Source organism: Pelobates fuscus, chromosome 10 (assembly GCF_036172605.1).
Source record: "Pelobates fuscus isolate aPelFus1 chromosome 10, aPelFus1.pri, whole genome shotgun sequence".
In the NCBI taxonomy this organism is placed as follows: domain Eukaryota; kingdom Metazoa; phylum Chordata; class Amphibia; order Anura; family Pelobatidae; genus Pelobates; species Pelobates fuscus.
The window spans coordinates 150,338,053-150,410,141 of NC_086326.1; the positions used below are offsets into that span (position 1 = coordinate 150,338,053).

Consider the following 72,089-nt stretch of genomic DNA (forward strand, 5'->3'; position numbering starts at 1 on the left):
GGATTAATAGGAGCTTTGCCCACATCCATCATGGCGCTGGGTGTGTCACTCCAGGCTCATTATAATAAACAATATCTCTCTATTTCCTATTATCTCCTCCTTATCACATTATTAACACTCTCCATATTGCTATCTTAGCGCTAATGGCTGCCTATTGCCCATACTACTAATAAGGATTAATAGGAGCTTTGCCCACATCCATCATGGCGCTGGGTGTGTCACTCCAGGCTCATTATAATAAACAATATCTCTCTATTTCCTATTATCTCCTCCTCATCACATTATTAACACTCTCCATATAGCTATCTTAGCGCTGATGGCCGCCTATTGCCCATACTACTAATAAGGATTAATAGGAGCTTTACCCACATCCATCATGGCGCCGGGTGTGTCACTCCAGGCTCATTATAATAAACAATATCTCTCTATTTCCTATTATCTCCTCCTTATCACATTATTAACACTCTCCATATTGTTATCTTAGCGCTAATGGCCGCCTATTGCCCATACTACTAATAAGGATTAATAGGAGCTTTGCCCTCATCCATCATGGCGCCGGGTGTGTCACTCCAGGCTCATTATAATAAACAATATCTCTCTATTTCCTATTATCTCCTCCTTATCACATTATTAACACTCTCCATATTGCTATCTTAGCGCTAATGGCTGCCTATTGCCCATACTACTAATAAGGATTAATAGGAGCTTTGCCCACATCCATCATGGCGCCGGGTGTGTCACTCCAGGCTCATTATAATAAACAATATATCTCTATTTCCTATTATCTCCTCCTTATCACATTATTAACACTCTCCATATTGCTATCTTAGAGCTAATGGCCGCCAATTGCCCATACTACTAATAAGGATTAATAGGAGCTTTGCCCACATCCATCATGGCGCCGGGTGTGTCACTCCAGGCTCATTATAATAAACAATATCTCTCTATTTCCTATTATCTCCTCCTTATCACATTATTAACACTCTCCATATTGCTATCTTAGCGCTAATGGCCGCCTATTGCCCATACTACTAATAAGGATTAATAGGAGCTTTGCCCACATCCATCATGGCGCTGGGTGTGTCACTCCAGGCTCATTATAATAAACAATATCTCTCTATTTCCTATTATCTCCTCCTTATCACATTATTAACACTCTCCATATTGCTATCTTAGCGTTAATGGCCGCCTATTGCCCATACTACTAATAATGATTAATAGGAGCTTTGCCCACATCCATCATGGTGCCGGGTGTGTTACTCCAAGCTCATTATAATAAACAATATCTCTCTATTTCCTTTTATCTCCTCCTTATCACATTATTAACACTCTCCATATTGCTATCTTAGCGCTAATGGCCGCCTATTGCCCATACTACTAATAAGGATTAATAGGAGCTTTGCACACATCCATCATGGCGCCAGGTGTGTCACTCCAGGCTCATTATAATAAACAATATCTCTCTATTTCCTATTATCTCCTCCTTATCAGATTATTAACACTCTCCATATTGCTATCTTAGCGCTAATGGCCGCCTATTACCCATACTACTAATAAAGATTAATAGGAGCTTTGCCCTCATCTATCATGGCGCTGGGTGTGTCACTCCAGGGTCATTATAATAAACAATATCTCTCTATTTCCTATTATCTCCTCCTTATCACATTATTAATACTCTCCATATTGCTATCTTAGAGCTAATGGCTGCCTATTGCCCATACTACTAATAAGGATTAATAGGAGCTTTGCCCACATCCATCATGGCGCCGGGTGTGTCACTCCAGGCTCATTATAATAAACAATATCTCTCTATTTCCTATTATCTCCTCCTTATCACATTATTAACACTCTCCATATTGCTATCTTAGCGCTAATGGCCGCCTATTGCCCATACTACTAATAAGGATTAATAGGAGCTTTGCCCACATCCATCATGGCGCTGGGTGTGTCACTCCAGGCTCATTATAATAAACAATATCTCTCTATTTCCTATTATCTCCTCCTTATCACATTATTAACACTCTCCATATTGCTATCTTAGCGCTAATGGGCGCCTATTGCCCATACTACTAATAAGGATTAATAGGAGCTTTGCCCACATCCATCATGGCGCCGGGTGTGTCACTCCAGGCTCATTATAATAAACAATATCTCTCTATTTCCTATTATCTCCTCCTTATCACATTATTAACACTCTCCATATTGCTATCTTAGCGCTAATGGCCGCCTATTGCCCATACTACTAATAAGGATTAATAGGAGCTTTGCCCACATCCATCATGGCGCCGGGTGTGTCACTCCAGGCTCATTATAATAAACAATATCTCTCTATTTCCTATTATCTCCTCCTTATCACATTATTAACACTCTCCATATTGCTATCTTAGCGCTAATGGCCGCCTATTGCCCATACTACTAATAAAGATTAATAGGAGCTTTGCCCTCATCTATCATGGCGCTGGGTGTGTCACTCCAGGGTCATTATAATAAACAATATCTCTCTATTTCCTATTATCTCCTCCTTATCACATTATTAATACTCTCCATATTGCTATCTTAGCGCTAATGGCCGCCTATTGCCCATACTACTAATAAAGATTAATAGGAGCTTTGCCCACATCCATCATGGCGCCGGGTGTGTAACTCCAGGCTCATTATAATAAACAATATCTCTCTATTTCCTATTATCTCCTCCTTATCACATTATTAATACTCTCCATATTGCTATCTTAGCGCTAATGGCTGCCTATTGCCCATACTACTAATAAGGATTAATAGGAGCTTTGCCCACATCCATCATGGCGCCGGGTGTGTCACTCCAGGCTCATTATAATAAACAATATCTCTCTATTTCCTATTATCTCCTCCTTATCACATTATTAACACTCTCCATATTGCTATTTTAGCGCTAATGGCCGCCTATTGCCCATACTACTAATAAGGATTAATAGGAGCTTTGCCCACATCCATCATGGCGCTGGGTGTGTCACTCCAGGCTCATTATAATAAACAATATCTCTCTATTTCCTATTATCTCCTCCTTATCACATTATTAACACTCTCCATATTGCTATCTTAGCGCTAATGGCCGCCTATTGCCCATACTACTAATAAGGATTAATAGGAGCTTTGCCCACATCCATCATGGCGCCGGGTGTGTCATTCCAGGCTCATTATAATAAACAATATCTCTCTATTTCCTATTATCTCCTCCTTATCACATTATTAACACTCTCCATATTGCTATCTTAGCGCTAATGGCCGCCTATTGCCCATACTACTAATAAGGATTAATAGGAGCTTTGCCCACATCCATCATGGCGCCGGGTGTGTCACTCCAGGCTCATTATAATAAACAATATCTCTCTATTTCCTATTATCTCATCCTTATCACATTATTAACACTCTCCATATTGCTATCTTAGCGCTAATGGCCGCCTATTGCCCATACTACTAATAAGGATTAATTGGAGCTTTGCCCACATCCATCATGGTGCTGGGTGTGTCACTCCAGGCTCATAATAATAAACAATATCTCTCTATTTCCTATTATCTCCTCCTTATCACATTATTAACACTCTCCATATTGCTATCTTAGCGCTAATGGCCGCCTATTGCCCATACTACTAATAAGGATTAATAGGAGCTTTGCCCACATCCATCATGGCGCCGGGTGTGTCACTCCAGGCTCATTATAATAAACAATATCTCTCTATTTCCTATTATCTCCTCCTTATCACATTATTAACACTCTCCATATTGCTATCTTAGCGCTAATGGCTGCCTATTGCCCATACTACTAATAAGGATTAATAGGAGCTTTGCCCACATCCATCATGGCGCTGAGTGTGTCACTCCAGGCTCATTATAATAAACAATATCTCTCTATTTCCTATTATCTCCTCCTTATCACATTATTAACACTCTCCATATTGCTATCTTAGCGCTAATGGCCACCTATTGCCCATACTACTAATAAGGATTAATAGGAGCTTTGCCTACATCCATCATGGCGCCGGGTGTGTCACTCCAGGCTCATTATAATAAACAATATCTCTCTATTTCCTATTATATCCTCCTTATCACATTATTAACACTCTCCATATTGCTATCTGAGAGCTAATGGCCGCCTATTGCCCATACTACTAATAAGGATTAATAGGAGCTGTGCCCACATCCATCATGGCGCTGGGTGTGTCACTCCAGGCTCATTATAATAAACAATATCTCTCTATTTCCTATTATATCCTCCTTATCACATTATTAACACTCTCCATATTGCTATCTGAGAGCTAATGGCCGCCTATTGCCCATACTACTAATAAGGATTAATAGGAGCTGTGCCCACATCCATCATGGCGCTGGGTGTGTCACTCCAGGCTCATTATAATAAACAATATCTCTCTATTTCCTATTATCTCATCCTTATCACTTTATTAACACTCTCCATATTGCTATCTTAGAGCTAATGGCCGCCTATTGCCCATACTACTAATAAGGATTAATAGGAGCTTTGCCCACATCCATCATGGCGATGGGTGTGTCACTCCAGGCTCATTATAATAAACAATATCTCTCTATTTCCTATTATCTCCTCCTTATCACATTATTAACACTCTCCACATTGCTATCTTAGCGCTAATGGACGCCTATTGCCCATACTACTAATAAGGATTAATAGGAGCTTTGCCCACATCCATCATGGCGCTGGGTGTGTCACTCCAGGCTCATTATAATAAACAATATCTCTCTATTTCCTATTATCTCCTCCTTATCACATTATTAACACTCTCCATATTGCTATCTTAGCGCTAATGGCTGCCTATTGCCCATACTACTAATAAGGATTAATAGGAGCTTTGCCCACATCCATCATGGCGCCGGGTGTGTCACTCCAGGCTCAGTATAATAAACAATATCTCTCTATTTCCTATTATCTTCTCCTTATCACATTATTAACACTCTCCATATTGCTATCTTAGCGCTAATGGCCGCCTATTGCCCATACTACTAATAAGGATTAATAGGAACTTTGCCCACATCCATCATGGCGCCGGGTGTGTCACTCCAGGCTCATTATAATAAACAATATCTCTCTATTTCCTATTATCTCCTCCTTATCACATTATTAACACTCTCCATATTGCTATCTTAGCGCTAATGGCTGCCTATTGCCCATACTACTAATAAGGATTAATAGGAGCTTTACCCACATCCATCATGGCGCTGGGTGTGTCACTCCAGGCTCATTATAATAAACAATATCTCTCTATTTCCTATTATCTCCTCCTTATCACATTATTAACACTCTCCATATTGCTATCTTAGCGCTAATGGCCGCCTATTGCCCATACTACTAATAAGGATTAATAGGAGCTTTGCCCACATCCATCATGGCGCCGGGTGTGTCACTCCAGGCTTATTATAATAAACAATATCTCTCTATTTCCTATTATCTCCTCCTTATCACATTATTAACACTCTCCATATTGCTATCTTAGCTCTAATGGCCGCCTATTGCCCATACTACTAATAAGGATTAATAGGAGCTTTGCCCACATCCATCATGGCGCCGGGTGTGTCACTCAAGACTCATTATAATAAACAATATCTCTCTATTTCCTATTATCTCCTCCTTATCACATTATTAACACTCTCCATATTGCTATCTTAGTGCTAATGGCTGCCTATTGCCCATACTACAAATAAGGATTAATAGGAGCTTTGCCCATATCCATCATGGCGCCGGGTGTGTCACTCCAGACTCATTATAATAAACAATATCTCTCTATTTCCTATTATCTCCTCCTTATCACATTATTAACACTCTCTATATTGCTATCTTAGCGCTAATGGCCGCCTATTGCCCATACTACTAATAAGGATTAATAGGAGCTTTGCCAACATCCATCATGGCGCTGGGTGTGTCACTCCAGGCTCATTATAATAAACAATATCTCTCTATTTCCTATTATCTCCTCCATATCACATTATTAACACTCTCCATATTGCTATCTTAGTGCTAATGGCCGCCTATTGCCCATACTACTAATAAGGATTAATAGGAGCTTTGCCAACATCCATCATGGCGCCGGGTGTGTCACTCCAGGCTCATTATAATAAACAATATCTCTCTATTTCCTATTATCTCCTCCTTATCACTTTATTAACACTCTCCATATTGCTATCTTAGCGCTAATGGCCGCCTATTGCCCATACTACTAATAAGGATTAATAGGAGCTTTGCCCTCATCCATCATGGCGCTGGGTGTGTCACTCCAGGCTCATTATAATAAACAATATCTCTCTATTTCCTATTATCTCCTCCTTATCACATTATTAACACTCTCCATATTGCTATCTTAGAGCTAATGGCCGCCTATTGCCCATACTACTAATAAGGATTAATAGGAGCTTTGCCCACATCCATCATGGCGCCGGGTGTGTCACTCCAGGCTCATTATAATAAACAATATCTCTCTATTTCCTATTATCTCCTCCTTATCACATTATTAACACTCTCCATATTGCTATCTTAGCGCTAATGGCTGCCTATTGCCCATACTACTAATAAGGATTAATAGGAGCTTTGCCCACATCCATCATGGCGCTGGGTGTGTCACTCCAGGCTCATTATAATAAACAATATCTCTCTATTTCCTATTATCTCCTCCTCATCACATTATTAACACTCACCATATTGCTATCTTAGCGCTAATGGCCGCCTATTGCCCATACTACTAATAAGGATTAATAGGAGCTTTGCCCACATCCATCATGGCGCCGGGTGTGTCACTCCAGGCTCATTATAATAAACAATATCTCTCTATTTCCTATTATCTCCTCCTTATCACATTATTAACACTCTCCATATTGCTATCTTAGCGCTAATGGCCGCCGATTGCCCATACTACTAATAAGGATTAATAGGAGCTTTGCCCACATCCATCATGGTGCCGGGTGTGTCACTCCAGGCTCATTATAATAAACAATATCTCTCTATTTCCTATTATCTCCTCCTTATCACATTATTAACACTCACCATATTGCTATCTTAGCGCTAATGGCCGCCTATTGCCCATACTACTAATAAGGATTAATAGGAGCTTTGCCCACATCCATCATGGCGCTGGGTGTGTCACTCCAGGCTCATTATAATAAACAATATCTCTCTATTTCCTATTATCTCCTCCTTATCACATTATTAACACTCTCCATATTGCTATCTTAGCTCTAATGGACGCCTATTGCCCATACTACTAATAAGGATTAATAGGAGCTTTGCCCACATCCATCATGGCGCTGGGTGTGTCACTCCAGGCTCATTATAATAAACAATATCTCTCTATTTCCTATTATCTCCTCCTTATCACATTATTAACACTCTCCATATTGCTATCTTAGCGCTAATGGCAGCCGATTGCCCATACTACTAATAAGGATTAATAGGAGCTTTGCCCACATCCATCATGGCGCTGGGTGTACAACTCCAGGCTCATTATAATAAACAATATCTCTCTATTTCCTATTATCTCCTCCTTATCACATTATTAACACTCTCCATATTGCTATCTTAGCGCTAATGGCCGCCGATTGCCCATACTACTAATAAGGATTAATAGGAGCTTTGCCCACATCCATCATGGTGCCGGGTGTGTCACTCCAGGCTCATTATAATAAACAATATCTCTCTATTTCCTATTATCTCCTCCTTATCACATTATTAACACTCACCATATTGCTATCTTAGCGCTAATGGCCGCCTATTGCCCATACTACTAATAAGGATTAATAGGAGCTTTGCCCACATCCATCATGGCGCTGGGTGTGTCACTCCAGGCTCATTATAATAAACAATATCTCTCTATTTCCTATTATCTCCTCCTTATCACATTATTAACACTCTCCATATTGCTATCTTAGCTCTAATGGACGCCTATTGCCCATACTACTAATAAGGATTAATAGGAGCTTTGCCCACATCCATCATGGCGCTGGGTGTGTCACTCCAGGCTCATTATAATAAACAATATCTCTCTATTTCCTATTATCTCCTCCTTATCACATTATTAACACTCTCCATATTGCTATCTTAGCGCTAATGGCCGCCTATTGCCCATACTACTAATAAGGATTAATAGGAGCTTTGCCCACATCCATCATGGCGGCGGTGAGATCACTGACGTCATTTCCGGTGTGTCAGAGCTCCTCCCCAGGCGGTTTCATTGCCCTCACTGACGTCATATGTGTGCGCCGTGCAGATCGTGCTGAGCCGCTGGGAGCGGAGGGTGAGGCTCGGGGTTTCGGGGATCATTGTGTTTATTGGGGTTATTACTGGTTACAGGTCAGTGACCCCGCCCCCGGGAGCATCATGTGACCCGGTAATGCTGCCAATCATTAATCAGTGAGCAGCAGGGAGGATACAGTATCAGTAATGGAATGCTGTCACTAATCAGCTGATTAAATCAATAACCAAATCAATACATCATATATATAACATGGAGAGAGAGAGAGTAACATGGAGAGAGAGAGAGAGAGAGAGAGAGTAACATGGAGAGAGAGAGAGAGAGTAACATGGAGAGAGAGAGAGAGAGTAACATGGAGAGAGAGAGAGAGAGTAACATGGAGAGAGAGAGAGAGTGTAACATGGAGAGAGAGAGAGAGTGTAACATGGAGAGAGAGAGTAACATGGGGGGAGAGAGAGAGAGAGAGTAACATGGAGAGAGAGAGAGTAACATGGAGAGAGAGAGAGTAACATGGAGAGAGAGAGAGTAACATGGAGAGAGAGAGAGTAACATGGAGAGAGAGAGAGTAACATGGAGAGAGAGAGAGTAACATGGAGAGAGAGAGAGAGAGAAACATGGAGAGAGAGAGAGAGTAACATGGAGAGAGAGAGAGTAACATGGAGAGAGAGAGAGTAACATGGAGAGAGAGAGAGTAACATGGAGAGAGAGAGAGAGAGAAACATGGAGAGAGAGAGAGAGAGTGTAACATGGAGAGAGAGAGTAACATGGAGAGAGTAACATGGAGAGAGAGAGAGAGAGTAACATGGAGAGAGAGAGAGAGAGAAACATGGAGAGAGAGAGAGAGAGAAACATGGAGAGAGAGAGAGAGAGAGAGAGAGAGAGAAACATGGAGAGAGAGAGAGAGTAACATGGAGAGAGAGAGAGTAACATGGAGAGAGAGAGAGTGAGTGTAACATGGAGAGAGAGAGAGAGTAACATGGAGAGAGAGAGAGAGAGAGAGAAACATGGAGAGAGAGAGAAACATGGAGAGAGAGAGAGAGAAACATGGAGAGAGAGAGAGAGTAACATGGAGAGAGAGAGAGAGAGAAACATGGAGAGAGAGAGAGAGAGAGAGAGAGAGAAACATGGAGAGAGAGAGAGAGTAACATGGAGAGAGAGAGAGTAACATGGAGAGAGAGAGAGTGAGTGTAACATGGAGAGAGAGAGAGAGTAACATGGAGAGAGAGAGAGAGAGAGAGAAACATGGAGAGAGAGAGAAACATGGAGAGAGAGAGAGAGAAACATGGAGAGAGAGAGAGAGTAACATGGAGAGAGAGAGAGAGAGAAACATGGAGAGAGAGAGAGAGTAACATGGAGAGAGAGAGAGTAACATGGAGAGAGAGAGATCATTAATCAGTGAGCAGCAGGGAGGATACAGTATCAGTAATGGAATGCTGTCACTGATCAGCTAATCAAATCAATACATGGTATATATAACATGGAGAGAGAGAGAGTAACATGGAGAGAGAGAGAGTAACATGGAGAGAGAGAGAGAGAGTGAGTAACATGGGGAGAGAGAGAGTAACATGGGGAGAGAGAGAGAGAGAGAGTGTAACATGGAGAGAGAGAGAGAGTAACATGGAGAGAGAGAGAGATCATTAATCAGTGAGCAGCAGGGAGGATACAGTATCAGTAATGGAATGCTGTCACTAATCAGCTGATTAAACCAATAACCAAATCAATACATCATATATATAACATGGAGAGAGAGAGAGAGAGAGAGTAACATGGAGAGAGAGAGAGAGTAACATGGAGAGAGAGTAACATGGAGAGAGAGTAACATGGAGAGAGAGAGAGAGTAACATGGAGAGAGAGAGAGAGTAACATGGAGAGAGAGAGAGAGTAACATGGAGAGAGAGAGAGAGTAACATGGAGAGAGAGAGAGAGTAACATGGAGAGAGAGAGTAACATGGAGAGAGAGTAACATGGAGAGAGAGAGAGAGAAACATGGAGAGTGAGAGAGAGAGAAACATGGAGAGAGAGAGAGAGAGAACATGGAGAGAGAGAGAGAGAGAGTAACATGGAGAGAGAGAGTAACATGGAGAGAGAGAGAGAGAGAGTGACATGGAGAGAGAGAGAGTGACATGGAGAGAGAGAGAGAGAGTAACATGGAGAGAGAGAGTAACATGGAGAGAGAGAGTAACATGGAGAGAGAGAGAGTAACATGGAGAGAGAGAGAGTAACATGGAGAGAGTAACATGGAGAGAGAGAGAGAGAGTAACATGGAGAGAGAGAGAGTAACATGGAGAGAGAGAGAGTAACATGGAGAGAGAGAGTAACATGGAGAGAGAGAGTAACATGGAGAGAGAGAGAGAGTAACATGGAGAGAGAGAGAGAGTAACATGGAGAGAGAGAGAGTAACATGGAGAGAGAGAGTAACATGGAGAGAGAGAGTGTAACATGGAGAGAGAGAGAGAGAGTAACATGGGGAGAGAGAGAGAGAGTAACATGGGGAGAGAGAGAGACAGAGTAACATGGAGAGAGAGAGTAACTTGGGGAGAGAGAGAGTAACATGGAGAGAGAGAGAGTGTAACATGGAGAGAGAGATCATTAATCAGTGAGCAGCAGGGAGGATACAGTATCAGTAATGGAATGCTGTCACTAATCAGCTGATTAAACCAATAACCAAATCAATACATCATATATATAACATGGAGAGAGAGAGAGAGAGTAACATGGAGAGAGAGAGAGAGTAACATGGAGAGAGTAACATGGGGAGAGAGAGAGTAACATGGGGAGAGAGAGAGTAACATGGGGAGAGAGAGAGTAACATGGGGAGAGAGAGTAACATGGGGAGAGAGAGAGAGTAACATGGGGAGAGAGAGAGAGTAACATGGAGAGAGAGAGTAACATGGAGAGAGAGAGAGAGAGAGTAACATGGAGAGAGTAACATGGGGAGAGAGAGAGTAACATGGGGGGAGAGAGAGAGTAACATGGGGAGAAAGAGAGAGTAACATGGGGAGAAAGAGAGAGTAACATGGAGAGAGAGAGAGAGTAACATGGAGAGAGAGAGAGAGTAACATGGAGAGAGAGAGAGAGTAACATGGAGAGAGAGAGAGTAACATGGGGAGAGAGAGAGAGTAACATGTGGAGAGAGAGAGAGTAATGTGGAGAGAGAGAGAGTAACATGGAGAGAGAGAGAGAGTGTAACATGGAGAGAGAGAGTGTAACATGGAGAGAGAGAGTGTAACATGGAGAGAGAGAGAGAGTGTAACATGGAGAGAGAGAGAGAGTGTAACATGGAGAGAGAGAGAGAGTGTAACATGGAGAGAGAGAGAGAGAGTGTAACATGGAGAGAGAGAGAGTGGGTAACATGGGGGGGAGAGAGAGAGTAACATGGGGAGAGAGAGAGAGTAACATGGAGAGAGAGAGAGAGTAACATGGAGAGAGAGAGATCATTAATCAGTGAGCAGCAGGGAGGATACAGTGTCAGTAATGGAATGCTGTCACTAATCAGCTGATTAAACCAATAACCAAATCAATACATGATATATATAACATGGAGAGAGAGAGAGTAACATGGAGAGAGAGAGAGTGTAACATGGAGAGAGAGAGAGAGAGTAACATGGAGAGAGAGAGTAACATGGAGAGAGAGAGTAACATGGAGAGAGAGAGAGAGAGTAACATGGAGAGAGAGAGAGAGAGTAACATGGAGAGAGAGAGAGAGAGTAACATGGGGAGAGAGAGAGAGAGAGTAACATGGAGAGAGAGAGTAACATGGAGAGAGAGAGTAACATGGAGAGAGAGAGTAACATGGAGAGAGAGAGTAACATGGGGAGAGAGAGTGTAACATGGGGAGAGAGAGAGTAACATGGGGAGAGAGAGAGTAACTTGGAGAGAGAGAGAGAGTAACATGGAGAGAGAGAGAGTGGGTAACATGGGGGGAGAGAGAGAGAGTAACATGGAGAGAGAGTAACATGGAGAGAGAGAGAGAGTAACAGGGAGAGAGAGAGAGAGAGTAACAGTGAGAGAGAGAGAGTAACATGGAGAGAGAGAGATCATTAATCAGTGAGCAGCAGGGAGGATACAGTATCGGTAATGGAATGCTGTCACTAATCAGCTGATTAAACCAATAACCAAATCACTACATCATATATATAACATGGAGAGAGAGAGTAACATGGAGAGAGAGAGAGAGTAACATGGAGAGAGAGAGAGAGTAACATGGAGAGAGAGAGAGAGAGTAACATGGAGAGAGAGAGAGTAACATGGAGAGAGAGAGAGAGTAACATGGAGGGAGAGAGAGAGAGAGAAACATGGAGAGAGAGAGAGTAACATGGAGAGGGGGAGAGAGAGAGAAACATGGAGAGAGAGAGAGTGTAACATGGAGAGAGAGTGTAACATGGAGAGAGAGTGAGAAACATGGAGAGAGAGAGAAACATGGAGAGAGAGAGAGAGAGAAAAATGGAGAGAGAGAGAGAGAAACATGGAGAGAGAGAGAGAAACATGGAGAGAGAGAGAGTGGGTAACATGGGGGGGAGAGAGAGTAACATGGGGAGAGAGAGAGTAACATGGGTAGAGAGATGGAGAGGGAGAGAGTAACATGGAGAGAGAGAGAGAGTAACATGGAGAGAGAGAGAGAGTAACATGGAGAGAGAGAGAGAGTAACATGGAGAGAGAGAGAGAGTAACATGGAGAGAGAGAGAGAGTGTAACATGGAGAGAGAGAGAGAGTGTAACATGGAGAGAGAGAGTAACATGGAGAGAGAGATCGATCATTAATCAGTGAGCAGCAGGGAGGATACAGTATCAGTAATGGAATGCTGTCACTAATCAGCTGATTAAACCAATAACCAAATCAATACATCATATATATAACATGGAGAGAGAGTAACATGGAGAGAGAGAGAGAGAGTAACATGGAGAGAGAGAGAGTAACATGGAGAGAGAGAGAGAGAGAAACATGGAGAGAGAGAGAAACATGGAGAGAGAGAAATATGGAGATAGAGAGAGTAACACGGAGAGAGAGAGAGAGAAACATGGAGAGAGAGAGAGAGTAACATGGAGAGAGAGTGAGTAACATGGAGAGAGAGAGAGAGAGTAACATGGAGAGAGAGAGAGAGAGAGTAACATGGTGAGAGAGAGAGTAACATGGTGAGAGAGAGAGTAACATGGAGAGAGAGAAACATGGAGAGAGAGAGAGTAACATGGAGAGAGAGAGAGTAACATGGAGAGAGAGATCATTAATCAGTGAGCAGCAGGAAGGATACAGTATCAGTAATGGAATGCTGTCACTAATCAGCTGATTAAACCAATAACCAAATCAATACATCATATATATAACATGGAGAGAGAGAGAGAGTAACATGGAGAGAGAGAGAGTAACATGGAGAGAGAGAGTATCATGGAGAGAGAGAGAGTAACATGGAGATAGAGAGAGTAACATGGAGATAGAGAGAGTAACATGAGATAGAGAGAGTAACATGGAGAGAGAGAGTAACATGGAGAGAGAGAGAGAGTAACATGGAGAGAGAGAGTAACATGGAGAGAGAGAGAGAGTAACATGGAGAGAGAGAGAGAGTAACATGGAGAGAGAGAGAGAGTAACATGGAGAGAGAGTGAGTAACATGGAGAGAGAGTGAGTAACATGGAGAGAGAGTGAGTAACATGGAGAGAGAGAGAGAGTAACATGGAGAGATAGAGAGAGTAACATGGAGAGAGAGAGAGTAACATGGAGAGAGAGAGAGTAACATGGAGAGAGAGAGAGAGTAACATGGAGAGAGAGAGAGTAACATGGAGAGAGAGAGAGAGTAACATGGAGAGAGAGAGTAACATGGGAGAGAGAGAGTAACATGAGAGAGAGAGAGTAACATGGAGAGAGAGAGAGAGTAACACGGAGAGAGAGAGAGAGTAACACTGAGAGAGAGAGAGTAACATGGAGAGAGAGAGAGTAACATGGAGAGAGAGAGAGTAACACATAGAGAGAGGGTAACATGGAGAGAGAGAGAGTAACATGGAGAGAGAGAGAGAGAGAGTAACATGGAGAGAGAGAGAGTAACATGGAGAGAGAGAGTAACATGGAGAGAGAGAGAGAGTAACATGGAGAGGGGGAGAGAGTATCATGGAGAGGGGGAGAGAGAGAGAGTAACATGGAGAGAGAGAGAGTAACATGGAGAGAGAGAGAGAGTAACATGGAGAGAGAGAGAGAGTAACATGGAGAGGGGAGAGAGAGTAACATGGAGAGAGTAACATGGAGGGAGAGATCATTAATCAGTGAGCAGAGGATACAGTATCAGTAATGGAATGCTGTCACTAATCAGCTGATTAAACCAATAACCAAATCAATACATCATATATATAACATGGAGAGAGAGAGAGTAACATGGAGAGAGAGAGAGAGTAACATGGAGAGGGGGAGAGAGAGAGAGTAACATGGAGAGAGAGAGAGAGTAACATGGAGAGAGAGAGAGAGTAACATGGAGAGGGGGAGAGAGAGAGAGTAACATGGAGAGAGAGAGAGAGTAACATGGAGAGGGGAGAGAGAGTAAAATGGAGAGGGGAGAGGGAGAGAGTAACATGGAGAGAGAGATCATTAATCAGTGAGCAGCAGGGAGGATACAGTATCAGTAATGGAATGCGGTCACTAATCAGCTGATTAAATCAATACATTATATATTTATATTTATATATTTATATATATGTAACATGGAGAGAGAGAGGGTGATTCCCTGTACCTGAATCACTGTTTTTTTAATTGATCTGAACTCCACCGAACAAAATCGAGAACTTTATTTGTGAACCGAGCAATTCACTGAATGGATCGACCACCCAGTGCAGTCGTGTGCCCTTCATCAACCTGGCTGACCTTTTTCACACTTGCGAAAACCACAAAATCAATAACATTCTAAGGGGTTGGCTAGGTGGCCGGCGTTCGTATGGTAGAAGATGAGGTGGCGGCCATCTTAACTCCGCGAATGCCTACAGCTAAAATCGGCCGCTCGATGGCACGAACACCGCTGGGACTTCCAGCCACAAGTACGTTTGTTTCGGATAGTCTCTGGAACGACGGTCAGTGAAACCAAGCTACCGAACGAGGGGCACACGACTAGTTTTCCCACAAACTCCTACTTTCGGTATTTTGTTGTGTTTGAAGCTCCCGAAAGAGAACAACCTCACATCCTGAATCTATGGAACTATTTTGGGCAAGAGCCTCGTGTGCGGTCGGTCAGAAATAAGACTTCCATGAAAATCCTGAACCCATGAACCGATCTGGGTGATTTTGGGATATGTTGCTCACCCAGATCAGGGCTATCAGGCGATATACTGTTTGTGCGTTTTTTGCGGTAGTTTTGGATTGCCTGTAAAATTGTGTTCTTTTTCGAATGGAGATAATTGAGTTAGTACAGTACTTGACTAATTTATCTCCCATTCAGAGGGGAGGGATTGTATGGGAGTGTCATCTGTTTTAACAACGTTGTCATTGGTCTGTGACTTTCTACTACAGTCTTCTACCCGTTCCAGGTGGGAGTACCCCTTGCATGGGGATGTCATAAAAGGCCAAGTGTGGTCCCATTAAAATCAGTTCACTACACCCTCAACACGCCTCGTCTCGTGATTGTAGGGAACAGCTAGACCTGCTATAACCACTAGCTCTAATAAGAGCTGTAGAGTTATACTGGCTCTATTGCCTGCTTGGAGATCGACTTGGGAATACTACAGTGCTACCCACTAGGGGAACAGGACGTCTCTGGCGGTGGATACCACTCCTCTCTCAGGGTGACCGCCACAGAGGAGGTAACATGGAGGAAGAAAGAGAGGGGGCAGCATGGAGAAGGAAGGAGAGGAGACATTATGGGAGAGGAGGTCCCCATGCTTCCTGAGATTCAGCTTACATAGTGGATTCCATCTTTTTAGAATGATCCTGCCACAATGCTTGAGTGTGAGGAGGTATTGTGCTGTGTCTTATTGTGTATATATACCTTCTACCATTCACACTGCTACTATGGTTCCTGTCATTATAATCCCAGAATTGTATATCCAGGACTAGTCTTTAACCCCTTAAGGACACGTGACATGTCATGATTCCCTTTTATTCCAGAAGTTTAGTCCTTAAGGGGTTAAAGGACCACTATAGGCACCCAGGCCACTTCAGCTCAATGAAGTGGTCTGGGTTCCAGGTTCCCCTAGTTTTAACCCGGCAGCTGAAAACATTTTTCACACTGAGGCTGGAACTCACTCTGGGCGTTTTCACGGAGTCCAGCGTCATTTCAGATCCCCATAGGAAAGCACTTGGGAGCTGCCGTCAGCAGAGAGGAGAGGTCACCAGCGCCGAGGGAACCTGGCGCTGGATTAGGGTAAGTGGCCAGGTCACAGCCCAGCGGGAGGGGACCCCGAGGTAGTGGGGGACCTTATAACCCTATAGTGTTCCTTTAACACTAATTCTATACAAGTTTGCTGGTTCGTTTGCAATACGAGGGTGCAGCTAATTTTACAGCATGACAGGAGGCTTCATGTTTGGCCTGATCTCTCTGTTCTGACTGATCTTTACCAGCTCCACAGCAGCAAAGAAACACATTGAAAAAAGAGAGAGCAGGAAGTCCATAAGGCATGGTGACCTCATCACTTCCTCATTCTTTGCTGATCCATCGAGCAGACAGGTCGCAGCATTACTCTCCTCCATTACGTTCTGCTTCTATTGCCTCGTTTGAGGTTGTTTATGGATTATATTTTAATATACTTTGCTGTTTGTTCTTCCTGTGATTCTGTATTGTGTGCAGCTGTGTTGTTTCTGTTATTTATTGTGTTTCTACCCTCTCCATGGGGTTACAGGTAAATGCTGAATTAATCAATTTATATCAACTGTTAATAGGGATACTGTATTTATACTGCACTGTGATACTGTATGGAGACATGCTAACCCCCATAGCCCGGTATTAACTATTAGAGCACGGATTAGTGATACTGTATGGAGACAGGCTGTTACAGTCTGTTACCCCCATAGCCTGGTATTAACTATTAGAGCATGGATTAGTGATACTGTATGGAGACAGGCTGTTACAGTCTCTGTTACCCCCATAGCCTGGTATTAACTATTAGAGCATGGATTAGTGATACTGTATGGAGACACGCTGTTACAGTCTGTTACCCCCCATAGCCTGGTATTAACTATTAGAGCATGGATTAGTGATACTGTATGGAGACAGGCTGTTACAGTCTCTGTTACCCCCCATAGCCTGGTATTAACTATTAGAGCATGGATTAGTGATACTGTATGGAGACAGGCTGTTACAGTCTGTTACCCCCCATAGCCTGGTATTAACTATTAGAGCATGGATTAGTGATACTGTATGGAGACAGGCTGTTACAGTCTGTTACCCCCATAGCCTGGTATTAACTATTAGAGCATGGATTAGTGATACTGTATGGAGACAGGCTGTTACAGTCTGTTACCCCCATAGCCCGGTATTAACTATTAGAGCATGGATTAGTGATACTGTATGGAGACAGGCTGTTACAGTCTGTTACCCCCATAGCCTGGTATTAACTATTAGAGCATGGATTAGTGATACTGTATGGAGACAGGCTGTTACAGTCTGTTACCCCCATAGCCTGGTATTAACTATTAGAGCACGGATTAGTGATACTGTATGGAGACAGGCTGTTACAGTCTCTGTTACCCCCATAGCCTGGTATTAACTATTAGAGCATGGATTAGTGATACTGTATGGAGACAGGCTGTTACAGTCTCTGTTACCCCCATAGCCTTGTATTAACTATTAGAGCATGGATTAGTGATACTGTATGGAGACATGCTGTTACAGTCTGTTACCCCCATAGCCTGGTATTAACTATTAGAGCATGGATTAGTGATACTGTATGGAGACAGGCTGTTACAGTCTGTTACCCCCATAGCCTGGTATTAACTATTAGAGCATGGATTAGTGATACTGTATGGAGACAGGCTGTTACAGTCTCTGTTACCCCCATAGCCTGGTATTAACTATTAGAGCATGGATTAGTGATACTGTATGGAGACACGCTGTTACAGTCTGTTACCCCCATAGCCCGGTATTAACTATTAGAGCATGGATTAGTGATACTGTATGGAGACACGCTGTTACAGTCTGTTACCCCCATAGCCTGGTATTAACTATTAGAGCACGGATTAGTGATACTGTATGGAGACATGCTGTTACAGTCTGTTACCCCCATAGCCTGGTATTAACTATTAGAGCATGGATTAGTGATACTGTATGGAGACACGCTGTTACAGTCTCTGTTACCCCCATAGCCTGGTATTAACTATTAGAGCATGGATTAGTGATACTGTATGGAGACAGGCTGTTACAGTCTCTGTTACCCCCATAGCCTGGTATTAACTATTAGAGCATGGATTAGTGATACTGTATGGAGACACGCTGTTACAGTCTGTTACCCCCATAGCCTGGTATTAACTATTAGAGCATGGATTAGTGATACTGTATGGAGACAGGCTGTTACAGTCTGTTACCCCCATAGCCTGGTATTAACTATTAGAGCACGGATTAGTGATACTGTATGGAGACAGGCTGTTACAGTCTGTTACCCCCATAGCCTGGTATTAACTATTAGAGCATGGATTAGTGATACTGTATGGAGACAGGCTGTTACAGTCTCTGTTACCCCAATAGCCTGGTATTAACTATTAGAGCATGGATTAGTGATACTGTATGGAGACAGGCTGTTACAGTCTGTTACCCCCATAGCCTGGTATTAACTATTAGAGCATGGATTAGTGATACTGTATGGAGACACGCTGTTACAGTCTGTTACCCCCCATAGCCTGGTATTAACTATTAGAGCATGGATTAGTGATACTGTATGGAGACACGCTGTTACAGTCTGTTACCCCCCATAGCCTGGTATTAACTATTAGAGCATGGATTAGTGATACTGTATGGAGACAGGCTGTTACAGTCTGTTACCCCCATAGCCTGGTATTAACTATTAGAGCACGGATTAGTGATACTGTATGGAGACAGGCTGTTACAGTCTGTTACCCCCATAGCCTGGTATTAACTATTAGAGCATGGATTAGTGATACTGTATGGAGACAGGCTGTTACAGTCTCTGTTACCCCCCATAGCCTGGTATTAACTATTAGAGCATGGATTAGTGATACTGTATGGAGACAGGCTGTTACAGTCTCTGTTACCCCCCATAGCCTGGTATTAACTATTAGAGCATGGATTAGTGATACTGTATGGAGACAGGCTGTTACAGTCTGTTACCCCCATAGCCTGGTATTAACTATTAGAGCATGGATTAGTGATACTGTATGGAGACAGGCTGTTACAGTCTGTTACCCCCATAGCCTGGTATTAACTATTAGAGCATGGATTAGTGATACTGTATGGAGACAGGCTGTTACAGTCTCTGTTACCCCCCATAGCCTGGTATTAACTATTAGAGCATGGATTAGTGATACTGTATGGAGACAGGCTGTTACAGTCTCTGTTACCCCCCATAGCCTGGTATTAACTATTAGAGCATGGATTAGTGATACTGTATGGAGACACGCTGTTACAGTCTGTTACCCCCATAGCCTGGTATTAACTATTAGAGCACGGATTAGTGATACTGTATGGAGACAGGCTGTTACAGTCTGTTACCCCCATAGCCTGGTATTAACTATTAGAGCATGGATTAGTGATACTGTATGGAGACAGGCTGTTACAGTCTGTTACCCCCATAGCCTGGTATTAACTATTAGAGCATGGATTAGTGATACTGTATGGAGACAGGCTGTTACAGTCTGTTACCCCCATAGCCTGGTATTAACTATTAGAGCATGGATTAGTGATACTGTATGGAGACAGGCTGTTACAGTCTCTGTTACCCCCCATAGCCTGGTATTAACTATTAGAGCATGGATTAGTGATACTGTATGGAGACAGGCTGTTACAGTCTCTGTTACCCCCATAGCCTGGTATTAACTATTAGAGCACGGATTAGTGATACTGTATGGAGACAGGCTGTTACAGCCTCTGTTACCCCCCATAGCCTGGTATTAACTATTAGAGCATGGATTAGTGATACTGTATGGAGACAGGCTGTTACAGTCTCTGTTACCCCCATAGCCTGGTATTAACTATTAGAGCATGGATTAGTGATACTGTATGGAGACAGGCTGTTACAGTCTGTTACCCCCATAGCCTGGTATTAACTATTAGAGCATGGATTAGTGATACTGTATGGAGACAGGCTGTTACAGTCTCTGTTACCCCCATAGCCTGGTATTAACTATTAGAGCACGGATTAGTGATACTGTATGGAGACATGCTGTTACAGTCTCTGTTACCCCCCATAGCCTGGTATTAACTATTAGAACATGGATTAGTGATACTGTATGGAGACAGGCTGTTACAGCCTCTGTTACCCCCATAGCCTGGTATTAACTATTAGAGCATGGATTAGTGATACTGTATGGAGACAGGCTGTTACAGTCTGTTACCCCCCATAGCCTGGTATTAACTATTAGAGCACGGATTAGTGATACTGAATGGAGACAGGCTGTTACAGTCTGTTACCCCCATAGCCTGGTATTAACTATTAGAGCATGGATTAGTGATACTGTATGGAGACAGGCTGTTACAGTCTGTTACCCCCATAGCCTGGTATTAACTATTAGAGCATGGATTAGTGATACTGTATGGAGACAGGCTGTTACAGTCTCTGTTACCCCCATAGCCTGGTATTAACTATTAGAGCATGGATTAGTGATACTGTATGGAGACAGGCTGTTACAGTCTGTTACCCCCATAGCCTGGTATTAACTATTAGAGCACGGATTAGTGATACTGTATGGAGACAGGCTGTTACAGTCTCTGTTACCCCCATAGCCTGGTATTAACTATTAGAGCATGGATTAGTGATACTGTATGGAGACAGGCTGTTACAGTCTGTTACCCCCCATAGCCTGGTATTAACTATTAGAGCATGGATTAGTGATACTGTATGGAGACAGGCTGTTACAGTCTGTTACCCCCCATAGCCTGGTATTAACTATTAGAGCACGGATTAGTGATACTGTATGGAGACAGGCTGTTACAGTCTCTGTTACCCCCATAGCCTGGTATTAACTATTAGAGCACGGATTAGTGATACTGTATGGAGACAGGCTGTTACAGTCTCTGTTACCCCCATAGCCTGGTATTAACTATTAGAGCATGGATTAGTGATACTGTATGGAGACAGGCTGTTACAGTCTGTTACCCCCATAGCCTGGTATTAACTATTAGAGCACGGATTAGTGATACTGTATGGAGACAGGCTGTTACAGTCTCTGTTACCCCCATAGCCTGGTATTAACTATTAGAGCATGGATTAGTGATACTGTATGGAGACAGGCTGTTACAGTCTCTGTTACCCCCATAGCCTGGTATTAACTATTAGAGCATGGATTAGTGATACTGTATGGAGACAGGCTGTTACAGTCTCTGTTACCCCCATAGCCTGGTATTAACTATTAGAGCATGGATTAGTGATACTGTATGGAGACACGCTGTTACAGTCTCTGTTACCCCCATAGCCTGGTATTAACTATTAGAGCATGGATTAGTGATACTGTATGGAGACAGGCTGTTACAGTCTGTTACCCCCCATAGCCTGGTATTAACTATTAGAGCATGGATTAGTGATACTGTATGGAGACAGGCTGTTACAGTCTCTGTTACCCCCATAGCCTTGTATTAACTATTAGAGCATGGATTAGTGATACTGTATGGAGACAGGCTGTTACAGTCTCTGTTACCCCCATAGCCCGGTATTAACTATTAGAGCATGGATTAGTGATACTGTATGGAGACACGCTGTTACAGTCTGTTACCCCCATAGCCTGGTATTAACTATTAGAGCATGGATTAGTGATACTGTATGGAGACAGGCTGTTACAGTCTCTGTTACCCCCATAGCTTGGTATTAACTATTAGAGCATGGATTAGTGATACTGTATGGAGACAGGCTGTTACAGTCTCTGTTACCCCCATAGCCTGGTATTAACTATTAGAGCATGGATTAGTGATACTGTATGGAGACAGGCTGTTACAGTCTGTTACCCCCATAGCCTGGTATTAACTATTAGAGCATGGATTAGTGATACTGTATGGAGACAGGCTGTTACAGTCTCTGTTACCCCCATAGCCTGGTATTAACTATTAGAGCATGGATTAGTGATACTGTATGGAGACAGGCTGTTACAGTCTGTTACCCCCCATAGCCTGGTATTAACTATTAGAGCATGGATTAGTGATACTGTATGGAGACAGGCTGTTACAGTCTGTTACCCCCATAGCCTGGTATTAACTATTAGAGCATGGATTAGTGATACTGTATGGAGACAGGCTGTTACAGTCTCTGTTACCCCCATAGCCTGGTATTAACTATTAGAGCATGGATTAGTGATACTGTATGGAGACAGGCTGTTACAGTCTCTGTTACCCCCATAGCCTGGTATTAACTATTAGAGCATGGATTAGTGATACTGTATGGAGACAGGCTGTTACAGCCTCTGTTACCCCCCATAGCCTGGTATTAACTATTAGAGCATGGATTAGTGATACTGTATGGAGACATGCTGTTACAGTCTGTTACCCCCATAGCCTGGTATTAACTATTAGAGCATGGATTAGTGATACTGTATGGAGACAGGCTGTTACAGTCTCTGTTACCCCCATAGCCTGGTATTAACTATTAGAGCATGGATTAGTGATACTGTATGGAGACAGGCTGTTACAGTCTGTTACCCCCATAGCCTGGTATTAACTATTAGAGCATGGATTAGTGATACTGTATGGAGACAGGCTGTTACAGTCTCTGTTACCCCCATAGCCTGGTATTAACTATTAGAGCACGGATTAGTGATACTGTATGGAGACAGGCTGTTACAGTCTCTGTTACCCCCATAGCCTGGTATTAACTATTAGAGCATGGATTAGTGATACTGTATGGAGACAGGCTGTTACAGTCTGTTACCCCCATAGCCTGGTATTAACTATTAGAGCATGGATTAGTGATACTGTATGGAGACAGGCTGTTACAGTCTCTGTTACCCCCATAGCCTGGTATTAACTATTAGAGCATGGATTAGTGATACTCTATGGAGACAGGCTGTTACAGTCTGTTACCCCCATAGCCTGGTATTAACTATTAGAGCATGGATTAGTGATACTGTATGGAGACAGGCTGTTACAGTCTCTGTTACCCCCATAGCCTGGTATTAACTATTAGAGCACGGATTAGTGATACTGTATGGAGACAGGCTGTTACAGTCTGTTACCCCCATAGCCTGGTATTAACTATTAGAGCATGGATTAGTGATACTGTATGGAGACAGGCTGTTACAGTCTCTGTTACCCCCATAGCCTGGTATTAACTATTAGAGCACGGATTAGTGATACTGTATGGAGACATGCTGTTACAGTCTCTGTTACCCCCCATAGCCTGGTATTAACTATTAGAACATGGATTAGTGATACTGTATGGAGACAGGCTGTTACAGCCTCTGTTACCCCCATAGCCTGGTATTAACTATTAGAGCATGGATTAGTGATACTGTATGGAGACAGGCTGTTACAGTCTGTTACCCCCATAGCCTGGTATTAACTATTAGAGCATGGATTAGTGATACTGTATGGAGACAGGCTGTTACAGTCTCTGTTACCCCCATAGCCTGGTATTAACTATTAGAGCACGGATTAGTGATACTGTATGGAGACAGGCTGTTACAGTCTCTGTTACCCCCATAGCCTGGTATTAACTATTAGAGCATGGATTAGTGATACTGTATGGAGACAGGCTGTTACAGTCTGTTACCCCCATAGCCTGGTATTAACTATTAGAGCACGGATTAGTGATACTGTATGGAGACAGGCTGTTACAGTCTCTGTTACCCCCATAGCCTGGTATTAACTATTAGAGCATGGATTAGTGATACTGTATGGAGACAGGCTGTTACAGTCTCTGTTACCCCCATAGCCTGGTATTAACTATTAGAGCATGGATTAGTGATACTGTATGGAGACAGGCTGTTACAGTCTCTGTTACCCCCATAGCCTGGTATTAACTATTAGAGCATGGATTAGTGATACTGTATGGAGACAGGCTGTTACAGTCTCTGTTACCCCCATAGCCTGGTATTAACTATTAGAGCATGGATTAGTGATACTGTATGGAGACAGGCTGTTACAGTCTGTTACCCCCCCATAGCCTGGTATTAACTATTAGAGCATGGATTAGTGATACTGTATGGAGACAGGCTGTTACAGTCTCTGTTACCCCCATAGCCTTGTATTAACTATTAGAGCATGGATTAGTGATACTGTATGGAGACAGGCTGTTACAGTCTCTGTTACCCCCATAGCCCGGTATTAACTATTAGAGCATGGATTAGTGATACTGTATGGAGACAGGCTGTTACAGTCTGTTACCCCCATAGCCTGGTATTAACTATTAGAGCATGGATTAGTGATACTGTATGGAGACAGGCTGTTACAGTCTCTGTTACCCCCATAGCCTGGTATTAACTATTAGAGCATGGATTAGTGATACTGTATGGAGACAGGCTGTTACAGTCTCTGTTACCCCCATAGCCTGGTATTAACTATTAGAGCATGGATTAGTGATACTGTATGGAGACAGGCTGTTACAGTCTGTTACCCCCATAGCCTGGTATTAACTATTAGAGCATGGATTAGTGATACTGTATGGAGACAGGCTGTTACAGTCTCTGTTACCCCCATAGCCTGGTATTAACTATTAGAGCATGGATTAGTGATACTGTATGGAGACAGGCTGTTACAGTCTGTTACCCCCCATAGCCTGGTATTAACTATTAGAGCATGGATTAGTGATACTGTATGGAGACAGGCTGTTACAGCCTCTGTTACCCCCCATAGCCTGGTATTAACTATTAGAGCATGGATTAGTGATACTGTATGGAGACATGCTGTTACAGTCTGTTACCCCCATAGCCTGGTATTAACTATTAGAGCATGGATTAGTGATACTGTATGGAGACAGGCTGTTACAGTCTCTGTTACCCCCATAGCCTGGTATTAACTATTAGAGCATGGATTAGTGATACTGTATGGAGACAGGCTGTTACAGTCTGTTACCCCCCATAGCCTGGTATTAACTATTAGAGCATGGATTAGTGATACTGTATGGAGACAGGCTGTTACAGTCTCTGTTACCCCCATAGCCTGGTATTAACTATTAGAGCATGGATTAGTGATACTGTATGGAGACAGGCTGTTACAGTCTCTGTTACCCCCATAGCCTGGTATTAACTATTAGAGCATGGATTAGTGATACTGTATGGAGACAGGCTGTTACAGTCTGTTACCCCCATAGCCTGGTATTAACTATTAGAGCATGGATTAGTGATACTGTATGGAGACAGGCTGTTACAGTCTCTGTTACCCCCATAGCCTGGTATTAACTATTAGAGCATGGATTAGTGATACTGTATGGAGACAGGCTGTTACAGTCTCTGTTACCCCCATAGCCTGGTATTAACTATTAGAGCACGGATTAGTGATACTGTATGGAGACAGGCTGTTACAGTCTCTGTTACCCCCATAGCCTGGTATTAACTATTAGAGCATGGATTAGTGATACTGTATGGAGACAGGCTGTTACAGTCTGTTACCCCCATAGCCTGGTATTAACTATTAGAGCATGGATTAGTGATACTGTATGGAGACAGGCTGTTACAGTCTGTTACCCCCATAGCCTGGTATTAACTATTAGAGCATGGATTAGTGATACTGTATGGAGACAGGCTGTTACAGTCTCTGTTACCCCCATAGCCTGGTATTAACTATTAGAGCATGGATTAGTGATACTGTATGGAGACAGGCTGTTACAGTCTCTGTTACCCCCATAGCCTGGTATTAACTATTAGAGCATGGATTAGTGATACTGTATGGAGACAGGCTGTTACAGTCTCTGTTACCCCCATAGCCTGGTATTAACTATTAGAGCATGGATTAGTGATACTGTATGGAGACAGGCTGTTACAGTCTCTGTTACCCCCATAGCCTGGTATTAACTATTAGAGCATGGATTAGTGATACTGTATGGAGACAGGCTGTTACAGTCTCTGTTACCCCCATAGCCTGGTATTAACTATTAGAGCATGGATTAGTGATACTGTATGGAGACAGGCTGTTACAGTCTGTTACCCCCATAGCCTGGTATTAACTATTAGAGCATGGATTAGTGATACTGTATGGAGACAGGCTGTTACAGTCTCTGTTACCCCCATAGCCTGGTATTAACTATTAGAGCATGGATTAGTGATACTGTATGGAGACAGGCTGTTACAGTCTCTGTTACCCCCATAGCCTGGTATTAACTATTAGAGCATGGATTAGTGATACTGTATGGAGACAGGCTGTTACAGTCTCTGTTACCCCCATAGCCTGGTATTAACTATTAGAGCATGGATTAGTGATACTGTATGGAGACAGGCTGTTACAGTCTCTGTTACCCCCATAGCCTGGTATTAACTATTAGAGCATGGATTAGTGATACTGTATGGAGACAGGCTGTTACAGTCTCTGTTACCCCCATAGCCTGGTATTAACTATTAGAGCATGGATTAGTGATACTGTATGGAGACAGGCTGTTACAGTCTCTGTTACCCCCATAGCCTGGTATTAACTATTAGAGCACGGATTAGTGATACTGTATGGAGACAGGCTGTTACAGTCTCTGTTACCCCCATAGCCTGGTATTAACTATTAGAGCATGGATTAGTGATACTGTATGGAGACAGGCTGTTACAGTCTCTGTTACCCCCATAGCCTGGTATTAACTATTAGAGCATGGATTAGTGATACTGTATGGAGACAGGCTGTTACAGTCTCTGTTACCCCCATAGCCTGGTATTAACTATTAGAGCATGGATTAGTGATACTGTATGGAGACACGCTGTTACAGTCTCTGTTACCCCCATAGCCTGGTATTAACTATTAGAGCATGGATTAGTGATACTGTATGGAGACAGGCTGTTACAGTCTCTGTTACCCCCATAGCCTGGTATTAACTATTAGAGCATGGATTAGTGATACTGTATGGAGACAGGCTGTTACAGTCTCTGTTACCCCCATAGCCTGGTATTAACTATTAGAGCATGGATTAGTGATACTGTATGGAGACAGGCTGTTACAGTCTCTGTTACCCCCATAGCCTGGTATTAACTATTAGAGCATGGATTAGTGATACTGTATGGAGACAGGCTGTTACAGTCTCTGTTACCCCCATAGCCTGGTATTAACTATTAGAGCATGGATTAGTGATACTGTATGGAGACAGGCTGTTATCTGTTACCCCCATAGCCTGGTATTAACTATTAGAGCATGGATTAGTGATACTGTATGGAGACAGGCTGTTACAGTCTGTTACCCCCATAGCCTGGTATTAACTATTAGAGCATGGATTAGTGATACTGTATGGAGACAGGCTGTTACAGTCTGTTACCCCCATAGCCTGGTATTAACTATTAGAGCACGGATTAGTGATACTGTATGGAGACAGGCTGTTACAGTCTCTGTTACCCCCATAGCCTGGTATTAACTATTAGAGCATGGATTAGTGATACTGTATGGAGACAGGCTGTTACAGTCTCTGTTACCCCCATAGCCTGGTATTAACTATTAGAGCACGGATTAGTGATACTGTATGGAGACAGGCTGTTACAGTCTCTGTTACCCCCATAGCCTTGTATTAACTATTAGAGCATGGATTAGTGATACTGTATGGAGACACGCTGTTACAGTCTCTGTTACCCCCATAGCCTGGTATTAACTATTAGAGCATGGATTAGTGATACTGTATGGAGACAGGCTGTTACAGCCTCTGTTACCCCCATAGCCTGGTATTAACTATTAGAGCATGGATTAGTGATACTGTATGGAGACAGTCTGTTACCCCCATAGCCTGGTATTAACTATTAGAGCATGGATTAGTGATACTGTATGGAGACAGGCTGTTACAGTCTCTGTTACTCCCATAGCCTGGTATTAACTATTAGAGCATGGATTAGTGATACTGTATGGAGACAGGCTGTTACAGTCTCTGTTACCCCCATAGCCTTGTATTAACTAATAGAGCATGGATTAGTGATACTGTATGGAGACAGGCTGTTACAGTCTCTGTTACCCCCATAGCCTGGTATTAACTATTAGAGCACGGATTAGTGATACTGTATGGAGACAGGCTGTTACAGTCTCTGTTACCCCCATAGCCTGGTATTAACTATTAGAGCATGGATTAGTGATACTGTATGGAGACAGGCTGTTACAGTCTCTGTTACCCCCATAGCCTGGTATTAACTATTAGAGCATGGATTAGTGATACTGTATGGAGACAGGCTGTTACAGTCTCTGTTACCCCCATAGCCTGGTATTAACTATTAGAGCATGGATTAGTGATACTGTATGGAGACAGGCTGTTACAGTCTCTGTTACCCCCATAGCCTGGTATTAACTATTAGAGCATGGATTAGTGATACTGTATGGAGACAGGCTGTTACAGTCTGTTACCCCCATAGCCTGGTATTAACTATTAGAGCATGGATTAGTGATACTGTATGGAGACAGGCTGTTACAGTCTGTTACCCCCATAGCCTGGTATTAACTATTAGAGCATGGATTAGTGATACTGTATGGAGACAGGCTGTTACAGTCTGTTACTCCCCATAGCCTGGTATTAACTATTAGAGCATGGATTAGTGATACTGTATGGAGACAGGCTGTTACAGTCTGTTACCCCCATAGCCTGGTATTAACTATTAGAGCATGGATTAGTGATACTGTATGGAGACAGGCTGTTACAGTCTCTGTTACCCCCATAGCCTGGTATTAACTATTAGAGCATGGATTAGTGATACTGTATGGAGACAGGCTGTTACAGTCTGTTACCCCCATAGCCTGGTATTAACTATTAGAGCATGGATTAGTGATACTGTATGGAGACAGGCTGTTACAGTCTGTTACCCCCATAGCCTGGTATTAACTATTAGAGCATGGATTAGTGATACTGTATGGAGACAGGCTGTTACAGTCTGTTACCCCCATAGCCTGGTATTAACTATTAGAGCATGGATTAGTGATACTGTATGGAGACAGGCTGTTACAGTCTGTTACCCCCCATAGCCTGGTATTAACTATTAGAGCATGGATTAGTGATACTGTATGGAGACAGGCTGTTACAGTCTCTGTTACCCCCATAGCCTGGTATTAACTATTAGAGCATGGATTAGTGATACTGTATGGAGACATGCTGTTACAGTCTGTTACCCCCCATAGCCTGGTATTAACTATTAGAGCACGGATTAGTGATACTGTATGGAGACAGGCTGTTACAGTCTCTGTTACCCCCATAGCCTGGTATTAACTATTAGAGCATGGATTAGTGATACTGTATGGAGACAGGCTGTTACAGCCTCTGTTACCCCCATAGCCTGGTATTAACTATTAGAGCATGGATTAGTGATACTGTATGGAGACAGGCTGTTATAGTCTCTGTTACCCCCCATAGCCTGGTATTAACTATTAGAGCATGGATTAGTGATACTGTATGGAGACAGGCTGTTACAGTCTGTTACCCCCATAGCCTGGTATTAACTATTAGAGCACGGATTAGTGATACTGTATGGAGACACGCTGTTACAGTCTCTGTTACCCCCATAGCTTGGTATTAACTATTAGAGCATGGATTAGTGATACTGTATGGAGACAGGCTGTTACAGTCTCTGTTACCCCCATAGCCTGGTATTAACTATTAGAGCACGGATTAGTGATACTGTATGGAGACATGCTGTTACAGTCTCTGTTACCCCCATAGCCTGGTATTAACTATTAGAGCACGGATTAGTGATACTGTATGGAGACACGCTGTTACAGTCTCTGTTACCCCCATAGCCTGGTATTAACTATTAGAGCACGGATTAGTGATACTGTATGGAGACATGCTGTTACAGTCTCTGTTACCCCCATAGCCTGGTATTAACTATTAGAGCACGGATTAGTGATACTGTATGGAGACAGGCTGTTACAGTCTCTGTTACCCCCATAGCCTGGTATTAACTATTAGAGCATGGATTAGTGATACTGTATGGAGACAGGCTGTTACAGTCTCTGTTACCCCCATAGCCTGGTATTAACTATTAGAGCATGGATTAGTGATACTGTATGGAGACAGGCTGTTACAGTCTCTGTTACCCCCATAGCCTGGTATTAACTATTAGAGCATGGATTAGTGATACTGTATGGAGACAGGCTGTTACAGTCTCTGTTACCCCCATAGCCTGGTATTAACTATTAGAGCATGGATTAGTGATACTGTATGGAGACAGGCTGTTACAGTCTCTGTTACCCCCCATAGCCTGGTATTAACTATTAGAGCATGGATTAGTGATACTGTATGGAGACAGGCTGTTACAGTCTCTGTTACCCCCATAGCCTGGTATTAACTATTAGAGCATGGATTAGTGATACTGTATGGAGACAGGCTGTTACAGTCTCTGTTACCCCCATAGCCTGGTATTAACTATTAGAGCATGGATTAGTGATACTGTATGGAGACAGGCTGTTACAGTCTGTTACCCCCATAGCCTGGTATTAACTATTAGAGCATGGATTAGTGATACTGTATGGAGACAGGCTGTTACAGTCTCTGTTACCCCCATAGCCTGGTATTAACTATTAGAGCACGGATTAGTGATACTGTATGGAGACAGGCTGTTACAGTCTCTGTTACCCCCATAGCCTGGTATTAACTATTAGAGCATGGATTAGTGATACTGTATGGAGACAGGCTGTTACAGTCTGTTACCCCCATAGCCTGGTATTAACTATTAGAGCATGGATTAGTGATACTGTATGGAGACAGGCTGTTACAGTCTGTTACCCCCATAGCCTGGTATTAACTATTAGAGCATGGATTAGTGATACTGTATGGAGACAGGCTGTTACAGTCTCTGTTACCCCCATAGCCTGGTATTAACTATTAGAGCATGGATTAGTGATACTGTATGGAGACAGGCTGTTACAGTCTGTTACCCCCATAGCCTGGTATTAACTATTAGAGCATGGATTAGTGATACTGTATGGAGACACGCTGTTACAGTCTCTGTTACCCCCATAGCCTGGTATTAACTATTAGAGCATGGATTAGTGATACTGTATGGAGACAGGCTGTTACAGTCTGTTACCCCCATAGCCTGGTATTAACTATTAGAGCATGGATTAGTGATACTGTATGGAGACAGGCTGTTACAGTCTGTTACCCCCATAGCCTGGTATTAACTATTAGAGCATGGATTAGTGATACTGTATGGAGACACGCTGTTACAGTCTCTGTTACCCCCATAGCCTGGTATTAACTATTAGAGCATGGATTAGTGATACTGTATGGAGACAGGCTGTTACAGTCTCTGTTACCCCCATAGCCTGGTATTAACTATTAGAGCATGGATTAGTGATACTGTATGGAGACACGCTGTTACAGTCTGTTACCCCCATAGCCTGGTATTAACTATTAGAGCACGGATTAGTGATACTGTATGGAGACAGGCTGTTACAGTCTCTGTTACCCCCATAGCCTGGTATTAACTATTAGAGCATGGATTAGTGATACTGTATGGAGACAGGCTGTTACAGTCTCTGTTACCCCCATAGCCTGGTATTAACTATTAGAGCACGGATTAGTGATACTGTATGGAGACACGCTGTTACAGTCTCTGTTGCCTGCCGGATAGGATTTCCAGGATACTGCTGCCCCAAAGGAATATCTCCCATAACGTAAATTGACTGAGCGCAGGTTAGTGCTCTCTATCAGGGCTGTGATCTGCACTGAAGGGTTTATACGCTGTGCACCTGGGGTGAGCCCCCTACTATATATTTCACTACACTGTGCTGCTGAGTGGAGACATGCTGTTGCAGCCTCTGCTAACTGCTGGACAGGATTTCCAGGACATATTGCTTAACGGACTATCTCCCATAACCATGAATTAACTGTTTGAGCACAGATTAGTGCTCTCTATCAGGGCCGTCATACCATGATGTTGCAGCCTCTGTAAACTGCTTGACATGATTTCCAGGACATATTGTGGAGCCAGGCAGTCAGTGGGGGTATTGCACGACATTGAGGCATCGCTGTAATACCGCTAGAGCGGCTGGGAGTGATCATGATCCTGTGGAGCCCAGCTTCCGATGCTCTGGCTGTACTGAGTACCTCGAGGGGTCGTAAAATAAATAATCATTTTTTTTTTAAATTAACCCCTGCCCTCCCTCTCCCATGTACTAACCCGATCGCCGCCGTTCCCCCGCCCGCGATCGTTGTTCTTCTTCTATGGGGGGACCGCCTGACAGCCCAGGCAGTCCCCCCTCTGCAAAATAGGACCCCCAGGGGCCATGTGATCATTCTGAAAGAGCAGTCACTTGACCGCAATAGGTGTCCATAGTGCTGCCAGCAGGGGGACTGCCTGACTGCCCTGCTGGTGAAAAAAAGTTAAAGGATCACTATAGGGTCAGGAACACAAACATGTATTCCTGACCCTATAGTGTTAAAACCACCATCTAGCCCCCCTGGGCCCCTCACGCCTCCATAAATATAGTAAATCTTACTATATTCAATCCTGAAGCTGTAAGTCTGCATGCTGTTAGACTCAGAAAAACAAGCTGTCTGCTGACATCATCAGAAGTGGTGGCCTGATCCAATCACAGTGCTTCCCCATAGGATTGGCTGAGACTGACAAGGAGGCAGATCAGGGGCAGAGCCAGCATGAGTCAAACACAGACCTGGCCAATCAGCATCTCCTCATAGAGATGAATTGAATCAATGAATCTCTATGAGGAAAGTTCAGAGTCTGCATGCAGAGGGAGGAGATACTGAATGTCTGGATGCATTTTAGGCAGCCATGACCCAGGAAGGATCTCTAACAGCCATCTGAGGAGTGGCCAGTGAAGTTATCACTAGGCTGTAATGTAAACACTGCATTTTCTCTGAAAAGACCGTGTTTACAGCAAAAAGCCTGAAGGTAATGATTCTACTCACCAGAACAAATTCAATAAGCTGTAGTTGTTCTGGTCACTATAGTGTCCCTTTAATAAAAATAAATTGTATATATATCTTATATTAAACATCATTCTAAGTGTATATATTTTTTCATTAATATATACTTATATTAATATAAAAATATACTTAGAGTAAAATTACACGTGTATGTGTATATCTAATATATATAAATATTACACAATCCAGCGCACTCGCTTATTAGCTAAACAATGATTTCCAATCCTAAATAGTTTTACCTAAAAACACCTCACCTAGGTAAAAAAATAATGGGGTTTTGGTTACATTATATGATCATTAGGCTGTTAGAGTAGGACCTGCCGAGAATGGGGTACTTTCACTGATGATATCATTGTTGTAGTTTAATGAAACTACTGAAATCAGTGTTCAATTACGTATGGGGAAAGCATTGTATTATTTACCGGAACGATATCCTTTTGTTCGGTTCAGAGAATTCAAGACCTCTTCAACATTTGCGATTCTCCGTGGTCCGGCTGGAATCGTTGTTTCGTAGTGGATGGTCCACTTCTTAGGATTCAGAATCGACTGCGCGTATTGCACACTGAAGATTTCCCCTTCAAAGGTCTCTTCTATCCTCAAGGAAATTTGCACAATCCTCCACTGCAACACCGTGACCCTCCACACACTTGCACGGATCATGGGCTACTGCCCTCCTCCATCCAGGCTATCTTCCCAGACCCACTTTGTTACCGGGACATGCAGCGCTTCCTGGTAAGGTTTCCTCAGGTGAGCCCCTACGACCAACCGGACTTCGCTCTGGAGTCTGATACCAGCTTGTGGGGCTGCGGTGACAACCTGCGAGAGCGCACCCACGGAAAGCGTGTGCACAACTCAGGAATTCTCCCTTCACATTCAATACCTGGAATTCTTAGTGGGGTCCTTCACTATCCGCAGACTGGAAAGGAGCTCTCCATTTGTTGCATTCTACTTAGGATGGACAGAGTGTCGACAGTCAGGTATATCATTCTCCTGGACAGAGCCAGCTTCAATCTCCTATCAGACATCATGAAAGGCATCTTCGATTTCTGCCTTCCACGCAGGATGTACCCGATGGCGGACCGACTCTCGGGGGAGACACATTTCAACACAGATTGGTTCTCCAACCTTCAGAGGGACTGCCAGAATTCAGTGTTCTTCAATTGGCTGCCGGATCCGGAGTGCAGAATGGCGGTCGCATTCCTGCCAGCTGGGCCTCTGGGTGGGGGGGGGGGGGGTGCATGCTATTCCCTCCTTCGCAATGATTACGGGGATTCTCCATCACCTCTGTGTTTGGCGAGTAAAACTGCCTCAGCCATCCCGCTGTGACTGAGTCAACCTTGTTTGCCGAACCTTCGGGAACTAGCTGGTGAGAATCTCTTCTTCCTACATTCATACCCGACTCACGGACCCGAAGGGGAAGGGGTCTTCTATTCCTGGAGGGTAAGCTGACCCTGGTGGCCTGAGCTCTTTCTGGGGTTCTTGGCAGATCAGCGGATTATCGCAGGCTGCTAGGGACCTCTTAGGAGACTCTTAGGAGACTCTTGGGCCTCTTGGGTGGCAATGCTGCCTCTCCATCTGGGCATTCCCAGTCTGGTTGGTGTTTGGAAAGGAACTTCGAACCATTATGTGGTGAGTTCGGACACTTCAACGACCCTTGACCTGTCTGGGGACTCCCGATGGGCAAGGATCCGTTTGTGTACCAACTACCCAGTAACATCCACCTCAGGGTTATGGGATGTGGAGATCGTTCTCTGTTTGTCTACGGAACTGGGCATCTACTGATGGACTTTTATGCTTGGTCTGGTGTTTTCCGTCATGTACTGAATATTCGGGTGTTCGGCGTGGATGTTTTTCCTTATTTCCCGATGGTCTATGTCTTTTGTTGCACTATTTGGATTCTTCATTAGTTTTCTATTCCTTTCTCAGTGTTAAAATTGCAAAATATGAAGCATCCAGTCATGTTGTAAAATTGTCATCAGAGTTTTATATGATTGTTGTTCAGTTATCAGATTGTAGTTTACACGTTACTACAATGGAACAATGTATACTGTGTGTTACTTGGATTTCCATGTGTCTAAACCTGTCACACATTCTCTTTTCAGTTTGATTCGTCCCTGAAGACATTTTGGTTGTTTGTGTGGACTTCACGGGAAGTTTGCTCCTTCAGATGTTGGATTTAGGAGTTATTGTTATTGTTTATTATATGTTTGCTTCTGCTTGTCGCTTTCTGAAAGCGGAATTGATTAGGTCACTATGCCTCATGTACATCATACTCTCTTGTGATTGGTTCTTTTTTTTTATGTTTCTTTGCTGCTGTGGAGCTAGTAAAGCGAGATTATGAAAACTATTTGCCTCCTGTAATTACTAAAATTAAGATTATTAGTACACTAAAGCTAGTATAATCTTCAATTGCCAGACAAATAAATGGTCTAAAAATTTAAGTGTGAATTAAAATAGAAAAGAGTTTACCTTCACTCCTTGTTCACTTTATGGTAAAGAATACTGAACTGTTGTATTGTCACTATCTGTCCCTTTTTACTGCAGAGTGGGCTTTAAAAGAACAGGATCCAGTGTTTTGAGAAAGGTGGATTCTCAGATAATACATTAGAAGAAGGTGGACTCTCGGATAATACATTAGAAGAAGGTGGACTCTCGGATAATACATTAGAAGAAGGTGGACTCTCGGATAATACATTAGAAGAAGGTGGACTCTCGGATAATACATTAGAAGAAGGTGGACTCTCGGATAATACATTAGAAGAAGGTGGACTCTCGGATAATACATTAGAAGAAGGTGGACTCTCGGATAATACATTAGAAGAAGGTGGACTCTCGGATTATACATTAGAAGAAGGTGGACTCTCAGATAATACATTAGAAGCAGGTGGAAGTGATTGAGAGGTTCCTAGATCACATCACAGAGATGGACTACGAGCTGAACGAACAGGTATGGGAGAACTTATTTTATCTCCTCTCTTCTTCCCCATTGATGGGAAGGAATCTTAAAGGAACACTATAGGGTGAGGACCACAAACATATTCTTGACCCTATAGTGTTAAAACTTACCTAATTTCCAGTTCCGCTCCCGATCCGCCTCCTTGCTGACATCATCAGAATTTATGATTTTTAGCCGATCCAAAGCTTTCCCCATAGGGAAACATTGAATTCGGCAAGGAGGTGGGACGGGGCAAGCTCAACGCCGACTTGGCCAATCAGCACCCTGTGCAGCACTGCCGCAGATAGCACCTCCAGTGGCCATCTGAGGAGTGGCCACTGGAGGTGTCCCTAGGGGGCAACGTAAACACTGCCTTTACTCTGAAAAGGCAATGTTTGCATGAAAATGCCTGCATATAATGATTATACTCTCCAGAACTACTACATTAACCTGCGGTTGTTCTTGTTTTACCTCTAAAATATTGGAAAGAGATCGAAAGAAAAGTGTTGAAGGGCATGATGAGATACGATTTTAATAGATAAAGTTTATTTTTAGACAATAAATCATCTTGCAGTTACATTGTATAAAATTTGTTATTTAGAATCCATGTGACTTTGAAGACGTGGCCGTTTACTTCTCCGAGGAGGAGTGGAACATGTTAAAAGAAGAAGAAAAGATGCTTTACATAGATGTGATGATAGATAATTACCAAACCATCTGGTCTCTCGGTAAGAAGTCTTCCTTGACCCATAGGAAAACTGTTACATCAGAACATTTATAGCTGGAATTTCAGTCATTTCTTCGGATATGTTTTTATATTTTATTTTTGGGGAAAGATGAAATCTAATTATTTCAAATCTCTCTCATTGAACCCATACAGGTGATATCGATGTGATGCCTCCAATAATAGCAGCACTTGAGCGAGGAGAAGAGCCATATATGACGGATCATGGACAAAGTCCAATGTATTCTGGCTTAGGTTAGTAATCAACACAAAACCAATTGGCAATTAAACCAGTGTGATGATACGCAGTAATGAAGCCAATATGTATGTTTCCAGTTCAGCAGGATATATAGACAGGGAATCCTATGAATGCCATCCCAGGTTTCTAAATATTTTAGAGCTGCTAGACCGCAAGAGTCTAGGGAGTTCATTCTTCTTTCGGTAGCTGTAAGTTTCTGCGAGTTGAGTCACCATTAAGTTAATCTGGAAATCAACTGAGTAACTGAATATGGAGATACCAGCATAATTGGTGATATTTTCCTGTTTAGAAACACATTTTGCAAAGGACAGATACTGAGGCCTTTTTTTCCCTGAGCTTTTTTTTTCCATGTTAAAGGAACACCATAGTCACCTAAATTACTTTAGCTAAATAAAGCAGTTTTAGTGTATAGATCATTCCCCTGCAATTTCACTGCTCAATTCACTGTCATTTAGGAGTTAAATCACTGTGTTTCTGTTTATGCAGCCCTAGCCACACCTCCCCTGGCTATGATTGACAGAAACTGCATGAAAAAAAAACTGGTTTCACTTTCAAACAGATGTAATTGACCTTAAATAATTGTATCTCAATCTCTAAATAGAACTTTTTTTTTTTTTTAATTCTTTATTTTTGTCATATTTTATAATGTTTTCAGTGTCATTGGGGTGGGGGTACAGAAAAGAACAAGGGAATAAAATTATTGTTACAGAGGTCAAAAAGCTTATTTACCATTGTGATGACAATCATACATAATATACTTGCAAGGTAAGGTCTTTCATTGGTTGCAATATCATACGTATGCTGGTACGTTTGTGCTATCTATGCAACATTTGTTGCTGTGCTGAGTCTAAGGGTTAGGGAGGGGTACAAAAATAGAAAGGGGAGGGGGTACGGGTACCCTGTTTGCTTATTTTTAGTTTTTTAACATCGTTATTTTTAAGAGAGGTTATTTTCATTGTATTTGGTAGAGGGTACAGGGGAGGATGAGGCAACAGGGTAGGTGGTTCAAACAGTGCCAAGCGTAACATTGTTGGCATTAACAGTCATACTGTAAAAGCATGTTAGGTACAATTCGTCTTTGGTTACATTAATTGCTGTGTATCCGGGTACCAGTACTTTGTGTGTAACCTTTAATATTGTTCTGAATCTAAGGGGGTGGGGGGGGGGTACAAAAGTAGCAGAGGGAGGGGGTACGGGTGCCCTATCTAGTTTGTTCACGTTCTAGTTCAATATTTTCCGCTATTTGATATGTGTGTCGGGTTGTGTACCTTGAAAGGTATAGGTGGTAGAACAGGTGAGGGGTTGTATAGGGTTGAAGGGGGATGTCGGGTCCCTAATCTGACCTGTTTTACCGTTCGGTTTGTTTCCCCGTATAGATATGTGTTCTTATGTAGTCATGGTCGGTATATTTGTCTGTGGCAGATTCGGTGATCATAGCTTATGTCTAGGTGTGTCCGAGTTTGCGTATCATGTGAGGTGGATTTGTCGGGGAATACGTTTATCGTACAAAGGTAAGTCGATGGGGTCATGAGTGGAGGGTTGGTCTCAAGGTAGTTCATTCTCATGGGGGTCTCTTTCTGCTGTTATATGGGGTACGGTAAGGCACGGGGCCCCGGTCCGGAGGGGTCAGGTGGCTGATATGCTCTGGGTGTTCTTTTGGTTATAGGGTTACTCCCTGTTCTTGCGCAGTGGGGGGTTCCTATTGTTTCGGGTCTTTTGTTTCATATATTATAGTTACCAAGGTAGGGATGTGTCTCCCTCGATCCAAGGGTCCCAAATTTTGTGGTAGCGTTTAGGTGTGTCGTGGATCAAGGACGTGAGTTTGTCCATTTGTATGTGATCTAATATTTTTTTTGTGATAGTTGTCGGGGATGGGATTCGGGGGGTCGACCACAGTTCCGCTATTGCTCTTCTAGCTGCAAGAGCTATGCGGGCGCTAAGTTTGTTTTCTGCTCTTGTGAGTTCTTCCAGTGGTTTTGATAATAGTAACGCCCATTGGTCTAGTGGGTATGGTTTGTGCAGTATTTTAGTCAGTAGGTTTGTGACCTTTGTCCATAGAGGTTTGATCTTGGGGCAAGTCCACCAACAGTGGAGAAACGTCCCTTGTTCGCCGCATTGTTTCCAGCATGTGTCGGGTGTTTTGTGTATGATTGCTAGCCGTTTGGGTGTGAGGTACCATCGGAATAGCATCTTATATGCTTGTTCTGTATGTGTTACACAGATGGAAATGGTCGCCGTAGCGTCCCAGATATCTGCCCAGTCTGTGTTGTCTCCTGGAGGTCCCAGGTCCCTCTCCCACGCCGCGATGTATGGGAGGGTGACCTGGGTGGGATGGGTTGCCAAAGTCGTGTATAGGTCGGATATTTGTCCTTGTCTGGTCGGGCATTTCATGCACTCCTTTTCGAATCGGGAGAGAGTTGCTGTGCCTGCTTGTTGGATTATCGGGTTTGAGGCGAAGCTTCGTAATTGGATGTACCTAAAGTGATCGAACGTCGTCAGTGTGTCGGCGTCTTTGATTTCCGTGTATTGAATCACCTTGTTATTTAGATATAGGTGTTGGAGTCTGTCTATGTCCCTTTGATCGAAACTGGCAAATTGAGTTGGAGTGAGCCCTGGTGGGAATAGCTTGTTTCTCCATATCGGGGTCATGGGAGAAAGGAATGAGGATAGGTCGAATTTATTCTGTAATTTATCCCATAGGTCTAGAGAGTGGGTAATGGCTGGGGCAGTTGGGGGGGGCAGGGGTCGATGGGGTCTAGGGACCCACATGTAGAAGGATGGAAGGTCTCTTCCAAATATGGTATGTTCGATATCTACCCATCTTTTGGTTTGCGGGGGTGCGTGCCAATGTTGGATTTGGGCCAGTTGAGCAGCTGCATGATAGAATGAGAAGTTAGGTAGTCCTAGACCTCCTTGCTTTTTTGGGATATAGAGGGTGGTTCTGCGGACCCGGGGTTTGCGGCCGTTCCAGATGAATTTGTCGACCGCCTTTTGTAGCGTTTTGAAGTCTGTTGTGTGGAGAGGTATGGGTAGTGTTTGGAAAAGATATAGTAGCCTGGGAAGTAGGTTCATTTTTACGGAAGTAACTCGACCAAGCCATGATATTCCCAGGGTCTCCCATTTTTGGAGATCGGCATGTGCTTGGCGTAATAGTGGTGTATAGTTGTTTTCGTATAGGGTGTGTAGGTCAGCTGGGAGCTGAATTCCTAGGTATGTTATGACTGCAGGGCTTATTCGGAATGGGTGTTTGTGTTTGAGGTCGGTTAGTTGTGTTTCCGAGATTTGTATGGGTAGTATTTCCGATTTTGCGATGTTTAGTTTGTACCCTGCCACTTCAGCGTATTCATTTATGGTGTCCAATAAGGAGTCTATGGAGTGTTCCGGGTTAGTGAGTGTGAGGAGTATATCATCTGCGTAGGCGGATACCGTATACGTTTCGCCCCTGATGGTTATTCCCTCTATGCTAGGATTGGTGCGGATAGCGTGGAGGAGAGGTTCTAGTGACAACGCGAACATGAGGGGTGAGAGAGGACAGCCTTGTCTCGTGCCGTTTAGGATCGGGAATCTAGGTGGGGAAATGTTAGGGAGCAGAAGGGCTCCCTGTGGGGAGTGGTATGTTGCCCGTAGGAATGCTAGAAAGGGGTTCGGGAAATTCATGTGTTCTAATGTGCGATAGAGGAAGGGCCATAGTAGGCGGTCAAATGCCTTCTCGGCATCCAAGGAGATCACTGCGGTGGGGATTTTGCGGTGTTTGGCTAGCCAGATGAGGTCAATGTTTCTTCGTGTGTTATCTAACGCTTGCCTGTTGGGTATAAAGCCCACCTGATCTGGGTGTATTAGTTTGTCTAGGTATGGATTAAGTCTTGTGGCCATCATCTTGCTCATGATTTTGAGATCTACGTTAAGTAGAGAAATAGGTCTATAGTGATCCGGCTCTGTGAGGTCTTTGTTGGGTTTGGGGAGCAAGCATATTTTCGCTGTCGTCATGTCCGGTGGGAGATGGTCTCCCTTCAGGGTAGCGTTAAATACTGCGCAGAGGTGTTTGAGGAGCAATGGGCTAAATTCTTTATAGTAGAGGGCGGTATATCCATCAGGGCCAGGGCTTTTGTTAGGTTTGCAGGCCCCCAATGCCGCTGCCATCTCTTCCACCGTCGCTTCAGCCCCTATGGCATGTTTAGCATTTTGGGGCAGGGTGGGTAGTTTTATGCGCTGTAGGTATTTATCTAGTATTTCTTGGTATGTTGCTGTCTCTTGGTTAAGGTGTGGGGAGTGGTTATATAGTGATTTGAAGTATTGTTGGAATGTGTCGCCTATCTGGTCAGGCAGATCGGTAAGTGTGCCCATTTTTGTGCGTATAGAGGATATTTTCTTGGCTTCTATGCGTTTTTTGAGTCGTCGGGCTAGCATGGTGTCGGCTTTATTGCCCTTTTCGTAGTATTTCTGTTTAAGCCACATCATTGCTTTAGTCGTGTCTGTAAGGGTGAGTTGTTTGAGGAGGTCTCTAGTGGCGGTTAGATCGCGCAAAGTTTGTGGGTGTGGGTTGTGTTTGTGGTTCATTTCTAATCTTCGTAATTCAGTTAGTGTGTCCGTTATCTGTTGCATTTTTCTCTTTTTATGCGCAGAGGCAATGCTAATTAGGGTTCCCCTGATCACTGGCTTGTGTGCAGCCCATAATGTTATTGGGGAGGTTACCGAGGTTGCGTTGGTGTCGAAGTATTCTTTTATGGATTGAGCGAGTGAGAGTCTTACTTGGGTATCATGGAGAAGTAACGGGTTTAACCTCCAAGTCCATGGCCTTTTCAGGTCTGGTATGCGGATGGTGATAGTTATATCTGCATGGTCCGACCACGAGATATTACCTATGGATGTGTGGGTTATCTGGGTTGTCAGGTTCGGAGAGATAAGGAAATGATCTATGCGTGAATATGTTTTGTGTGGATTCGAGTAGAAGGTATAGTCGCGGTCGGATGGATGTTGTGCTCTCCATATATCTACTAGTGTTTGTGTGGCTAGGAATTGTGCAAAGTATGCGTCATTTCTTGATGGTTGAGATGTAGGCACCCCGCGGGTCGACCTGTCTATGGCCGGGATATGCGTGGCGTTGCAGTCTCCACCTATTATCATTCTCTTGCCTGCGTAGGCTTGTATGTGTGATGCGTAGTGGTTCCAGAACGTGCTATCTGGCACAGAAGGGGCATATACCGAGCTTACGACGTAGGGGGTTGCGCCTAGTTTACCTTCTATCGTGACATATCGGCCTTGTGGGTCTGCGGTGCACCTGACGTCTGTCAGGGGGCAAGTGGTTTTAAGTAGTATCGCTACGCCTTTTGTTTTTGTGGTTGGGGAGTGGGCCATGTAACTCCGATTATAGTATCGATTGGTAAGGGGGAATGACCTTTTGGTTGTGAAGTGCGTTTCCTGTAGGAGTAATATATCTATGTGTTGTCTGTGGGCCCATCGTAGGAGGCCATGTCTTTTAGTGGGTGCGTTAAGACCCCTGGCATTGATGGAGACACATTTCAGTAGGAGGGGCATTATGGCGGTTATATGTCCAATATGGTTCTACTATTCGCCTGGGCGTGTAGAGTATCTGTGGTCAGTGGCCGGGGCGGTGGTCGCGCCCAGGGGTGGGCCGGGGTCCCGTGCCTTGGGTATAGGGCGAAGAGGGAGGTTGAGGGATAGAGGCGAGGGGTGGGTGGGGTGGGGGTAAAAGTAAACTAAAGGTGGGGTTCTCTCTATGAGGGCCCTAGGGGGCCTATCTATTGCCAATAGGTGGTGGGGTGGGTCGCCTGACGGCTCCTTAAGGGTCAGAGGTGGTAGTGGATAGAGTGATGGTCTACGGTGGCGGGTAGCCAGAGTCGCGGTCTGGTCCTTTGGTCAAGTCATTGCAATTATCTTATTAGCACGTAGTTGTGTGTGCCACAAGTCGGTGTCCGCGGCATCGCCCCCCTCCCCCCAGCCGCCCCCCCATAGGGCGGGGCAGCCGGGGGGGTGGGGAGAGGCCGCGTGTGTGTGTCGCCAAGGAGCGAGTGGTGGGTTTGCGTACTGTACCCAGAGTCAGTCGTCATTTGAGGGATGTGGGTCTTTCCCATAGGGCGATGCGTTTCAGTGTGGTCGTCCTCTATTGTTGCAGTCATCACTGGTGTGTAGGGTGCCATGGTAGGGGGCCACTGGTTATACAGTAACGTTCCTGAGCAAGATAAAGTAATAAACATTTGAACATCATCGCTTTATATTAATACAGTTATGGTTATACAAGTGCTAGTACATTCTCTTCGCATTCTTATAACATACCCATTCCTATCAGTATTGTAATTTCACCTCATTCCCATCTTGTTTTAGTTGTGTTACCTCTGTATGTTCTCCCATTAGGTGAAGTAGGTTTAGTGGTTTACATGTTGCGGAGGAGCAGGGACTGAGCTGCATTTATGCTATAGACTGCTAGCTATCCAAATACTATATAATCTATGGTATCTCTTGCGTGCATGGTATTAGGCCACTTGGTCTGTCCTGGTTGCATCGGTATGGCTAAATATCTATGTTTCTGTTGTGATTAGATCGGTTCTCTGGTGTCCCTGAGTATCGTCTTTTCCATAGCGGAATCTATGTATGGTAGCTTTACTCAGGTGCTGTTATGTGGATGTTGTGGTGCGTCCATTGCACTTTGTTCATTCTAGAGGTAGTGTGTATCCTGATATCATGGTCATTTGATCTAAATTTTTCTAGTTTACTCGATTTATAGTAGGACTGTGGTGTTTGTTTGTCTTTTTTTCTTTTTCTTTTTTTTTTGTGTGTGAGGATGTGCATATCAGGGATTATTAGTAAGTGGCTGGGAGTCATGCTGCATGTTTCGTTTGTCTTATTACTATATCTATGCTGTCCGCCCTGGATAGCTTCCTATAGGCAGCGTGCCTCTTTCATGCTAATTAAGACAGAAAAGGTGGTAGCGGTTGGCGCATTGTGCAGAATATACCGCCCATGGCGACCTCAATTACCACATACCTTATGAATTGGCATATAAGCGTATAGATTGGTACCGTATGTACATTTTAGCAGTGATAAGGCGGATAGTGATTCTAGGCCCTGTCCTTATAAGGTTGCCTGCAGCTAATTTAGCCTGGGGGATATATTCAATTATACAGTGGAGTATATAAGCACATTCTGTTCTTATTGCGTTAATGTTGAGATGTTGGTCTCTCAGGTGCGGTGATACCTGGGTCAGGGTATGTGTACCATATTGCTTAGGTGTTTCGTGTCCCCTTTAAACCCATGTATGTTACAGTTATGGCTACTCCTTAAGATTGGATGCTGGTTGGGACAGGCCCATATGGTTGGGGGTGTTGTGAGTGCGCAGGTGGGTGGGAGCGTGTATATGTCTCAGCTATGGGTATACAGTTGATTATTGTCATGTCATGCATATGCAAGGAATACTTAAGTGTCCGTAATGAGGGATCATCGTCCGTTTGTCTTGCTGATGGCGGTGGCGTCTGAGGCTGTCGGTATGTCGTCTCTGGGTGAACTTCAGCATGTCAAGCGTTGGAGTCTCTGGGTGTGGGAGCAAACATAGTCTGTGGCAATGTGTTGAGCGGGGTCTTCATGTCAGTCTGCGGTGTTCAGTTCTGAGCGCTGGGGTTCAGGTTATCAGGAGGTAGCCGGCGTTGGTGGTGAGTATCTCTTTCCCTTCGGGTGGATGGTGTCTGGGCTAGGTCGGATCCCTCTCCATGGTTGGTCTCAGGGTGAGGGAGGCCCAGTCGTTCCGCGAAGTTGGCCGCATCTGCGATGTCGTGCAGGGTGTACGTGTGGTTATTCCGGCGTACCGTGAGTTTAAAGGGATGCCCCCAGGCGTACCGGATTAGTCGTCGCGTTAGTTCCAGGGTGAGTGGTTTTAATTCTCTTCGTTTCCGCAGAGTACTGGGGGCCAGATCCTGGAAAAACATCACCGGGTGGCCTTCAATTTGGAGGGGGTTGTCTCTGGCCGCTCTCATTATGGCCTCTTTTATGTGGAAGTAGTGAAGCCTGACTATCACATCCCGCGGTCGGGCCATGCCTGGTGTAGGGGCTCGCAGGGCTCTGTGGGCACGATCCAGAAGGAGCTCGGCCGGAGGTGCCTCTGGGAGCAGGCTGCAAAATGTTTCCCTGATGGTAGATGCGAGGGATTCCATGTCGATGGTTTCGGGTATGCCTCTAATTCTTATATTATTTCGGCGTGACCTATTATTGAGGTCTTCCTGGGCATCCTCGAGTTGCTTCATTTGTTCCCTTAGTTCTTTTATGGCCTGATCTTGCGTATCTGCCCTGGTGGTGGTGGCGGCCATTTTATCTTCTAGTGAGCTTGTTCGTTGCACGAGGTCGGTGAGGCCTGCTCTTATGGGCGCCAGGTGCTTAGAGAATTCTGCGGCCATATTAGCCTTGATATCGTGCAGTAGTCCACGGAGGTCTTCTCTTGTGATAGGGTTAGTGTTTTGGTGGTGGCTAATATCGCTTGCCGTCGAGTCGGAGTCATACTCCTTTGGATCTCCGGCCTTTTGTTCCTCCTCCGGCCTGCGGGTTTTGAATATCGGGGCCACTGCCGACCCCTGCTTGGATTTACGTCCGCCGCCCATATTGCCGGGTACACCGTCGATGGCAGGTTTAGGGGTGAGTTTTTTGAGTGGCTTTGGCTGCAAATTGCTGCTAATATTTGCTTTTGTAGGACCAGGCTGTGCGGAGCTCTAGCAGGACACCGCCATCTACACCGGAAGTCAAGCGCCGCCCCATCTCTAAATAGAACTTTAATCACATACAGGAGGCTCTTGCAGGGTCTAGCAAGCTATTAACGTAGCAGGGGATAAGAAAATCTTAATTAAACAGAACTTGCAATAAAGAAAGCCTAAATAGGGCTCTCTTTACAGGAAGTGTTTATGGAAGGCTGTGCAAGTCACATGCAGGGAGGTGTGACTAGGGTTCATAAACACAGGGATTTAACTCCTAAATGGCAGAGGATTGAGCAGTGAGGCTGCAGGGGCATGTTCTATACACCAAAACTGCTTCATTAAGCTAAAATTGTTAAGGTGACTATAGTGTCCCTTTAATAATAATAATAGTATTTTTTATATGGTCCCAGCATATTCCGCAGTGTTTTACAGGTTAGCAAAGAGGATATAAAACGGACAACGAAAAATAAGTGTGCCTTTAAAAAGAGTGAAAAGGCTGTGGAATTCCAAGAGAGAGAACTCAAGGTGTGATGATGCCTGCTGTCGTTTGGCATAGTCAATAAAATGAATACTATTAAATTGTGTAATAACATCTAGTCCCTGGGAAGTTAGTAAAAACTGTTGAAAGTTAAATGTACCTTTCCTGGTTTCATATATTGTAATGATTATGTGAGACGGTGTTGTTAGTATTATGAGGGAAGACGTGAAGACTAGCGTGATAACACAAATTAGGTGGGAAGAGGATGAGCTTACTTAGACTGGTGTGTTTTAACGAACAGAGACCAGCAGGGTATTCCATATCAATGGGTTTCTCTTGAGATTGTTCCATATCAATTGAGAATTCCATATCTTGTTGATTATTAACAATTTAGATGTGAAAAGAGGACAAATGAAGGTCGCTTCTAGAGGAGTGTCCAAAAAGAGGTGTCTTTTGAGTTTAAGAGGAATTGTAGAGATGGGTAGCGTCGTTGAGAGTTTTGCAAGTTAGTTTGATAAGCCTGAATTGGATGGTGAAGGGCACAGGAAGACAATGTAAGTGATGGCAAAGGGGCGAGTGGTGAGGAAAGGAAGGTAAGACTTGCTGTAGCGTTGGCTGCAGATTATAGTGAATCAATGTGCGCTTTGGAAAGACCCGTTAAGGAGTGATTACGGGATTTTAAGGTGGGGAAAAATTGCCGTAACATTCGTCTTACATTAGACGGTGTTTAAAGCAATATTTGGAAGATGAAAATGACAAGATTTGGAGAAGACTATGGGAGGGTTATTTTCAAAGAAAGAAAGAAAAGTAGCTCCCGTGTGTAAAGATTGAGTTTTAGAAGATGGGTAAGTCCTGTTAGGTATTTATTAACACGGGGATTGATACATTTGCATTAAATCTCGGAGACAGCTAAAGTTAGGAGCTAGTTTTTTAAACTTAGAAAGCTTTATTTTCCACAACAAAAAACAATTCTTAAAGAGATGCTAGTCACCAGGGCCACTAGTCACCAGGGCCACTAGTCACCAGGGCCACTAGTCACCAGGGCCACTAGTCACCAGGGCCACTACAGCTTAATGAAGTGGTTCTTGTGTCTAAAGCCTGTAGTCACTCAGACAGCCACTAAAGTGCTTCCTATGTCAGTGCTGCACAATATGCAGCACCTACATTCAGCGCCTCCATGGAGCTGAACGTTCCCCGTAGAGATGCATTGATTCATTGAAGAGATTCTGATTGGCAGATCGTTTGGCAGTTATGGCATTGGATTGGCAGAGATTATCAAGCGTAATTATCTCAGTCATAGAACACCATTCCCACTTGGGGGGTGGGGGGGGCGCTGATCACCTAAGCACACACACGTACACTGAGACAAATGGCATACACACACACACACACACACACTGACAGACACACAAATACACTGACAGACAGACACACTCACAGACACGCATACACACAAATACATTATCATATGTTTTCAAGCAATTCTATTCCACACAGCCTCCCTGCTGTTTGGAGAGCTGGAGTGGATCTGTTTTACCTGGGGTCCAGTGCGCGGCTGGCTGGGGAACAGTGGAGTTGAGCGGCCGGCTTGGGGGCAGTGGAGAGGGGCAGACGGCTGCGCGTTCTGTAGGCGGGCAACAGGGGAGCAGTGATCTCCCTGCTCTGCTCCCTTGCTTGCCGTTTAGTGATGCCGGGGCCAAAGTAAATAATGGGGGGGGGGGGGGGGGAGAAACAAACAAATGTTTATGAACGTGTGCATATGAGCAGTGGTGTATCCTGGTTTTGTGCTGCCCTAGGCAGGCCAAAACTCAGGCGCCCCCCTCCCGCCCGCACCACCCCCATCCAACCCTTCCCCCCGCCCGCACCAACCCCACCCTTTCGCCGCCCCGCCTTCTAAATACACACACACACATTCACTTACAGATACGCATACACTAGCTAACAGAAACACACACACACTTACAGACACACTCACACTCACTAACAGACACACACTCACTAGCAGATACACACACTCACACTAACAGACACACACACACGCACTAACAGACACACACTAACAGACATACATACACACACACTAACACACTAACAGACACACACTAACAGACATACACACACACACACACACTAACAGACATACACAGACACACTAACAGACAGACACACTAACAGACAGACACACTAACAGACAGACACACTAACAGACAGACACACTAACAGACAGACACACTAACAGACATTCACACTAACAGACAGACACACTAACAGACAGACACAGACACACTAACAGACAGACACACTAACAGACAGACACACTAACAGACAGACACACTAACAGACAGACACACTAACAGACAGACACACTAACAGACAGACACACTAACAGACAGACACACTAACAGACAGACACACTAACAGACAGACACACTAACAGACAGACACACTAACAGACAGACACACTAACAGACAGACACACTAACAGACAGACACACTAACAGACAGACACACTAACAGACAGACACACTAACAGACAGACACACTAACAGACAGACACACTAACAGACAGACACACTAACAGACAGACACACTAACAGACACACTAACAGACAGACACACTAACAGACATTCACACTAACAGACATTCACACTAACAGACAGACACACTAACAGACATTCACACTAACAGACAGACACACACACACAGACAGACAGACACACACACACACACACACTAACAGACATTCACACACACACACACACACTAACAGACATTCACACACACACACACACACACACACACTAACAGACATTCACACACACACACACACTAACAGACATTCACTCACACACTAACAGACATTCACACACACTAACAGACATACACACATACTCACTCACTCACATATTTAACACTTTTTTAAAAAAAATTTACCCCCTCCTTACCTTTGGGAATGCTGGGGGGGGGGGTCCAATTTCTCCCTGGTGGTCCAGTGGTTGCTGGGCAGTGCTGGCGGGCGGGCGGCCGGCCGGCGAGGGAGCACTTCCTCTGAGCTGTCTGCTCAGCCCCCTTGCGCGCCGCACAGTGAGGCTGGGAGGCGGAGCCGGAATATGACGTCATATTCCGGCTCCCAGCCTCACTGTGCGGCGCGCGAGGGAGCTGAGCAGACAGCTCAGAGGAAGTGCTCCCTCGCCGGCCGTCCAGCAGACCGCCCAGACGGCATGTCAGTTAGCCACAAGGCATTTGCCCTGGGCGTTTGGGGGCGCTTTTTTTGCCGCCCCCTGGAAAATGCCGCCCAAGGCAAATGCCTTGTTTGCCTCGCGGCTAATACGCCCCTGCATATGAGGTCCAGCTTAGGAAAAGTAATTCAAATGAAATTCATTCATGTGTCTTGATTTATAGAGTACATCATATGTATAGGATTTCAGATTATTTTGAAAGTTACAGGTCACAAAATACAAGGAGTAAAAAAAAAACTTCGATGTGAAACAATTTTAGAAGTTGGTATGTTTGTGTTGTAGGTTTAGTAGCCATCACAAAAAACTAAATTGCCACACAAAATACATATTTATATAAATTAGACACTTTTTACGTAGCCATTTCATCGCCAATCTCTGCTGAATATTGGAGTAAAATAGTTTTTCCTCTTTTTTGGCATATACACATATACCAAGGTTTGTGTAATGTGTATTTCGTAAATCTGAAATTCCTGCACAGAACTCTATTGTGTTCAGCTACATCTGCTGAGTATAACGATACTACCATTGTATGCCTTCGGCACTATTCTGTGAAGCTTCAATGCCATATAAGAGACAAGGCTATTTCAGTTTCTATAGTTAGAATTTTCGTAGATGGATTTGATGGGCCTATGTTTCATTTTGGAGCATTGTAGCAGTTTGACTGTTCAAAAAACCCCACAAAGGGCTTCCATTTGGGAAAGCAAAAACTCCAGGCTATCTTATGGTGTATATTGTGCCTTAACTTGTCACCATTTTTTCACCAATTTATGTCAATGTTGGTGGTAAGGAAAAGAAAATATCACTTTGTTTACATACATGTTGCTGGGTATTTCTTACATTTGATATTGTGGCGAAACCAACCTCGCCACTGGGCCCTGGAGAAGCCTGTTTGCTAGCCTCCTACCTGCTGACTATGACCCTGGGTTATTTGGGGCATATTGTACTTTATATTGCTGCTACTGGCCCTTTTAAAATCATCGATGGACATATTGGGACTTTTTGGGATTGTGGCGAAACCGACCTCGCCACGTGTCCTTGGAGGGGGCTGATTGCCCGCCTCTTGCCTTTGGACTATGGACCAGACTTTATGGGAATGTGATACCCCAGATAGCTATACCATGGAGCCTATTCATATAATGAAAGACTTTAGCTCCATGGCAATTGTACTGTGTGAATAGGATCTGCGCGCTATTCGGTAGTTTTGTGCGCGCAGATCCCAGCTATCTGGGGATAGGTGAAATGTCTGTGTGTTATGTGTAAAAGGTGAATTTATGTATTTTAAAGTGTTTTACTGTCTTTGTGTCCCCATGTGCTTAATGGAGTCTGTCTCTGTGCTGGGAGATAATTGAATTACTTCTCCAGCACAGAGAAGGCCCTGGAAAGCTAGGGGTTTTAAAAGATACTTTACTAACTTTTGAACCCCTGGTCTGATCCATGCCATTTTTTAATATGTTGTTCCCCTGAATGGATTGATTGTGGATATGTATTTTTATGTGAATGTGATGTATGGTTTTGAAGTTACAGATATTGTGTAAAAGTTATGTTTTAAACTGTATAATAAGTGGATTATCTCTCAGGCTAAGGGGAGGGGATGTGTGGGTTGTACCATATCTCGGATTGGTTATTTTATGCCTCCCCCTGGGTGTGGCCTGTATGTGTGAGATGGAAATAAAAGCCAGGCTGGATGAGCCAGTCCAGAGTTCCTGTTTTACCCTCAAAGTGATGTGTCGTCTCATTATTGGGGGGAAGGATTTATTGCATGCTGTTCCAGTTGACTGCTAGGAGTACAAGCCTATTCGTATGGTTCCTATTCAATGGTCTACAGCATTCATATGCTTGGGAGAATTTAAAAGGTTTCTCGGATTCGGTGATTGTGGTGTCTGCCAGAGTGCTTGGAGTCCTCAGGAAGCACTAGGAGCATCCTTTAACGGAGGTACCAAGTCGGGGTGCCAGGCGATCCGTTACAGATATGTACAACTGTCATAAAATCCCTCAAATTATGCTCAGTTACATCTTTTGACTAAAACAATATACCCAATGTAAGACCTAGACATTGTTTTGTGAATTAAAAGTGCTGTAAAAGAGACAAGTTTAGGTTTTTAAGTGTGAATTTTCATAGATGGTTTTGATGGTTCCATATTCTATTTTGGAGCACTTTCGCAGGTTACATATTCCAACTCATCATAAAGGCATACTATCTCTTAAAGAAGACATGCCCAGGTATTTCAAAAGGCATATTATGAACCTTAGTGTGGGATCATTTTTCCGCTAGCTTGTACTAAGTGTAGTGGTAATAAGTCTTGTTTCTGCCTTTTTGACACACAAAGTGAGTTTGCACAGTATATTTTGCAAACGTTATATGTGCCAAGGCAGTAGGTTGCTCAGCTATGTCATCTGAGTACAGCAATACCCCCGTATGTACCTTTGCCAGGTATATGTGGATTTGAAGGGGCATTTTTGAGAAGCAGCAATTCAGTTTTTTCAATCTTTTAATTAATTTTTATGCTGGGTCCATGTCCCATTTTGTAGTGGTTTAGCAGGTTGCTTATTCAAACTACCCCACAAACGCATACCATCTTTTAAAGAATACAAACGGCATATTTTGAAACTTAGCGTGGGATAATTTTTTCGCTAGTTTGTTCGAGGTGTAGTGGTAATGATCATTTTACTTTTTTTTTACTTTATCTAATTTTCTTAAAACTTTTTTATGCTTTTAAAATTTGTATAAATATCTTTTTTTTACCGTTAAACCCTAACTAACAGTAAATTCCCCGATTTCCCATTAACCCCACTCACCCCAGCTAGCTGAATATATCATTTTAAAATTAATTAAATAAATTTAACCCCTGAAGGTTAACAACAACAACAACAAAAAAGTTCCTATACCCTCAGGGGATAAAAAAAAAAGTCAGATCACAGTATAATACTGTGATCTGTATTTTGATCACTGTAGGCAGTGATCAAATAGCAGGGAAGGGGTTAATTTTTATTGAAACTGGGTAAAAGTTGGGGGTGGGATCTAATATTTTTTTTTTTCACTGAGAAGATCAGTAACAATGATCTGTCTCCCTGCACTTCACACTGAACACGGAAGATCAGGGAGGTTGATTAGACAGGCTGTCAGAGCGATCACAGCTGCAGGGACAGCGCGATCCAGTGCTCCTAGTCTGCCTCGGATACTGAGGCAGACTGGAGAAGCCTTAATCCCACAATCGCAGTCTGAACGGGGAGCCACAACCCGAACGTGGAGTGGGGGGGGGAGTAGGCTTTACCCCTGGGTCTGTGGCCGAAGCCCTCCTGGCAACCAAACCACCACTGTCCCGATCAGGGTATCTCGCCCAAAATTATATATGTCCCCAGGTTGTGGACCAGTGTGTAAGATTATCTCTAACCCTCTGCTCCCTGAAAGGTAAGGCCAAAGCAAGCATCAGGGGTGCAAAGTCTTGAGGCCCCAACTGTAGCGAGATCCCTTATGTGGGGTGCGTGGAGTCCCTAGGGTTCGGACATGTCTGTTGTGTGTGGGGTGGACGTTACCGGCTGTCCAAGTGTCCGTGCATGGTTTATTCTTCTGGGCCATTAGGTCTGTCTCTCCTTCGTTGCGTGTCTGTCTGAGGTGGGCCCTGTCGGCGTCCAGCCGGTCTCTCCGGGCTGTTAAGTGGTTGTGGTGGACCCTCCAGGATCCACTTCGGCACTGCGACTGCTGGTAGGCCTGTCGCACTGAGCAATCTGGGCACATCATTGGGCCATCTGATGGTGTGCCAGGAGTTGCCGACTTTTGCCTTAAGGGGAAGCCCCATTTGTATGGGATCCGCTTGTCTTGCAGCATGCGGGTCAGAGGTCTCAACTCCTGTCTAGCATCTAATGTAAGGATCGACAGGTCTTGGAAGAGCGATACCTGTGAGTCCATAAAGTGGATATTTTGCATCAGGCGGGCAGCTTTCAGGGAGAACGAAAGCAAACAGCATATGACATCTCTTGGTTGCCCGTCCTCTCTTGGGGGGGGGGGGGGTCTGAGGGCCCTGTGGGCTCTTCCGGTGCTGACTCTTCCAGGAGTTGCATGAACAGGCCGGTAAGTATTTCGGGAAGGGCCACTCCCGTAGCCTCGGGCAGGCCCCTAATTCAGATGTTGTTCCGTCTGCCCCTATTATCTATGTCTTCGATCTGTCTGCGCAGTTCCAGCAAAACCGTGCCCTATCTGGCAGTGGTGGGTTCAGCAGCTTGCTGGTTCTGTATTGTCTGCTGCCTGTCTGCTTCCAGCTCCTCCATCCTGGTTTCTAGTGCATTAAGGTCCCTCCGTACCTCCATGATCTTCTCTCTGATGGCCATCCGCATTGCGGTCAGTAATTCAACTTTGTCTGTGCAGTTAAACATGTTGGCGGAGATGGAGGCTAATTCCGCTGAGATGTGTAAGAGAGTCTCCCCGCCCGTCAGGCCATGTGCGGAGCTCGCCATGCTCTCGGATCCTGGCGAGGCTGGCGCCATCTTGTCTGGCTTGCGGGTGGCCAGGAACTCGTCCATGGGCCCGGAATGTCTCGAGGGGGGGGGGGGGTCAGCAAGAGAGGGTCCGGGGTGAGGAACCCTTTTCCCCATTTTGGCTGTCAAGAGGCGTATTATAAGGGCTTTTATGAGCTGGGGCCTAGGAGCTGCAGGAGAGTGCGGCTTAATCCATTGCCGGTCAGGCCATGCCCCAGGAGCCAGGTGTTTTTTAAGGGACACTATAGTCAACAGAACCGCTACAGATTAATGTTGGACAGGCTCCTGTAGGCTTCTCCATGTAAACACTGTTTACATTGCTGCCTACTCAGATCTCTAGTGACAGATGCTGAATGTTACCCATTGAAAACATGCGTAATATCCTCCCAATGCTTTCCTATGGGAGCATTGGCTTAGCTAAAATCATTAATGATCTTGGCTATGGAAGCGGGACAAGCCACGGCAAAACTAGCACGGCGTGGGAAAATATGTGAATAAAAACACCAATCATGTGATCAGAGGGGGCTCCGACACGCATACACTGACAGAGACATACACAAACACACACTGACAGACAAAAACACACACATTTCCTCACACATTTACACTTTTAATTTTAATCCACCCAGCATCTCTACCTTTGGGGGAGCTGAATGGATCTTTCCCTGGGGTACAGTGGGGCTGCTCGCTCATCGTGCGTGCAAGGGAGCAATAATCTGCCTGCAGCTCCTCTCTGCTCCCTGACGTCATATTCCGGCTCCCGGCGCCATTAAACCGCGTGAGGTAGCAGAGAGGAGCTGCAGAAAGATCACTGCATTCTCACACGCTGCATCAGCCGACCACCTCGATGCTTACAGGGCGGTCGGCCGGCTACAACGCTCCCTGAGCCGGCTGCCTCCTTACAGCCCAGGGCGGGCGGCTACAGCGCTCTCTCTGAGCCAGCTACCTCAATGCTCCCGCGGGAGGCTTGCCGGCTCCATTGTTTGCTGCTTTAAGTAAAAGGCTGACAAATCTCAGGTGCCAGGACAAAATTTCTAGTCGTTATGGCAGCCTGGCGCCTGGGATTTGTCGAGCCCTGCATTAAAAGATCTGTCAGTTATGTATTATGCAAACTCCTTTCGATATATTTAAAGTGATAGTGTCATTCATATAAGGCCCTCTCTTCATGCAAAGATGGTATGGTATGGTCTTCTTTTAATTATATACAATACCTGTAAAAACGGAATTGGGGGGTTACAGGATAAGCACCAAAGAAATGTTTTAACCAGTTCATGAATGTGGTGTGACCTTCACCGCACCAGACTCCATCAGCACCGTCGTCCCCACTTCCAGCGTTACAGCTCGCCGTCCTCCACCAACCCTGGACCCAAGACCAGGATCCAGCTTCCAGTGGGTAGACCTCTCCTACTCCAGAGAGTGTAGAAGGCTGCTCTTACAAGAGCAAGTGATTTTAACCCAGAGGAGTATAGTGATATAGCAGTCCCCAGGGTAGATACAGCCATTTCCCCCACACATGAGACAAGGCTCTATGTTGAGAGTAAGCAGGAACTTGTTTAATGGTAGCCACAACTGGCCTTTTGGGCAAGTCCCCATGCAAGGGGCACTCTCCCCTGGACGTGAGAGTAAACCACAGTATAAACAAATACACAACCACATTGGCTCTCGGATCCAGGACACTTCCATACATAATCAGATAATCCCTCCTCTGTACCTGGGAGATAATTGAGTCATTGTGATGAAAGCAATTTCGCCACTGTTTTTTGGAGAGGACTAATGGCCATCCTTTTGCCCAAAGACTATGGGCCCTGCAAAAAGACGTTAAAAAGTGACTTCCATGGGAAAATGTGCCTCTTTCCCTCCCCCTTTTTCCTGTCCTATTGTTTCTCCAGCAGGGCGTTGTCCCAGGGACACTGCCAGACCAGTTTAAACTGGCTGCTTTATCCCTCCTCAATCTCCCATCCCTCCTCAATCTCCCTTGCTATTTTCTGACCCCACCCTTATTTGTACTATAGTGCACTTTTAACATTGAAAATAGAACGGCCGCACAGCCAAAATCTGTGGAACTATTTTGGACATGAAAGCCATGCTTGTGGTCGGTCAGGAGACTTCCAGAAAACCTTTAAACCCTTGTTCTGATCTGGGTGATTTTTGGATATGTTGTTCACCCAGATCAGGGCTATCCAGGGATGTATAATTTGTGGGGATATGTGGTGTTTTCGGTGTTTTGTGGAAAATGTGTGTTTTTTGCCTGTGGGTTATTGCGTTAGTCCTTTGTGTTTGTTAATTGTATCACAGGCAGAGGGGAGGTTTTGTGTACAGTAACTGGGAGTGTTCAAATGTAAAAACTCTGTTTTTATTGGATTGTGCATTTCATGTCCTGTGCCCCACAAGGTCCACGTGGGCGGTAACCTTGTGAGGAAATACTGTATAAAAGAAGCAGCTGTACCATTAAACCTAACCCTCAATACGTATGCCTTGTCTCGTTATTGTAGGAAACTGCTATATTCACACTGGGGATTGCTATCCTTTGTATACTCCCGTTAGCTCTAATCACTTTGCTCTTTTAAGAGCTGTTCCTGATACGCTCTCCTGGAGGAGAGGTCTTTCCCACACGGTCCTACAGGACAGAGGTTAATCCAGGGTGGAAGGAAGACCGCGAGACTCCAGTTAAGCTACGACGGTTGTGGAGTCTGCGGTGGTTGTTGTGTCCAGTGCGGTGCTTATGGTCCTCGGTGTCAGCTAGGAAGTGTCCAGCAACGGAGGTGCCCAGTCGGGGTGCCAGGTGATCCGTTACAGTGGTGGCAGCAGTGGGATGGCTTTCTAGTGTGAGGAGCAGCATCCTGGGACACCAGGCAAACATGACGCGTCGCTATGAAGATGACGCTTGCATTGAGGAGGTAAAGAGGCGGCTAGCCGGGTATGGCCCAGATCCTCTGGCTGTGATGATCGACCTCATCTTGCAAGAGTTGAATGAGGAGAACCGAGCGGTACTGCGCCTCGAGCTCAGGTTGCGCAGATTGGGACTGTGGATAGTCGATCCGTTACAGTCATGGACTGTACTAACTCAATTATCTCCAGGCAGAAAAATACACATTTTTATAAATCCCCCAAAATACATTTAAAACATACAAAACCCTCACAGTCCCAAAAGTACCCCAAAACACATGGAAACCCCACAAAAGTCACATCCAACGATGGCACCGATCTGGGTGAACAACATATCCAAAAATCACCCAGATCGGTTCACGGGTTCAGGAATTTCCTGGAATTCATAGTTTGGGCCGACCGCGCACATGGTCCCATGCCCAAAACAGTTCCATAGAATTGCGGCTAAGTGCCACTGGAGGCCCGCCCGGGAACCGCAAAGTTTTCATGCTGAAAATAGTTCCAGGGCATTGACGGCTAAGTCCCCCTGAAGTCTATTTGCGGTTTTTGGTCCATGCGAACAGCCGTCAGTGAGCTAGCGTTCAGTTCTATGGAAAGTGCCGAACCAGGGACAATAAAATATGGGTCTTTACAGTCGCTGACCTGGCCCATAGTCTTTTGGCAGGAGGCTGGCAAGCAGGCCCCTCCAAAAGCCCGTGGAGAGGTTCTGTTTGCCACAATGAATAAAGCTGGTCGGTAATCCAAAAATTGCACTAGGACAAAGTAAAGAGTTAAAGATAATGGAAAGGTGTTTGGGGTCATGAGAGTGTGTTAATAAGGGAAGTAAACTACTCTTGTTTATCAAGGCAAAGGTCTGTGAATGTAGCATGGATTTGTAGTGGATAAAGTCCAATATGGCTCCAACTTCATTTAAAATCTTTGATGTACAGTTAGCTTTGACTGAATATGCTGCCTTTCCATGGAGTAGATTTTGTTTGCACTCTCTTATCCAGGCAGGGATAGAAATAATGTTGTTCTAAAGAGATTTTGCTTGAGTGGTTGAGATTGGTGAAATTACAAATCAGAAGAGAATTGTGTATTAAATGAGTTGAGGTTTCTGCTAGGAAAAGATAGTGGTTAGATTAAAAATAATCGGCAGTGGACACATTGTGAACACGAGTTAGAAGGTGATTATCTCCGTAAGGGAAAGAGGTGGTAGAGAGGTTTAAGACATCTTGAGTAAGATGAGGTGAAGAGAATTACAGGATACATATATAGGGGAGTTAATCCACTGTGTAAAACCAAAAGATGAAGTAAATCAAGGTAGGTAAGGGGATGCTGTATTTGCAAAAGATGAGGGGTGGAAAGCCAAGCAGAGAAATCCAGTTAGAATAGAGTGGCGAAACACTGAGAGATAGTTGATGAACTCTTCAAATAGGTGTTCCCTACGCACTCTTCATTCCAGCCTGCTCTTTGCGAACAGTATTGTCCTTAACTCTTGTGCATTTGCAATATGTATGAGAGCAATAGCTCTCAACACTTCTAACAATGCCTTAACAAATGTACGACTGTGTTATTCGAGAAACCCTGCTGAGAAAGGAGAGACAGAAAGGGAGAGCTTATGGAGCGGTAACTTACGAGTGTCCCTCGGGTTACTGAGCAAGGAGGCCCCACCCTTGTGTCCCTGCTTTAAAATCTTCTTATTTTTACCCTCAGCAGTTATGTTTTTTTTCTCCTTTGCCATCCAAATCTGTCCAATGTATGCATACCTCATGCTTACTGCTTATTCCTCAAAAGTCTCTTCTGTCTTCTCTCCCACTCTCTGAGAGAGACAGTGACAACTGTATGTATGATTGGTGGAGCCACGTTCTGCTTTAGCTGTGCCTGTCTGTTGTGAAACATCTAGCAATAGCCCGGTATATGAAGAGATGGGGAATGCTAGAGGTGTTCAGCTCTGTCTTATTGGCTGATTGCTGTGCTGTCCAGGGTACCTTCTGATCGGATATTGCTAATTGGTCTCACCACAGAGTTCAATCAGTTGACATAATTGGTATGGCTGCCATATCAATGTGTATATAGTGATCCCCAATTTTCAACCTTCTAAAACGAGTAAAAAATAATTCTACTTGTATTGCCACATATCGTAGAATACAACTCCCCAATGTGACAAGGTATTGGAAAGTGCTTTCATACCATCACATAAAAGCTAATCCTGTAAGGGTAAGAGAGAAAAAAACAAGCCACATAGCCTAATGTTTCACATATTTTGAAAGGGTTACTCTAATAAAAAACAAACAAAAAAAAACAGTGTTTTAACATTTGATTAGAGTAACCCTTTCTATCATGGGTCTATAACCCAAGCATTAACCTACCACTTATACCAGGTCTAATGCCAACTTGACCACTCAGCCTGATTCTCCTCCTCTGCCACTTTTAAATCACCAAAGTGGTTGTGGTGCTTGGCATAGTCCATTAACACTGGGTGAAGATAGGAGAAAATTTGAAAGGATGAGCTTTTGCTAGTAAATTTTTTTAAACTCTGTGTGCCAAAGATTACTCCTAAACCATAATGTTGCATTTTATCTGGATTTTTGGCTGCAGTTGAGTTTTTTTTTTAATTTCATGATATACACTAAACTTCTTCCAGATGGCTCTGTGAACAGAAATGATCTTGAACAGCACGGAAACAGAAATCTGCTAATCAAGAGTGAGAAGAAATCACAGGGAATACAGAATGATTACGGCAACTCACAAGAACCAGAAACTACTTCAGAATCCGATGTATCTACACCTCAGATAACTACAGGATCTAAACTGCTTTCATGTTCTGAATGTGGGAAATGTTTTAATACTAGATCAAAATTTGTTGTACACCAGAAAACTCACACAGAAGGGAAACCTTTGTCATGCCGTGATTGTGGGAAATTTTTTAGCTATTACTCACTTCTTGTTCAACACCAGAGAACTCACACAGGGGAAAAACCTTTCACATGTTCCAAATGTGGGAACAGTTTTAAAAGGAAATCCAATCTTGATACGCATCAGAAAACCCATACAGGAGAGAAACCTTTCTCATGTGACGAATGTGGAAATCGTTTTAACAATAAATCGGGGATGTTAAGACATCAGAGAATTCATACAGGAGAGAAACCATTCTCATGTGACGAATGTGGAAAATGTTTTGCCGTTAAGGCACCCCTTGTTGCACATAAGAGAATTCACACAGGAGAGAAACCTTTCTCATGTTCTGAATGTGGGAAATGTTTCAGCCACCGCTACACTCTTGTAACACATCAGAAAACTCACACAGCAGAGAAACCTTTCTCATGTTCTGAATGTGGGGAATGTTTCAGCCACCGCTACACTCTTATATCACATAGGAAAACTCACACAGCAGAGAAGCCATTCACATGCTCTGAATGTGGGAAATGTTTTAATGGGAAGTCAAGTTTTGATAGACATAAGAGAACTAATAGTAAGTGTTGTGTATTGGTATTAACAATATGAAAATAACAGAAAGTTAAGAGGGAATAAGAACAATATGTGGATAAGCTCTAAAACTGGAAGAAAGGATTTCACCCAATCTTCTAAACAGTAGAAAGAATACACCAAACAGTTAAGGTCTCCAGGAGCTTACAAATTTTAAAAAGTACTCTACAGAGTGGGTATTGCCCAAAAAAATAGGGACCTAATAGTATAATAAAAAGCAAAAACAATTTTCAGTCATAAAGCAACACAATAAAAAATTATAATAAAATATATAATCCTTGATTAAATACGTGGATCCCAATATCTAGTCCAGAATACTTTCAAGTTTTTTAGGTCCACAGTATAGTCTTAAAAAAACAAATTAAAATAGTATTACAAATTGTGACATGAAGCAGCATAAAATTAAAGTACAATTGATAAAACCAAAATTAGAAACAGGATATTAGACAGAAGCCAATTTGCTTCAGTGGCTGAATGGAGCTTAATAGTCCAAAATGACTATAGATTGCTAAAGAGTCCACAGTAAGTGTCCAATTAATGTAGTGTAAGTAGCCTAGCCCCAACTTGTAATGACAATGCAGGGTTAAGTAGCACCGATGTCCTTAATATACTTTCATAAGAAAAGATAAAGCAACAGTCCAAAAGTAGATGCACTTAGCGATTTAGTATAGAAAAAAACTAAATGCTCTAATATTTAGAAAATAAGATGATGGTGTAAGGTTCTTGTTAAAAATATTCACTTAAAGCTGAATTGATGAATAAAAGTAGTAAATTTATTGAAAATTATAAAGATATGTAGAAATATATAAAAAAAAAATATAAAAAACATCAAATTGTTAAGAAATCACTGTGAAATATTAAGGTAGGTGGATATTCTATTAGGTCTCAGATGTAAAAAGATAAAAAACCTGTAAATCAGACCCGGATGGATTTGGATTAAATAAATGTTCCTTCTCCTCTGTAGCCGGTGAGGACGGCGTGTGGGTTCCTCTATGCTCTGCCTCCGACCACACATCGAGGGGTGGGCTGGGAACTCACGGAGAAGATACAGGTGGTACAGATACCAGGTCCGGTACGTAGCAGACAGCAGGAATGTATGCTCAACTTGAATTACCTCCTCCCAGTTTCAATCAGATCGCCTTACGTGTTTCGTAGGGTCGCCCTACTTCATATTCCTCTGATGAAGTAGGGCGACCCTATGAAATGGAGGAGCTCTATTCAGCCACTGAAGCAAATTGGCTTCTGTCTAATATCCTGTTTCTAATTTTGGTGTTATCAATTTTACTTTAATTTTATGCTGCTTCTTGTCACAATTTTTAATACTATTTTAGTTTGGTTTTTTAAGACTGTACTGTGGACCTAAAAAACTTGAAAGTATTCTGGACTAGATATTGCGATCCACTTATTTAATCAATGATTATATATTTTATTATAATTTTTTATTGTGTTGCTTTATGACTGAAAATTATTTTTGCTTTTTATTATACTATTAGGTCCCTATTTTTTAGGGCAATACTTTTTTATTTGTAAGCTCCTGGAGCTCTTCACTCTTTGGTATATTCTTTGTTTGCTTGTTAACTAATGTTTGCTTGTTTTTTGTTAGCGATTGTTTAAATATGACTGCTCTCATCCTCTAGATCAGGGATAGGCAATCTTTGGCACTCCAGATGTTGCACACTACATCCCCCATAATGCTCTTACACCCATAATGCTGGCAAAGCATCATGGGAGGTGTAGTCCAAAACATCTGTAGTGCCGAAGGTTGCCTATGCCTGCTCTAGAGAAAAGTAAACCAGTCCCATGCTCAACCATCATTATTTATGAACTACTTATGTTGATGATTGACCATGACTACACAAACAGCTGGGGTACCATTTGGTAGTGAATAGCACCTGGTAATTCAACAGAACACAGTGCGGAAATTCTGGCAGCTACACAAAAAAAAATATCTGCATACTGCTATCAAGTAAGGCCTCTCCAACTAGCACACCATTCTTTACTTTTCAGAAAACCATTCAAGCTAGGCCCAAGAAACTCTGGGAATCCAAAATGTGACTTTTCCTGGGTGAACTTATACCACTGCATAGTGCCTTGTGAGCAAATGAATCCATTCTGGAAGATGATTTACATAGTTAACATATTAAAACATGCTATTTCTCTAAAGCACTATATTCACTAAAGAGTGCTGTAGTGGGTAAAAGTGCCCTGGCCCCCTTCCCCTACAATGTAAGTAGTCAAAATGTTTACGAACGGCAAACAAATGTAATAAGCCCTTGCTGCCCTAGAGGCAGTGACTGATGGTAATCCGGGAGGAAGTTAAACAGTAAATGGTTTTACGACTTATTAACCACTACTGCACTCTTTAGTGGTTACATTGCCTGGAGTGTGTCTTTTACAGCGTTGGTGGCCGTATATGGTTTGTGTCCTCACACTTTATGCACAGTTTATGCAGATAGCCCTGGCTGTGGCCAGGAAATCTGTTTTTCAATAATAAATTCATACTGCTTAATTACTCAAGTCGAAACTGTTCCATGCCTTTAGAAAGAAAAAAACGACATTTGAATATACCAGTGTGTACCTTCAATGTATAGTTTCGGGCAAGCCTGCCATACACATATGCATTGAGTGATTCAAAAACCAGCAATCTCTGTAACTCTGATACCTATTGTTTCCGAATATCTAAAGACTTGCTGACTTTGTCTGGGCTGGGCGGATGTGGTTTATTAAAAAAACAAAAAAATGCTTAAAAGGAAATGCTTCACAACCTTTTGAATCCACATTTGCATTTGTGAAAAGCGTCAGCTAGACTTCAAATAGATCTCAGATAACCTAGTAGTTAATCAACAGTTAAGCGCAGCAGCTTTATGAGGTTCATAAATGCCGCAACGTACCAACCGAATGTTAATCTTTAAAGAAAAAAAAAAAATGAAAATGTGCCTGACCAACGAATGTCACAGCCTGTATTGCATATTGTCGTTATCTATACCTTGACGCTGCTGTTGTGGCGAATCAAGGCTGTTTGTCACTCTTTGTGCACAATAAAAATAAAGAATATAAAATAAAATAAAAGGATGTGCTTCACTTGACAATTTTTTAAACCAGATACACGTTTGAACAAAACAAAATAAAGCAAGAAAATGTTTAAAAGTCTGTAATAAATTAAAATAAATTATATGCACAGCAAAAATAAAGAATGGAAAAAAAAAAAAAAAAGAATGTATTGTTGTGCACACTTCTCAGCTAAGGGAGTTTTTTCAACTAATAGCCAATAATTGGAGTGAAGCCTTCAAAACTAACCTGAGTGGTTATGGGTCCTCCCCCCAAGCGAAATAACCCTGAATACAGTGAGTATAGATAATTACTAGCGGACATAAAGGGAGAAAGATAACGTAATTACAAAAAATGAACTAATCTTTATTACGATTCAATGAGAAACTGAGGTAACAAAAAAAAGAATCGAAACTTGAATCCCACACCAGTAACATAGCTTTTAAAGCAGCACTGTCATGGCCGCATCCGTGTTTTTGTTTTTGTTTTGTTTTTGTCCAGTCAAAGCTCTTTCCGTATTTTTCATATGAGCTTTCCCAAAAGGGGGAGCAGTTAAAAAACACGAATACATCACAATTACATGGGGAAACACAGAATACAAGGGAACATCCTGGGAATAAGCATTGGGAACACAAAATAAAATGGCAAAACATTTGAATATTCAATGGGCATGGTACTTACTGGCGGTGGCCCGCCACACTATTATCTGAAATTCGGATGGGAATTTTGTCCATTCATTCGTCAGAAAGACACATGAATGAATAGAAGTTTTGAACAAACGTCACCAAATGTCGGTGTTCGTTTGTTCGTTCTGTTTATTACAAGGAGAGAGCTATTGGCTTGCAGCTCCCTCCTTGTAATATGTAAAAATAGAAGCAACGGGGAACAGTGCGTAGGCCCCCCATGTCCTCCTCCACTCTATGGGGGTCAATATGACCCCCATATTAGCATAAAGGAGATTTAAATATCCCAAATGACCCTACTTGCTATGCGAGTAGGAGTATGTCTACTAAACAGTGAGCAGCCTGTAAAAATAAAAACTCCCCTTCGGTAACCCCTTAGTGACCAGGCCATTTTTCAATTGTATTACCGTTAAGGACCAGGGCTCTTTTTACATTTCTGCAGTGGTTGTGTTTAGATGTAATTTGCCTCTTACACATTTACTGTACCCATACATATTATATACCATTTTTCTGGCTATTAAATGTTCATTCTAAAGATACCATTATTTTCATCATATCATATAATGTACTAGAATAAAAAAAGTAAAATATGATAAAAAAACAAACAAAAAAAAACACATCTGGCCATCATGCACCCATGTCCCAGTTGAAACATGTCTGAAGCCGACCAATGTAATTCACCTCAGTCAAACTGTATGTTTTTGAAAAGTACACACCCTAGGGCATTTCACATGGTGGCATTTGAACACTTTACATGCACTAATTCTACCACCAGTCTCTGTCAAACGTTTTTGTGGTGTTATTTTTCACTCACACATTCTACTTTGTGCATAGATTCTAAGCTCCTGTTAGGTGTTACTGCCAAAGGACACCACAATATGTACTTGGCATCATCTCCCGAGTACAGCGATAACACTCATGCATACGTTTGTCGGGTTCACTGGGGGGGTGCAAAGCAAAATGTCTGATATGCGTTTTTCAAATTTTATATATCTTGTTTGCCTATCTTGTTTTGAGGGCCTTATCAGATATCCCAATGTATTTTCTTGCCATGAGTGTGCATATATTTGAAAAGTTTACACCCCACAGTAGTTGAAGAACGTGTGTGGAGGTAACTGTTCAATCCTCAATTTTACACACGCACACCGCTATGTGACTGTGATTTAGGAGAGCCCGCTGTTGGTTATTGCAAGAACACACCCCGGGTTGTTTTCTGCGAGGCCTCCTAAGGACACCCATGCCCCCCCCATGCATAGGTCTGCCAGGATTTGGGGAAGGTACGGTAACAATTGAATGACTTGCCATTTGAGTTGAAATTGAGAGTATGTCTTCTGATAGGCCTATCTTTAGCTTGGGGCTTATCACATACCCCAGTTTTATATATCGCCACAAAAGGGTACATACTTGAAACGTAGACACCCCGAGGTATTGCATGTATGTGGAGTGCTTTGATGCAACTTTTTTTTAGCCATAAAAAAGATAAAACAAGTTGAAGAACGTGTGTGGAGGTAACTGTTCAATCCTCAATTTTACACACGCACACCGCTATGTGACTGTGATTTAGGAGAGCCCGCTGTTGGTTATTGCAAGAACACACCCCGGGTTGTTTTCTGCGAGGCCTCCTAAGGACACCCATGCCCCCCCCATGCATAGGTCTGCCAGGATTTGGGGAAGGTACGGTAACAATTGAATGACTTGCCATTTGAGTTGAAATTGAGAGTATGTCTTCTGATAGGCCTATCTTTAGCTTGGGGCTTATCACATACCCCAGTTTTATATATCGCCACAAAAGGGTACATACTTGAAACGTAGACACCCCGAGGTATTGCATGTATGTGGAGTGCTTTGATGCAACTTTTTTTTAGCCAGAAAAAAGATAAAACAAGTTGAAGAACGTGTGTGGAGGTAACTGTTCAATCCTCAATTTTACACACGCGCACCGCTATGTGACTGTGATTTAGGAGAGCCCGCTGTTGGTTATTGCAAGAACACACCCCGGGTTGTTTTCTGCGAGGCCTCCTAAGGACACCCATGCCCCCCCCCATGCATAGGTCTGCCAGGATTTGGGGAAGGTACGGTAACAATTGAATGGCTTGCCATTTGAGTTGAAATTGAGAGTATGTCTTCTGATAGGCCTATCTTTAGCTTGGGGCTTAACACATACCCCAGTTTTATATATCGCCACAAAAGGGTACATACTTGAAACGTAGACACCCCGAGGTATTGCATGTATGTGGAGTGCTTTGATGCAACTTTTTTTTAGCCAGAAAAAAGATAAAACAAGTTGAAGAACGTGTGTGGAGGTAACTGTTCAATCCTCAATTTTACACACGCACACTGCTATTTGACTGTGATTTAGGAGAGCCCGCTGTTGGTTATTGCAAGAACACACCCCGGGTTGTTTTCTGCGAGGCCTCCTAAGGACACCCATGCCCCCCCCCCCCCATGCATAGGTCTGCCAGGATTTGGGGAAGGTACGGTAACAATTGAATGACTTGCCATTTGAGTTGAAATTGAGAGTATGTCTTCTGATAGGCCTAGCTTTAGCTTGGGGCTTAACACATACCCCAGTTTTATATATCGCCACAAAAGGGTACATACTTGAAACGTAGACACGCACACCGCTTTTTGACTGTGGAACACACCCCGGGTTTATCACGATTCCGGGAACCTAACACGCTAACAGACACACACACACACACACAGAAAAGGTGCCGTACCGGACCTTAGAGTGGCCGGGCTAAGCACACACAGAATAGTCAGGAGACAAGCCGAGTCAGGGGAACCAGAAAACAGAATAACGAGAAACAAGCCGAGGTCAAAGGGTAGGAGAAAGTCACAAAGTCAGCTTAACAAGCCAGAGAGTACGTAACCACAAATCACAAGTTCAGAATCAATACTATACAGCAAAGACCACAACAGGGCAGGGAGGAACAGGAAAGGTGAGTATAAATACCCTAGGTTAAATTCTGATTGGATAACTTCCAATCAGAATTAACAATCACATGTGGGAGATATCTAAGCCTCCCACTGGGATTGTGGTACTGTTGCTTTAACGCCGGGTCACTCACGTGACCCCGGCGTTTGCATAAATCAACGACCTTTCAGCGTGCAGCGTTATACATGCTGCCGCTGGGAGGCGTGACGGATGCGAGCGGCGGAGAGGAGACGCCGCTCGCCGACAGGTAGGAGGAGGGGAGACCGCGGGCGGCGATGGACTGAGGGTGAGTGCTGCGAGTTGCGAGCAGCCTCCCCTACTAGCATCCCGCGGACCCCTTACAGGGTTGTTTTCTGCGAGGCCTCCTAAGGACACCCATGCCCCCCATGCACGGGGTAAATGTAACAACCCCCCCCAAAGAAAAAGACACCAAAAAAAAATAACTGAACGGCAAAAAATAAATTAAAAATGGGCCAGCGTGTGGTATCGTTTGAAACAGTCTCCAATGCAGAGTCCAGGCTGCCCAGGGCAATCAGGACAGTAATATACACTGTCTTTTCTCTGCCCCCTCTTAGAACAGACCCTGCATCTTTTTTGGGGACTCTGTTTTGCCGCAGTAGGGGGGATTTTAAAAATAAAATGTGTAGCCCCAACTCTGCTCTCTCCCATCACTGCCCGGGGAGCAGGTGCATCACGGTACAAAATCCCCGAAATGATCTGGAGCTGAAACTGTAAAAATCTCAGTTGCGTCCCGGGGTTTGCTTTTTTGAACAACAAGAAAGCGTTGTGGGTTGCAATCTGCATTAGGTAGATTGCAACCTTTTTGTACCAGGCCCTTGTCTTTCGTATAACTAGGTAGGGCTGCAGCAGCTGATCTGCCAGATCAACCCCACCCATATGACGGTTATAGGCCTTGATGCACACTGGCTTCCTCGTTCTCCTTCTTGTCTCTGTACTTAACTGCCAACAGCTCCTCTTGGCGCAGAGCTGAGGTCTCCCCCCTCCGTAGCCGGGTGCGTGCAAGTTGTCCTGGGAAACCTGTGCTGTTCTTTTTAATTGTGCCGCAAGCTACTGTATCAAAACAGTACAGTAGCTTGAACAAAGGGACACTTGTATAAAAATTGTCAGTATACAAGTGGTACCCTTTGTTCATCAGGGGGAATATCAGGTCCCAGACAATCTTGCCACTGGTTCCCATATGTTCTGGGCAACCTGGAGGGTCAAGGTGGCTATCCTTTCCCTCGTACACCCGGAAGGCCTGAGTATACCCAGTCTCGCTATCACAGAGCTTATACATCTTTACACCATACCTAGAGCGCTTGGAAGGAACATACTGCTTGAATCCCAGCCTTCCCTTATACTTCATCAGGGATTCATCCACGCATATATTCCTTCCAGGTGTATAAGCCTCTGCAAACCTGGCAGCAAAGTGGGTAATCAGGGGGCGGATTTTATACAGCCTGTCAAACTGGGGATGCTCCCTAGGGGGACACAGGCTGTTGTCGCTGAAGTGCATGAAATGCAGAATCATTTCATACCTCTTCCTCGACATACATTGGGAGTAAATGGGGGTAGAGCAGATGGGGCTACTGCTCCAGTAGGAGCGGATGGAGGGCTTCTTTATGATGCCCATCAGCATAGTCAATGCCCAGAATCTTTTAAATTCTGGCACAGTGTGTATCTTTGCCAAACAAGAGTCCGGATTTGTAGCTCGGAATTGATGGGCATATAAATTAGTTTGGGCAACAATGTTCCCCAATACATCATCGCCCAGAAACACCTCCATAAACTGCTGAGGGCTAAATCCTGTGACATCCAAATTAATGCCAGGATTTGCAGTAAAGGATGGGATGTCTGGCCTCTGGTTATGAGGCACTACCCACTCCTCAGCAGTTCTGCCAGCTGGAGCAGCACGTCTCCTTCTGGCAGGGGGACTAGCAGGCACAGATACAACATCACCAGATACATCACTAGCAGTAGACACTGTATCGAGTGATGATGTATCTGAGCACCTGGCAGGGTCAAAATCAGGGTCAGAGTCTGACATAGACGCGTCAGACTCTAGCGCAAGGGTGGCATATGACTGCTCAGCGCGGGTTGTCTTCCGTGACCCGTGTGCCATGATCACAATTGCTTTACTTAGTGACCTGTCACAAAAAAAAAAAAAAAATAACCCCTGAAAAAATGAACAGACAGCAAAATAAGTGATGCTGTGCAAGAGCCTGTGATCTGTATAGTGATCACTGGCAGGGCAGGGGTTAATCGTTCTGAAAAGAGCTTTTGGGTCTCAAAAAAGATCACAAAAAAATGAACCCCTAAAAAAAGGCACAAACAGCAGAAAAGATCTGCTGTGCAAGAGCCAGTGATTATAGTGATCACTGGCAAGACAGGGGTTAATGGCTCTGAAAAGAGCCTTTGGGTCTCAAGATTTTACAAATCCCTACCTATAAATACCTAAATCTCTCTAGCTAAACCACAGATCTCTCTCTCTCTCTCTCTCTCACACTAAATCACAAGTGAAGAGAGGGAGGCAGATCCACACTAATCAGAGAAATGGGGAACACACTTGGGATGAAATTGCTAATGGGGCAAGCTGTGATTGTATGACTCCAGCCTGCCCCTTATGATGCGGCATGCTAGGGACGCCCCCAGAAGCCCCATGATTCACTGCCTTTCGAAAAAAAAAAGGGGGGGGGGGGGAGTTAATATTGATCATTTTCTTTATTTTATATTTATTTTTTTATATATATTATTTTATATGCACGGAGTGCCAGGACCCCTCAAGGCACTCATCACATGCAGTACATCACTGCTATACTATCAGAGCTTCCAGAGCTCAAAATAGGTGCAGACGTACCAGGTACGTCCAAGGTCATTATGGACTGTTTTCTGCCAGACGTACCTGATACGTCCGCAGTCGGGAAGGGGTTAAAGTACCCCATGAATGGCACCTATTCATATAAATAACGGGGGATATAGTGTCGTCATCGTAACTCTTGAGCCCTGCAAGTGGAGGCTATTCAACTAAACAGGGACCCAGGATCCCCCAGCCCCCACCCATTAGCAGCGGGTGGGGGCACTTAATGACAATGGGAGGGCTTATTGTCCCCTGGCCCCCATCCTATTGTTGTCGTCCCCATCCTCCACCCATAAGTTGCAGGTGGGGGTCCTAAATGACAATGGGGGAGGAGCACCTATTGTCCCGGCCCCCACCCACAGGTGACATGGTGTCCCCTAGTCACCCTACCCCCCCCCCCCCAAAAAAAAAATAAAGCCCTACCTACTCACTCTAAAAATAGTGAGGGGGGAACAATGAAATAAAACTAACTACCTGAAAAAAAAAAAATACCATGTGAAGTTTTCTTTTTTCTAAAACCTTATTTTTTCTGCACCAAAAAAGGCCAAATTAAAATCCATAAAGCCCGTCGAACTAATAAAATAAAAAAGATCTTAGCAAAAAAAAAAAAGGCAGAGAAAAAAAATTCCCGACGCTTAAAAAAAACTCCATCTTCACCAAGCAAAGGCAACACGCAGACTGAGCTCCGCTGTACGGGGAAAGCTTCCCATGCCTTGCGATTTGACACAGATGGTTATTTGAAAGGTTATTTGCCTTGCGATTCTCTGATGGTTAGTTGAAAGGGACACTATAGTCACCTGAACAACTTCAGCTTAATGAGGTTGTTCAGGTGAGATCTATAGCTCCCTGCAGCCTTTCTCATGTAAACACTGTATGTTCTGAGAAAATACAGTGTTTACATTGAAAGCTAGGAACACCTCCAGTTGCAGTCAATCTCCATCCACTCAGATCTGCTGTCAGCAGAGCACAGGGCAGCACTGTGCACGAGCTTCCTGTCTCCCTGAGCATGTAAGCGGCAGCGTGGGAGTCGACTGGAGCTGACAGGTTGAAGGCTGAAGGATGCAGAGATCTCCTGACTTCAAATTGTAAGTACACTTATTTTAAAAATTTAGATTGTGTGTGTGAGAGACTGAGTGTGTGAATGAGACTGAGTGAGAGACAGTGAGTGTTAGAGAGAGACTGAGTGTGTGAGAGAGACTGTGAGTGTGAGGGAGAGCCTGTGAATGAGAGAGACTGAGTGAGTGTGAGATACTGAGCGAGAGAGACAGTGAGTGAGGGTGAGACTGTGAGTGAGGGTTAGCGACTGAGTGTGAGTGTGGGCTGGTGAGTGAGTGAGTGTGGGCGGGTGAGTGAGGGTTAGCGACTGAGTGTGAGTGTGGGCTGGTGAGTGAGTGTGTGTGGGCGGGTGACTGAGGGTTAGTGAGTGAGTGATTGTGATTGAGTGTGGGCAGGTGAGTGAGTGATTGTGAGTAATTGTGAGTGGGGTGACTGAGTGTGGGCTGGTGAGTGAGTGATTTTGAGTGTGGGTGGGTGACTGAGTGTGGGCTGGTGAGTGAGTGAGTGATTGTAAGTGTGGGTGGGTGATTGAATTAATGTGAGTGTGGGTTGGCGAGTGAGTGATTGTGAGTGTGGGTGGGTGAGTGATTGTGAGTGTGGGCGGGTGACTGAGGGTTAGTGAGTGAGTGAGGGCAGGTGAGTGAGTGATTGTGAGGGGTGACTGGGGTCTGGTGAGTTATTTGAGTGTGGGCGGGCGACTGAGTGTGGGTGAGTGACTGAGGGTTAGTTAGTGAGTGATTGTGAGTGTGGGCGGCTGACTGAGTGTGGGCTGGTGAGTGAGTGATTGTGAGTGTGGGTTGGTGAGTGATTGTGAGTGTGGGTGGGTGAGTGAGTGAGTGGGGGTGAGTGTGTGTTAGTGACCGAGTGTGGGTTGGCGAGTGAGTGAGGGTTAGTGAGTGATTGTGACTGAGTGTGGGTTAGTGAGTGATTGTGAGTGTGGGCGGGTGACTGAGGGTGAGTGAGTGACTGAGTGTGGGTGACTGACTGGTGAGTGGGGGTGAGTGA

The 72,089-nt window shown here is 43.9% G+C and overlaps 1 protein-coding gene across 3 annotated transcripts; it reads left to right on the top strand.

The window, feature by feature from the left end:
- The first annotated feature begins 8,243 nt into the window (after nucleotides 1-8,243).
- LOC134575274 (gastrula zinc finger protein XlCGF17.1-like) lies at nucleotides 8,244-60,654 on the top strand. 3 transcript variants are annotated; one of them, XM_063434539.1, is made up of 6 exons: nucleotides 16,864-16,881; nucleotides 35,891-36,170; nucleotides 36,231-36,293; nucleotides 36,883-37,009; nucleotides 37,162-37,260; nucleotides 59,661-60,654. In XM_063434539.1, the coding sequence occupies exons 3-6, from the start codon at nucleotides 36,270-36,272 to the stop codon at nucleotides 60,518-60,520; spliced, it is 1,110 nt and encodes a 369-aa protein (XP_063290609.1). In that variant the 5' UTR covers nucleotides 16,864-16,881; nucleotides 35,891-36,170; nucleotides 36,231-36,269; the 3' UTR covers nucleotides 60,521-60,654. The 3 variants fall into 3 exon arrangements, with proteins under 3 accessions (XP_063290608.1, XP_063290609.1, XP_063290607.1); XM_063434538.1 differs by lacking the exon at nucleotides 16,864-16,881 and adding an exon at nucleotides 8,244-8,288 and having other exon boundaries at nucleotides 35,891-36,293; XM_063434537.1 differs by having other exon boundaries at nucleotides 35,891-36,293.
- The last annotated feature ends 11,435 nt before the right edge of the window (nucleotides 60,655-72,089 follow it).

Excerpts from the sequence above, each read along its gene's own strand:
- LOC134575274 (XM_063434538.1), top strand. The coding sequence starts at position 36,270 with ATGGACTACGAGCTGAACGAACAG. Across the intron at positions 37,010-37,161 it reads CCAAACCATCTGGTCTCTCG|GTGATATCGATGTGATGCCT; the intron begins GTAAGAAGTCTT and ends GAACCCATACAG. Across the intron at positions 37,261-59,660 it reads TCCAATGTATTCTGGCTTAG|ATGGCTCTGTGAACAGAAAT; the intron begins GTTAGTAATCAA and ends AACTTCTTCCAG.